Raw genomic sequence first — 72,089 nt, 5'->3', positions numbered from 1 at the left:
AGATGCCACTTGCCACCAGTTTGGCCATATTTCAGAGCTGCAACATCACTGGAGTGCCCAAAAGCACAAGGTGTGCAATACTCAGAGACATGGCCAAGATAAGAAAGGCTGAAAGACGACCACCACTGAACAAGACACACAAGCTGAAACGTCAAGACTGGGCCAAGAAATATCTCAAGACTGGTTTTTCTAAGGTTTTATGGACTGATGAAATGAGAGTGAGTCTTGATGGGCCAGATGGATGGGCCCGTGGCTGGATTGGTAAAGGGCAGAGAGCTCCAGTCCGACTCAGACGCCAGCAAGGTGGAGGTGGAGTACTGGTTTGGGCTGGTATCATCAAAGATGAGCTTGTGGGGCCTTTTCGGGTTGAGGATGGAGTCAAGCTCAACTCCCAGTCCTACTGCCAGTTTCTGGAAGACACCTTCTTCAAGCAGTGGTACAGGAAGAAGTCTGCATCCTTCAAGAAAAACATGATTTTCATGCAGGACAATGCTCCATCACACGCGTCCAAGTACTCCACAGCATGGCTGGCAAGAAAGGGTATAAAAGAAGAAAAACTAATGACATGGCCTCCTTGTTCACCTGATCTGAACCCCATTGAGAACCTGTGGTCCATCATCAAATGTGAGATTTACAAGGAGGGAAAACAGTACACCTCTCTGAACAGTGTCTGGGAGGCTGTGGTTGCTGCTGCACGCAATTTCGATGGTGAACAGATCAAAACACTGACAGAATCCATGGATGGCAGGCTTTTGAGTGTCCTTGCAAAGAAAGGTGGCTATATTGGTCCCTGATTTGTTTTTGTTTTGTTTTTGAATGTCAGAAATGTATATTTGTGAATGTGGAGATGTTATATTGGTTTCACTGGTAAAAATAAATAATTGAAATGGGTATATATTTGTTTTTTGTTAAGTTGCCTAATAATTATGCACAGTAATAGTCACCTGCACACACAGATATCCCCCTAAAATAGCTAAAACTAAAAACAAACTAAAAACTACTTCCAAAAACATTCAGCTTTGATATTAATGAGTTTTTTGGGTTCATTGAAAACATGGTTGTTGTTCAATAATAAAATTATTCCTCAAAAATACAACTTGCCTAATAATTCTGCACTCCCTGTATTGAGCCACCGCTGGACTGGCCATCGGAGTTCCATATTGAGGTGAAAAGGGCGCGATTTGTCACGTACTTCAGCTAGAATTAAAAAAAATAGATTTATAGAGTTATTCTGTCTTTGCTGCGCAGTTGCATCTACTTCCCTCATTCACTCCCCCTTCCTCTCCTGTTATTACTTCAAACATGAAACTGATCAATGATCAGCTGATCGGCTTTTCTGCCCAAGTCCCGTCTTTCTTGTTTGTTTATCGCCCACTTTGCGCTAGAAAGAGGAGATCAGCGGATAAACAGCGGCACGTTTAAGCGTGATAAGCTGTTGTTAGAATGTATTTAATATTACTTTCTAGTATCAGCTTCGGTTTGCTGGAGCCACAGCTGTAAAAGCTGCTGGTCATGATGTCAGTTTGGATATCATCAGAGCTGAACAGGTGATGGAGAAACAGGTTTAACTTTTAGGTGACATTAATGAGTTGAAGGGAAGTTATGAACGGTTTCTGAGAGACAAATAACACCAGGATCCTTTTCTACATAGCTGGCTGCTGGTAACTGTGCAGGGGTGGGTCTAGCAAAGTTTTGCCAGGGGGGCAGGTTGGGCATTAACAGGGAAATGAGGGGGGGAATAAATATTTTTCTATGTTATGTCATTTAAAAACTTTGAATAAATAATTATCTGACTCTTACAACAAAATTGGTCACCTGATTAAATGTATAGAACTCCATTATTGTATATAGTAACTAATAAGTCTAATATATATACCCTAGTAAGCTATAGTACTTTTTCCTTTGGGAAGGTACCATCTGTGCAGTCTGCAATTCTGTTGAAGAAAGATGTTTAATCTATTTAATTATAGTAGAAAAATAATTGATTCCTGTGCATTTGTTTTACACTTGCATTAAATTAAAGTTGATTACATCGATTAAGGGCAGGGGTGGTTCCCTAATATTTTTGCTGGGAGTTGGCAACCCTATTAGTTAGGTAGATAAGTACTCTTTAAAATACCAGAATAGGGAGGATGGTGTAGGTTTAAAATTATTAGATTGATCAGTGTTGCTGAACTATAAAATGTTTTGGGTGGAGTGTATTTTTTGCATACAGGTATAACAGAATAGCTTCAAACTTGAGTATGAACTTATACAAAATGCAGCAAGATATTTATAAAAAACAGTTTTATTGATTACAAAATACGCTATATCGGATTCATATCAGTATCGGCAGATATCCAAATGTATGATATCGGAATCGGTATCGGACATTAAAAAGTGGTATCGTGCCATCTCTATTATTATTATTTATTAATTATTATTGGCTAATGATCAATACACACATGTTTATTAATACCAACTGTCTCCCATATAAACAGTAGAGTATAAATATAAGTGTCCTGAGCTGTAAACATCAAACGACAGCATGCATCAGTAGTTTTGCTGAACTATGCTGAGGAGTACAGACCTTCTGTGTGTGTAAGGAAGTGGTTTGGACGATGACACCCGGGTGAATAATGTTATTACTACATGTAGTTTGCTGCATGATTAATATTATTATTATTATTAATTTTACGTAATATTAAAATGCTTACAAATAAAAGAAAAATGCCCAAAAGCTTAACAGATGTGCTCCATCTTTACAAGCTGCAAATGAAAAGTTGTACTTCTGTTTTTCTTTTATCAGAATTTTTTCTAATTGTTGTACTTTGTCTAATTCATGAATACTGTGCATACAATGATGTGTTTGTGTATAAATAATTTTTTAAGGAGTTTATTTGGAGAAAACCATTAAATATCTCTCCTTGTTACTGCGTCACTGCTGAGTTTTGGATCAACTGAGGGGGTTTCAGGGAGGACAATGAGAAATCACAACAGTCCAATCTCAAAGTAAGAAATGCATCTCCGCATTCAACCGGACTTGAAAGGTCAGCGTGATATTAAATGCTCATCAGAGAAGTTTGTGTGCAAACAGGTTCACTGTGATTAGTTGCATAATGGATGTGATTAGCAGTCTTTGTATGATGGAGATGGAAAATGAGTCTTATTTCTTGTTCCGTTGTCTTTTCTGTGATGAGCTGAAAGACATGCGTTGCAGCACAGCTGCCTCAGTTTCTACTATATTCCTTTGATAATAAAATATTTAGAAATGTAGAAAACACAGCAGCAAGTTGAGTTTCCTTGACGTGTAAATCTAAAGCTTGAGGTAGATTTCTGCAGGAAATTTAGGACCTAACTTATGTAGCAACTCCTTTTATGCCTACAGGGAAACTTCTACATCCTCCAAGTCACTGTGGTACAGGTGGAAGACACCAGCAGATGAAGGTTATTTTTACCACCAGGGTGTAGAAACAAGCTGCCAACTGCAAATCTAGGGAAACATTCCCATTCAGCCCCATCAGACCTCTTCATATGTCAGCATGTGTGACTCGTTAAACCGTTTGTATCTGTGAGGTGTAGTGCACACTGACGCCTCTGGGGGGCATCTGTGTGAAATCTTTAGTGTTGATTATCTGATTTTAATTTCCTGCTGAGCGTTTTCTCTTTTTTTCTTTGCATTTCCCCACCTCTTTCTCTGTTGTCATTCCCCTGTTTTGAGGAATAATTACCTCCTTTCTATATATTTTTAATGTCTCACAGTCTGAGCCTCAAATAAAAAATTTACTCTGTCGCCTCAGGACTTGGGCTCATTAAACCATATTTCAGTCCATGTCATTTAGGAGTCTCACGGCAATGAGACTGCACCTCATTTTAGGTTCCGGTCTGCAGAGTCTGAAAACCACCCACACGTTAATAGAATTCATGAAAAGAGCCTTTTTCCTGTTTCAGCCGGACCGCTCAGACAGGAGGGACATAGAAGAGTCAGGATTGAATTTATTTAGGCTCAAAGTCAAATTTAATTTTGTTCTATAAATGCCATCAGGGGTTCATATTTTCTACAAAGAAAGTGTTATATCATCCAGTGAATTAAGTATCCATGAAAGGACATTAAAAGGAGCGTGTAACCCTGCTCAAAGAATGACTTTGTTCACATTACCATGCCATGAATTACATCCAGGGTTCATAAACAGTCGGGAGTCGTAAAAGTTGTAGATTAGAGCTCACAGCATATCGCATATCGAGTGTTGGGAAGGTTATACTTTTAAAATGTATTCCACTACAAAATCCATGCCCCAAATGTATTTTGTAACGTATTCCATTAAGTTACTCAATGTGAGTAATGTATTCTGAGTACTTTGAATTACTTGACATATTGTCATGCTTTTTACAACTACATAAATGTACTATTTCTGTGTGATTTATTACTATTACTGAAGGCTACTCGCCACCGAGCTAACATTGTTAGTTCATAGACTGTTAGACTTAATGGATAACATTAACAACGTGCTAGCTGCAAATAATCATGTTCAGTTCTGAAAACAATACCAACTAGATTTTAAAATCTTAATATAAAATGAGTAACAGTAGGGTGGACATTAGGTAAGGCTGCACTTTTTGTAGTGATCTCGTTCTTTCTGTCTGCTTTCAGAACAGCAGCTAGCAGGTTGTAATGCAGCCTTCAGTAATAGTAATAAATAACACAGCAATCGAAGATACTCAAGTGGCAGATAACCCAGGTAAGCTACCACAAGTAAAACAAGGGAGCTGCAACAGGCTAACGTTAGTTTTTAAAAATGAACTTACTTCCAGATATTTCTTTAGGTTGGAGTCTTTTGAGAGAGCAGCTTGGTTGCTCAGATTTCATCCCTTTCTTCTTTAAATGTGAAGTGGTTTCTGATTTTCCAAGTAAGAAATGCATTCCTGCTAGCTCTGTTGTGCTGGTGTAACTGACACCAACAACATTAACAGGACGCTTACATTAGCACCTCTTATTGTGTGGTTTTTTTGGGGTTTACACCTGCATGGAATTACCAAAATTAGAGAGGGGATAGCATAACATATGAAACATATGAATCCATTTATTTCAACAAAGTAACTGTATTCTGAATACCAGCTTTTTAAACAGTAACTATAACAGAATACAGTTACTCATATTTTGTATTTTAAATACGTAACGCCTGTACATGTATTCCATTACTCCCCAGCACTGATTGCACTAAAGCTATCAGCAGGGTCCTCATACACAAATTTAAGCACAATGGAACTAAATGTGAGAAATGAAAGTATTACTTTATGGAAAAGGTATTGATTACATTTCAGTGACTAAACTAAAATCTAAAGCTTTATTTTCTTAAAAACGTTGACTTATTTACTCACTTTACATTTACTTTACATTTTTGAGAATATAACAGAAAAATTCAAGCTGCTAAATTGAGATTTTGAGATAATAACCCAAAGTTTTGACTTGTTGACCACATTTTTGTTGTTTTAATAACTGAACCAAGCTTCTATACTGTAGGTATGTGCATGTTATGAAGCTATAGCTTCTGCATAAATAGAGAAAGGAACAAAAACAAAAAGCATTTTAATACTGCTTTTATTTGAAATAATGTCAATTATTAAGCGTTATTAGGCAATGTATGTCTATGCAGTAAGCGTGGATAAATTTCTTCACATTTCTTCCAATAAGGACATTTCTATACCAACATGAGTTTACAGGCAGTGTGCTTTTAAACCCATGCTGCTTCTTCAGGACTCCATGAGTCATAATGTGTATTACCATTACTTTATTTACTGGATCACTTTAGGAATTCCTCTGGAATCACATGTTCTGTCGCAAGAATGCTACTACGGGAGGCGGAAAAGGTCATCCGTAATTGAAAAAATGACATTGAAGAGGTAAAACAGAAGGATAATTAACTGGCCCCCTGAAACTCAAAGATGAAGTTATTCTGCCCTCTAGTGTCAGCAGGAGGCAGGTACATTTTACACTTATTTTTCTTTTCTATTATATAGGCCGTGACTTGCTGACGTTTACTATCATGTCACCGCCTCGCTCATCGAGCCAGTCACTGTTTAGTCTAAATTTAAGAGAATGACCAGTTATCACTTATATAACTCAAACACTTCAGCGGTTTTGTTCCTGTTCAGATTTTGTGGAAGTAAATGTTTTTGAGCCAAATCAGAGAGTGTTTGTACCGGTTACCAGGTCGGCTCACGCTGATGTGATTAACCTGGATGCAGCAGTGTTGAGCGCCATACATTTGATTGGAAGAACTATGATATAAGAAAAAGATTCAGTGGGTTAGATCATCTATTATAATCTCTGGAAGTCACATGATGCTGTGACACAATCCACGGTTTTTAGTGTAACACACACACACACACACACACACACACACACACACACATATTTTCATATCTTAGTGAGGACATCTAATTGACATAATACTTTCCATAGCCCTAACCATAAAAAATGAATGCCTAACCCTCAGCCTAAACCTAACCATAACCTAAGTGTAATCCTGACACTAAAACCACATTTTGAACCTCAAAAAAATGCCTTAAACTTGTGGGGACGGGCATTTGGTCCCCATAAGTAGAGAGGCATGCCAATTTTCTGTCCTCACAAAGATGTCTAAACATGCACACACACACACCACATTTTCTATCTGTCTGACCATCTTCCTGGTGACCAGTCCACCTTTACCAGGTCCATATTATCCGTCCAGCTAATACAGAAGGAATTTAACGTTTTGTAATTTGGTCATTTGTAGTTTGATTCCTTCCAAAAATGTATTCAATTGGAAAATAGCATGTCACTTTAATTTGTTCTGTACATCTCCTTTTTTCTATGTTCTGATAGAGGGAGACACTTTTACTTTAGAAAACCTTTATTTTTCAAAAAAAGAATTCATACAATAGGTTTCGAGAATAATTGTGGTGAAGTCTAAAACCTGTTTTCTCTCACTGAGCTTCTGTATTCAGAGAAACATGTCTGCATAAATTCCTTTTGCCATTCCCAGCAGTACTGAGTTTCGAGTTTCTGTGAATAAAGCTTTTAAAACTGCTGTCAGCCTCTGGTAAATGTGACAAAGTTGTTTGTGAGTCATAGAATTTCTCAACTTTCACAGTGAAGAAATGTAAAAGTGAAGTGATCACTTTGTGTAGACACACTGAGAATTGCACTTTGTTCTCTTCATCACAATGAACGCGTGAAGTATTTTTTATTAAAAAACTATTTTTAAGACTGTGCGGTTAATATTTTTCTTCACCCTCCCCTGCACAGCATTACCCTCAGGCAATGGAAAGTTTTTGAGCCACTTGTCCAGATAATATACTGGAATAATTGCAGCTTCAACAAAACAGCCAAAAAAGTTTTCATCTTTCTGTGACAGCTGGCCTGGATGGCATTCATTCAAACCTGTGAAATATGGTTCAAATAATTCATTCTGTGTTTCTGCTGCCAATGAAAGTTTACCGGTCACTCATTTAAGATATATGAGACAATACCTCACACTGGCCAATAGCATGTACTCGTGGATACACAGGAACTCCAGAGGTTTTTGTTCAAAAATGTAATGTGCACCTCTGTTTCACAGTTTAGTATTACTGCTTTTCTAAGTTTCACACTGAATGAAAGCTCATTATATGATATGACAACATACATGACACAGCCGTGTATGAAAGCATGACAAAACAGATCAGACGTGGGGTACATTTATTCTTTATGGCAAGGAAACCCCTCTAAGTTTACAATACTAACCAACCTGTAGATTGAATTCAATTGAATTGGATGGATGGATGAAAAACAATGTTATTTATACAGCGCCAAATCACAACAACAGTTGCCTCAAGGTGCTTTATATTGTAAGGTAGCCCCCACAATAATACATACAGAGAAAAACAACAATCATATGACCCCCTATGAGCAAGCACTTTGTCGACAGTGGGAAGGAAAAACTGAAGGGCTCATTATTGTCATCCTCACAAACAACCGAGAACTGCACTTTGGTGTAACTTCGGCCAATAATGCATCTCTCCAGTTTATAACCCAACAGGTGTACACCTGCTACCTTCCTAACCAGCTTGTTTTACTGCTGCTTCAATGATCTATCAGTGCAGAAGTTCAGACTCAGATTCTACAAAGAGAGATGCTGCAACAGCTGGGAGATGTGACTTCCTGGAGGACAGTTCTCCTCTACCAGCGCTGATATGAATGTTTGTCTGAGCAGTGACACCCATCATTCATGAGCAGGTACCCACGGCCTCAGAGAGAAATGTTGATGTCTGCTGTTTACAAGGAACCATAATGGGGCCCTGAGGTTGAGCCCACCCACCTTTGAGGAAGCTCTTTTCTGACACTCCTATCTTCTATCTCATTCGTTCAGACACCACGCAGAGCTTGTGTCTATATGTAAGGGTGGGATAAAAGAATCAGCCACTTCGCTCTCTCTCAGCCCTCCTCTCCCCTCCTCTCCCCTCACTTGGGGCAGTGTCTTTCATTTTACTCACTTTTCTAAGTTAACAAACCAAAACTGTCATTGTATCAAAATCTGTCCTAATAATACAACTCTGGAGATAAATGTTTGGGCTTTTCAGACTGACTTTTACGTGAAATGATGTAATGCTTGCCTCAATCAGTAGTAAAAGAGTGACAGGAGAAACAAACACACTGTTTTGTTTTTGCTTTATTTATTTTTTGGATAAGTCAACGGGCCTCTTGGCTGCTTCCTTGTTCCTTATTATTTCCCAAGCAGGTAGATCTGTATATTTTATTTGGCCCTGATATCACAGTGGATGTAGTCCCTGACCCAGCCTGATTATCCACTTTAAGTTCCCTCCTGGAATCGTACCAAAAACATCTGAGATCCTGTCAAATTAAAAGCCTCAATAACTTCAACATATCAGAATCAATGGTTGCCTTGTTGTTTTGAGTTTCTTAACTTTAGGAATATTTTCTAAATGATGTTCCCTTTATTTTTACAGATGGACATTAATGGATCAGCACTGAGCTCATGTATGGTTTTTTGCATTTCAGTGAAAGCTGAAGGGGAGGAGGGAAATAGAGGAGCTGCTCTTTGCTGGTTGTTTTTTTTAAACCTTTGTCGGTCAAACTTGACTCACTTGTGTTTTCTGGTAATTTTCCATAAAGTACGAAAGCGCTGTGTCTCTGTTATCAGCGTCTTATCGCAGGGTGGAGCACATGTGGAGGTGCAGGAGGAAAGGGGGGAGTGTTCACCACAAAGACATAAGGTCATGTGATTTCAGGGGAAGTACATGTGTTTACAAATGATTTAACCCCTTCACATCCAGTTTACGTTCAGCTGGTTTCTGTTTTATCTTTTTTCTTTGAGGCTAAATTATATTTGTGTGTTCACTCCCAGCACAGCACAGAGTTTAAGCACATAAAGTTTAGATGTCTTCTCATTTGGATCCTTAAATTAAAGGACAGAGTATGAATGCTGTGCTCATTGTTACACTTGTATAATACACAAGAATGTTTCCTCAGTAATTTACATTTTTGTGACAGACTGAAGTTGATGTGTTTTTGTAGCACTTTGTTGTTGGTTTTTGTGTTCAAAGTTTTCATATGAATATTTAATATCTAACATCTCTTTTTTGTTGTCTGAGTTTATTTCCAGCTGTTGTTGAAAAATATTGCAGGATTTTGACAAAATAAGAAGGATCGATACAACGTTGATATCAGCCTCTGTTATAAAATAGAAACAAAGCTCCACTTTTGTCCCAGTAACTCACATCTGGTGCCTGAAATGTTGTTTTTCACCAAAGCAGTGAGCTGAAAAGTGGAGATGATTCCGAGCTGCCACCCTGTTTCCTTCTTAATAATTACAAGGAAGGTCAAAAGCAAAGGACAAAAGCCCGGGGAACTAATAATTAACTTCAGTTAACTTAAAAAGACCTTTTACAAGACAACGGACGAAAAGTTTCCTTTTCCATGCAGCTGAAGGGCAGAAAGATACAGGAGACAGAGGACACAACAATAATGCCGTGCAGTTTTGCCATATATCTCCAGTAGGAGTGATACAGAGAAGAGCAGCCAAAGGAGATCACCCAGCAGCCTGAACCTGCTTAACATAGAGGTGGTTTGAGTTCACATAATCCAGCCCTAACTATCAAAAAGGAAAGTTTGAAGCCTATTCTTAAAAGTAGAGATAGTTTATGTCTCCTGAATCCAAACTGGAAGCTGGTTCCACAGAAGAGGGGCCTGAAAACTGAAGGCTCTGCCTCCCGTTCTACTTTTAAATACTCTGGGAACAACAAGTAAGCCTGCAGTGCGAGAGTGAAGAGCTCTGTTAGGATAATTCAGGATTCTGAATTATAGGAGAAGGATTTTGAATTCAGTTCTGAATGTAGCAAGGAACCAATGAAAAGAAGCTAATATGAGAGATAACATGGGAGCGACCTTATAACAGTGAGTTACAATACACAGGAAGTTGTTTCTGCTCATCTGGATGTTGGATTTTCAGTGGAAGAAACATCTGAGTGACTTCATCAGTCTCAGCTGACTGCAGGTTTCCCCAACCTTATAAACAATGCTTCTGCATAACGGCTGACACCAGCACCATGACTAAAGGTCAAGTTTCATGGTCATTAATATGCAAATTGTTGTGACCATTGATTAGCAACCATGAATAACATTCCCAGAGAGCTGGCTATAATCACAGCATTGTAAGTTTGTGACAGATTTCCCTTCTCCTCAATTCAGAGATGGCCATTATCATGTAAACGCTGGAATACTGTAAAGTAGTAATAAATGCATGAACTAGTTTTTCAGCATCACTATGACACAGGATGTTTCTCATTTCAGAGATATCGCACAAATAGAAGAAAGCAGTCCTACATATTTGTTTAATATGTGCATTGAAGGACATATCCTGCTCAGAAAGGACTCTGAGGTTCCTCACAGTGTTGCTGGAGGTCAAGCTATCATCTGGATTAAGCATCTGGTTAGATACCATATTTCTAAGATTTTCAGGGCCGAATACATTTTCACTTTTATCTGAACTGAGATGTTTTGTGGCCTATGCGATATAAGTCCGTTTTTTTAATACGTTGTGCATTCAGCATTGCACCTTTTGAATAGCTCTGTGTTGTTCTCTAAAGAGCTTGGAAAGAAAAGCATCTGGACTTCTTTAAGTTGCTTGAAGACGTTTCACCTCTCATCAGAGAAGCTTCTTCAGTTCTAAGGTCAAATGGTGGAGAGTCCCAGATTTAAGTCGTAGTGTCCCCCAAGGGGGTCATGAACCCCCTGTTGATCCTTTACTTAATCACACAAGCCAAGGTGTGAAAACGGGTGTAGGTCACAATTAGTGTTGGGAAGGTTACTTTTAAAATTTATTCCACTACAGATTACAGAATACATGCCCCAAAATGTATTTTTGCAAGGCATTCCGTTGCGTTACTAAGTGAGAGTAACGTATTGTGAATACTTTGGATTACTTAATATATTATCATGCTTTTTACAACTACATGAATGTACTATTGCTGTGTGATTTATTACTATTACTGGCATACCAATGCCAACTAGAGTTTTAAATTTTAATATAAAATGAGCAACAGTAGGGTGGAGGCTGCACTTTTGCAGCGATCTCGTATAGAAAACTATTCCGCGCGTATATAAAACAGGTCCACTGCTCCAAACCGTAAAGGCGTAAAACCGTAAAGTGACCTCTAGCTAATACGTCGGGTTGTAGCTGAAAACTAGCTTTACTTTGTTGTCTGGGTCAAATTTGCTAGCGAGAGACAGAGAGAGGCGTTGAAAGGCTGCTGCAACGGAACTTATTGTTTCGGAGGAAAACACGAACAAACTGTACAGTCCATCGAGTCTTTATAGCTTACATACAACTGGGCGCGTCAGGCCCGGTGACAACTCGTACTTTTCCACTGTCCTTTTTCTCTCTCCTTGCACTCAAAGACACATAACGGGTACGGCAGTCCATTCTCCATGCAGCACGGACTACACTGCCTATGAGGCTACATTCTTTAGGGCTATGCCTGTAACACTCTGCCTATTACCTTCTTATTAAATTATTTTTGTGAATATTTTTTTTTATATTTCTTCATGTCATTTTGTGGGCTACAAATAGAGGTGACATGGGCCGCGAGATTGAGACCCAGGCATTAGACCCTCTTAATGCGCGTTTTGTTTAGGTTTCCACTGGCGTGGAATTACCTGTTTGTCCTATGTTAGGCACAGCCTAACATAGGACAAACAGGTAACTGTGTTCTGAATACCACCTTTTTAAATGGTAACTGTAACGGAATACAGTTATTCATATTTTGTATTTTAAATACGTAACAGCGGTACATGTATTCCGTTACTCCCCAGCACTGGTCACAATCAGCCAAGGATGAGCCTGCTGTGAAACCTAGCCCCACCGTATCATGTGACGTCTTGAGGTCATTGTATTGTTATATGATTTGAGGATCCTTACCTTATAGTATAAAGTTCATCGAGGTGACTGTTGTTGATGCCACAAAAATAAAACTGAAATCATATTTATAAGCAGTTTGTGTAACTGCAGTCTTCAATTTGTAACCCAGGGGTGGGGAAACTCCATGCCTCAAATGGCCGGTGTCCTGCAGGTTTTAGATGTGTCCTTGATCCAGCACCGCTCATTTAAATGGCCAAATTACCTCCTCAACATGTCTTAAAGTTCTCCAAAGGTCTTGTAATGAACTAATTATTTGATTCAGGTGTGTTGAACCAGGGTGATCTAAAACCTGCACGTCACCGGCCCTTGAGGGCTGGAATTCCCCACCCCTGTTGTAACCCTTCTTGTTTTTAAAGAAATCAGATCTTCATCAAACACCTTCTGTGATGTTCTCTTTATTATTGTTTTTTTTTTAACTTTTCCCTTCAGCAGACAATTTTTATCCAGCTCAGTCTGTTTGAGTGCAGCTCTGTTTCACAGCTGTGTCACTGATCACACTCCACCATTCATATATATGAAGTGTATAGAAGATCAATATAAGCACAAGCTGCTTTAATTACATCCATGATGATCATTTTACAGCACATACAGGAAGTTACTTTTTCTTGTCGGTCTTTAAGAGTTTTACTCTTATTGGGCAGGCTGAAGTGAAGTAGGAGAAAGGTCAAAATGTGCAGCAGTATCTGTTTTTCTGCTCAGCTTTCCTCATGGCTCATTTCCATCCCGGCCTCTCTATAGGCCGCATAGCTTTGGATAGCTCACTCCTGATTGGCCAGCAGAACGGCCTCACAGATTCAGGCTTTGCTCTGATTGGTTGCTAGTGACAACTCCCGGAGTTACCTTCTATAAGCCGTTTTTTTGCCTTCTTGTGAAAAAAGTTTGGGCCGATACGTGATCAGCGGGAGCAACCAGCAGCAGTAAGTGTTCTGTCCCGTGGAGAGCGCGCAGACTGTGAGATTACTTGCGTGGGGCGCGCAGAGCAGCTCCGAGTGGAAGATGCAGACCTCCAAAAGTTTCCGCGTGGATGATTTCATCGCAGGATGGATTGCAGGTGAGTTCCTCAGTCAGACACTCCGTCAATGCGTGTTTTCAGTGGATCTTTGTGGGGTGTGTGGGGGCGAACTGAAGATGGCATGGGTGGGAGGTGAAGGGAGGCTCAACAGCGCGTTTGTTTGGGTCCAGTGAGCTTCACACAGAGCTCCACAGATACGCACAATCCTCCGTTGTTGTACTGTAAAAACACGTTTATCAGGGGAAAACACGTCATGAGCTCCGCGTGCATCCTCATCCAGATAAACAGTGGAGGCTCTGCGCAGACTCCCACCCCCACCCGAACCCCTCATGTTCCCACAGTGTCACTGCAACGCAGGCTCACCGCCTCCGTTTACTCGGAAAGCTGCTCGCTGAATGCTCTCTCCCCTCGGTCAGTCTACAGGATTCAGTCTGCGCACGTTTTTATTCTAAGGACAAAAATTCGCCTTTTACAAGCTTAATGCGTGCTGTGTCAGGGCTAGCCGCTAGGGGCTTTATTTTAATTATTCTATGAAACTGAAATTATAAAAAGATGTAAAACAAAAAAGCACAAAGCCCTGCAAAAACACATTATGTTTAAGCTGTCATATAGTGATATTCTAAATCCCAGCTGTAATACAAAACACAGAAAAACACTGACATTGTTAATATTCAGCAAGTCTGGTTTGGATGGGAACTAGCTCCAGCTGAAAAGCTAAGACAGTCTCTGGGCTTATTAATTAATTTTGATAAGCTTTATTTTGCAATGTGAAGCCGTGAAGCCATGCTGCCAGTTGGACATTGCATTATTATGATGTCAGTCACAGCCGTGGAGCTTTTGCAGTCACAAAGAAAAGATTACACAACGAGCTGATGCCGGAAATCTATGTAGACCTACTTCTTTTCTCCAAATGTTCAGCCGAAGCAATAGCAGTGATCCTATCAATAAAAGCTTTTTGGAGGCCGATGATGAACTCAGAAAAACCCCACAAGTTTGGTTCAAGTGCAGGACTTCTAATCTGATTTTAAACTACAGTGTCCAGGGGCGCATTGCATTTTTCTGTCATCACCAAGATTTCACGTTTTTTGGCTGCTTTGCAAAATGCAGTTAACTTTAAATTTAAAAAAAAGAAAAGAAAAAAGAAGAAGAAGAATAGAAAGCTAGAAATAGACCTTAAAGAATATCTCACAGATTTCCCTGAATGTTATAAAATGTTAAGAAACATGTCCGGCCTTATTTGCAGCTTCACTTTGTGTTTCACTGCCTTCACAGCAAAGGTGAACTGACGTTTTTAAAAAATATATATATATAAATTTTGCTGGGTTACACTGCTAACAAAGCACTAATATGAAATCACTGTGATTTTTAATATTTGCAATATGTCGACCAACCTTCCAGTTCTATAGCAGTATAACCAGAATACCAGCAGCTGGCAGCCAGTTGAGTCTAGTCCCCTGAAGTTGTGCTCGATGATAAAGAATCTTTCAGATTGGTGGCAGCATGCTGTCAGTCTGTTTGCATTCATAAATTAGACAGAAGTTATTTAAAAACCTTTAAAAATCCAGTCAGACTGTGACTGTTTGCAGAAAGGTTTGCTTCTATCGGCCCACCTGTGCCGTCACCATGTGATCTAAGTCTTGCTCAGTGTGCAACACCTTCAAGCTGTGGGTAATTATTTAGTCTCCACACTCCAGTTGGTCACAGAAGGTGGAATAATTATGAGGTACCTTCATCAAGCTGTGTGTGGATGGTTTTGATGTAATGTTACGTTTGCTCTGCTTCCTGATGGCGGTGCGTGCAGCAAACCCTCTTGTTTTTTTTATTTGATATTTGGTGTCCTTGCATTGATACAATATTCATGTCCTGATGACCATGCACTCCTGGTTCTTATCTGGGCAACAACTGAGCGAGATCCTGTGGCATGTATGTTGTGTGTGTTTGATACCCACTCATGCACACACACAGTAGCTCGCGTTCCCCCCTGTGATGGCTGCTCATTTGAAGTAAACTTTAAGCCCTGACTGCAAACATGCAGGTCTGATGTCCTGCAGTAAAAACAGTTTAAGACGCTTTAGTTTTTGGCTGAGACACGTTGCCTTTCAGCATGTTGGTTATGAGTAAAACTCTTGAGATTTTTGTGGAAAGTTGTCTCTGTTTTTCTCTCTCTGGCATTTTGTGCTTCATTCCTCTTTTCTTTCTGTTTTGGCTGCAGGAGCTTCCAGTGTGGTTGTTGGCCATCCGCTGGATACAGTAAAGGTATGTCAGACCTCTGGAATCATTTTACTACAGCATTCCTCCACTTTTGTGTTATAGCTGTTATAAAAATGATCAAGCCTGCAGCTCATCAAGTCATATACACTCTGTTGCACATTCTTTTGGGCCACTTTTTTTTAATTTACGTCCTTATCCATCCTACAAATCAGGATCTGTGTTTGTATGACACACAGAGTCAGTTTCTTCCCTATAATTATAATTGAATTGATGTTTTGATGTCACATATGTCTTTTGCCAAAAATAATTTAGTATGTGTAGCAGCTAAGGAAGGAAGCATTTATCAGAAATGATCTGAATGTGCTCAAAACCAGTGTGAGTGTTATGAACTGTCTTTAGTCAGAGATGTGTGCAATGACTCCAAGGTGAAAAGCCTGAATATTTTTGTCCAACAAACTCCAAAATAAGAAATCTGAAAACCTATGTTTCACATTCGGGGGGAAAAAACCCCCCAAATCAACTTTATTTATTCTTCATATGGAAATTACTTGTTTGAATAAAGTCAGTGGCACTGTTTCAGACTCGGCTCCAGGCAGGGAATGGCTACAAAAACACTCTGCACTGCATCCTCACCATCTACAGGAAGGAAACGGTAAACATTCAAACTTCTTCTCTTTCCTCCATTTCTGCATCGCTCCAAACAGTATAAACGGTAATAAGTTATCTGACATGCTTTGAAAATATGCTTTTCATTCACCCTGCAGTATATTTAACCAAATGCTTTGTTGGCTCTGTTGTGTGTTTTAACTTGGCTGAAGCTATGGCAGTACAAATGCTGGGCAGCAATCAGAAACTTGGATATATTGTATCTGTCCCAGTGTTTTTCCACACAACTCCAGTCAGTACATCAGAGTCCCTCAGAGCCAGGGTTAGGACAGATTTATAGGATTTGGACACAAAATGTGGTCCTTCAGAGCCTAAGATCGAGTTAATCATTTCATTATAGATTGGACCTAAAACCACGTTCAGCTCAGAGCCAGCACTGCACAATATGCAAACATCCACAGTCATTCTGTCGCTTTAAGTTGTTTCCACAGCTCCCAGTCGCTTTATTTCTCCTGTGACCCAGTTTCCCAGCTGGATGCTTTAAGCTGGACCTTTTGTTTACCACCACCATGAAAAGCTTAAACCAGCTGAGTGATAATAGCAGCTTATTTTACAGAAAAATAATCCATTTAGGTGAGGCTAAATATGTGCAAAAGGTTGAATTTAAGCTGCATCTATCGGTTTTATCTCTTTGGGGTGTCATATGATAAGAAGTTTTCAGTGTGTCCGTTACAAATCACAGGCCTGCTGCTCTCAGAGGTCACATGATTTATTCAGCTATGTTTTATTCCCAGCATATGTCTCCCCAGACTGTAACCGCCTCCTCAGGTTGGCCCGAGGAAAGGTTTCCATACTATTTGGCAGCAGCTGCACCCTGTATTTAATTCTGTGCATGTCATCAGTGTAAACGCCTCACTTACAGTTCTTTACTGTTCCCTCCACACTTTTCCTGCTTTTACCCGTGCATATGTATGTTTTTTTCACATGTTGTGCTGACCTTCTTGCTTCCCTCTCGACTCTTTTTCAGGTCACAGGATTCTTTAAGGGCATGTCTTTCCCCCTGGCCAGCATCACGGTCTACAACTCGGCCGTGTTTGGCTTCTTCAGTAACACTCAAAGATTCATAAGCAATTATCGCTATGGTGACGGGCAGCATCCCTGCAGCATGTTGGACCTGACCATGGCCAGCATGCTGACCGGACTGATGTCCGTGAGCCTGGGAGCTCCAGTGGATTTGGTTAAGATCAGACTCCAAATGCAAACGCAGATGGTTCTAGCAGGTAACGTGGGGATCACTTTTTTCAGGTTTTGATACAAAAACCTTCTGTTTTTGTATCTTAGCCTTGAAAAAAAAGTTTTGCTCTTTTTAACTTCTCTAAGATTTTGGCACATAGACAGCACACGCCCAGATAAAAAGCAGCCTTGTCAGCATAGTAACAACTTTGTCCCAAATACACCTCTGTCAGAGGAAGCTCAAATAATGGCTTTGTTTTTAATCCTCGTTCTTTTCTAAAATTTCAAAAAGAACAAGTTGACTAAGGATCGCATCAAAGAGAGTTAAGCTGTGCCCTTTCTGCTCGTTAATTACAGGCCAGCCACAAACTGCCATGTGGCATTCATCAGATGACATTAATACATGAAATGCTGACACAGCTCCAGCTTCTGTTCTGCAATGTTTCCTTCTTATTACACCATGAGCTTTTGGGGATACAAAGTTCTCGCCGAGCTGCTGTCTTTGATAGTCACACTTCACCAGCTGGTTGCAGAATTGTTGCCAGTAGGAGTACTTTTTTTTTTTTTTTTTTTTTTTTAAATAGTTTACTTTTTTATTTATTATCTAAATCGAGCAAGACCTATCTAGACTGAGTGTCACGGTAACATAGCCTCAGAACTCAATATGAATATGTCCTGATGACACAGACATCAAAACATGCTTCAGAAAACATTTCTGCTCGTGTCATCTTTTCTATAACTACATGCTGATATTCACTGATACACAGAATAACATTACAGCATCTATAAGTGTATCAGGATGTTTGACAGCATATGGTAAATATTAATAAAGAACGTTTAATATGAAAGTGGCCATAAACAGCTGCCAGAGAGGTAACTGTTCATCTAAAAGAGATCTGAGGAGCTGAGCCATTAGAAGAACACAGTTTCCCTTCAGTTCTACTTATTAACCCTTTATCCCTCATATGCACCGATGCAGTGCTGGTAGAGGGTCCTGGTCTTTAAGTGTGCTGTCATATTGTGTACAAAGATTTTTCTTTTCTAACAAAATCGAATTTTTCTGTGTTTGTAGCATTTTTAGGACCTTTGAATGATGGATTTAAGGACTAAATGTCAATTTTCTCCACAGTTAGGAACCCATTCTTGCATGAATACAAAGTCTGTCGTTATATTGTTTCTTGGTCTTGTGATTTCTGGCCTGCGTCTTTCTGTTAAACAATAAAATAATAAAGCCGAGCACAGAGGGATTCCAGTCAGACATTTATAGCTTTCTACATGTTTACAGTGTTTGGCAGGCTCATACATCTTCCACCGGTCACTGGGATTAGTCACATTTCTTTCATTATCTTCCTCAGTGATACTTTGGACTTGACTTTGAATAGAGCCGACTCTTTTATGATGGAGCAAAGTGTCAGCGAGTTCAGCCAGGATCAGGAAACCATTTCACTGTAAACTCAGCATTCCATACTGCGATTAGCATGACTGACTTACTAAGCCCGATACTTGGTATGATCACCGTCACTAAAACAGAAAGTCATTTCACTCTAATGTAAAAGGACTGCTACATATTAATGGTATTGCGTTTGTCGGTTGGTTCTTTTCCACGTGATATGGAAAGACTCGAGCACCTTCCTGTGTTTCAGACACCAACATTTTTGGACTGTGAGAAAGAAACAAAAAAGTTTGAAAAACGTTCTGCTGAGACTGAAAATCCCCTGAAGTTGAAACACCTTTGCTTAAAGTTCCCAGAGACGAGGACACGGAGAGGAGAACAAACTGGATGAAGCAGATCCCTAACTAACCTGCTCACTGACTTCACTCTCATATATTTTTGTTTTTTAAACAGAGAACCTCCACCTTGCGGGCAACATGTCGAATGGCACCAACATCCGTCTGCGCTCCGTCAGCATTCCCAGCCAGCAGCAGCTGTACCGAGGGCCCATCCACTGCATCAGCAGCATCCTGCAGACCGAGGGCCTCCAGGGCCTGTACAGAGGAGCCGGAGCCATGATCCTGAGGGACGTACCTGGATACACGCTCTACTTCATCCCTTACACCATCTTCTGCGACCTGCTGAGGCCGGACAACACTTCGAGCCCACATCCATGTTCCATCTGGCTGGCAGGAGGACTGGCAGGTAAATGTCACCAAAACAAAGTTTCCTATGATATTTTCAGTGTCATTAGCGTTGTTTGAGTTATTGGTGACTTTAGACGTCAGTTAAATTTATGCCTGTTGCCACAGACCTGTGAGTCAGATGTACAGGAAAACATTTGTGGAAGTTCTTTCCTCGTCCACTCACCGCTGAGCTGGGTGATGGGTCACTGTGCACCAAATTAACAACAAAGGAGAAAAGGAGTGAACAGACAGCTGGCCGTACTCAAAGTGCTGATTCTGGGTCTTTGGGAGGAAGCTGATGACTTTGTTAGGACACACAGTAGCTAACATTAACCTGTGATGTCAATGCAGCAGTTCTGACCCTTTAACGAGGGGCGTGGCAACGCTGTCCTGAAGAGCAGCGTGTTGAGTCAGTGCTAACATGGAGGTTAATGAAGTGCGTGTTTCTGATTGAAGTGGCAGTTTCAATGTGAGCCTGACTGGACTGGATGTGATGTGGCAGCGCTGCAGCGGTAGAAGAATTAGACGAGCCTTAGGTGCACAGTCAGAGCACAGTTAAACCTGCTATTAAAACCTTTGTTATTTATTTAAGGTTTTATTTCAGAGTCCAACACGTTTGAAAATGTTTTGAGACCTTCACACACTCTGAAGTGTCTGCCTTAACCTTAACATAACCTTGTTCTTCAGAGCTGTCCTTCTGTTAGTAATGAACCAGAGGGGGTTGATGTCAGCTGAACATTTGAGAATAAAAGCGAATAGATCTTAAGGTTTTCTTCTTTCGTATTTTTGCTAAAACCTCTTTATATTTCCCCACTTGTATCAGTTACACTGGCAGAACCTCACAGAGATAATAAAAGTTAATTATTAATAAGATATAAGTAAACTCCTCCGCTGATGCCAGTCGGCATTAAACCAAACTGTTGCACAACCAGAGCCAGCAGTAACCCCCAATTACAAGGAATTTGGCAAGAAATCAAGAACTTCTGAACAATGGTCAGAAATCACTCTTGGTTTGTCAAATGGGACTAGAGCACGGACAAACCAGTAATTCCATTAAGTGATAAATCTTTGAGTATGTTACTTTTGTTTTTTTTTCCCTTCTATCCTATCAGCGTTGTAGAAGCCGATTCTTGACAGTTGTTGTTTTTTTTTTTTTTTTTTTTTCTTCAGCTTTATGAACTGATAGACTCGGATGAAACTGTACTGTAGAACAACAGCTGACACCATTTTCTTTTCTTATATAAAATGACAGAAAACACATAAAGTCTGAGATATTTTTAGTTTGGGGTCAGATCAGTGCTATTATTGATACTTATTGATCAATACTTTTACATAATTAAGTCACTGTAGCATCTATTCAATGACCAAAAAAACTAAAGTTGCACATTATCTTTGCCCTCGCTCCTCTGATTCAGTTATTGATGAAACATCGCAGCTCTTCAGTTGCGTCTTATTTTAACAATTCATGACACTGAGGCTAAAATGTGATGAAGTCCTTTTTAAACTTGGTTCAAGCTGTAATGTTCACACACTGTTAACAAGGTATGAACTGGAACGGCCTCAAATGTGGAGAATCATTGCCTCCGACAGTTTGGCTGTAAATAGGTCACTGTTATTATTCGGTTCAGAGGGTTTGGGGATAAAATCCAGACCTAAAGGTAACTTTGTTTTTTCAGTACCTTTATTTTTCCTTTACTTTCCTCTGCTGACACACATCATTGTCCTGCTGTGTCCCAGACCTTCTGCTCTGTACATAAACACCAGTATTGATCCGAGCAGGTCAGACTGAGCTGTGGGTGGTTTCTGTTTGTCTGACCGGCCTCTGAATGACGTCCGTGGGCTGTTATTAACCTGGCGAAGACTGTACATGTGACCTTATCTTTGTTCATTCGTAGGTTCCACAGAACTGCAATAGCAAGAAATCAATATGAGCAAACACATCTGAGGCCAATCAAGTTCTGGCTGGTGCAAACGGATGCATGGAGTCGGAGGCTGGAGTTTCAGGGTTGTTTGGTCTCAGAGGTTAAAGCAGGCTCCACATGCAGACCAGCCAGCTATGAACATCTGACTGAGTGAAAAATGTAGTGTGAGAGCTTCGGTCAGCTGGACGGCATAAATCTGAAATGCTGCCATGTTTAGCCTCCCATTAGGCCTGAATCCGTCGTAGTTGAACTAAAACTCGGACAATATCCTGATGATTTTTCCTCCAAACCTTCAACAATGAGTTACAGTAAATGTTTTAATTATGTTCTGTACGTCTTAAAGTCTAAATGACCCTTAAACTCGTGCATCAGCTGATGTCAAGTCATTTCTTCTTTACTGCTGGCTGTGTGAGTGAATCTATTACAGATGTTATAAGGAGCGCCTGAACGCAGCATGTGAAGTTTGTGCTGAGCCCTGTAACCCTCATTTAACCTCCTAGGACTTGGCGTCCACATATGTGGACATCACATTTTGGGTTATTTTGACCAAAATACTCAATTTTGCTCTACATGGGCCTGATATCCACTTACGGGGACATTATACTGCTACTGTTCTATCAAATTTTTAAACAAATATCCTCATATGTGGCTCTTATTTTTCTTAAAAACAAAAATAAGGTAAAAAAATCTGCTAATTTTTTGTTTTTGCATTCATCGGGCCCCAATATGCCCAATATCAAAGGGCAATTAAAAATGCATGCTGGGGAAGAGTTCGGGTCTTAGGAAGTTAAAGATCCTCATTTTTGGCAAAAGTAAAAGGTTCCAGGAGCTGAACTGTGATCTTTGGACCTACACAATAAAATGACAAAATCTCAGTATCAGAGGAGACTTTCACAGTCTGAGATTTTGTTATGTGTTTGCTCTAGTCCTTGTCTGGTTCCATATGTGACTTCCACCTGGTTTAGAGTCCTTGCACCATGACATCAGCAGGAAGTTCAGAGCTCTCTCCTCTTTCTCAGGGTCCATTTCCTGGGTCACAGCCACACCAACCGACGTGGTAAAGAGTCGAATGCAGGCTGATGCTCAGCTGCAGAGGAAGTACAAGGGAGTTTTACACTGCATCATCCACAGCTACAAGACAGAGGGAGTACAGGTGAGTAATGACTTCAACCAGCCAAAACTATACGAACACTGTTTTTAAGCACCTCGATCTGGCTCCACACAAACAGCAAAAACACAATGCAAACTCAGCTACCCGCTGTGTTTGGACACTTAGCTGTGTCCATGTGAGCTTTGTATCTGAGGATCCAGCAGAGCACACAAGTTACCGCAGCTTGAACACTGAAGCTTCTGCCTGAAGAAATCAACCAAGATGCACAAAGTTTGTCCATCAGAGACACTGTAGTACCGATCTCAGGGCTTCCTGAACGAATGTTGTGTGTGCTTGGGTCAACACGTTGTCCCTGAAATCGTATCAATATCTATTTTAAAGAAAAAAGAAATTTTACAAACATCTTACCAAACTGAGCCTCAATGACACGCCTCCACATGGGTAAGTCATGACACTCCCTGGGCATCAATGGGCCATATAGACATCTGTCCAATAAGCAGACTGAATGCTCTCACATGTGTGAAGTTTGAAGTTCACTTTTTGGTTCCTCAAATGTTTCTGCTGAAAATATTTAAATTACAAGGAAAGAATTCTCTTCAGATACTTGGCATGAAACCTCTTCCCCAGCGAGGCTTAAAAGGCCTGTTACACCTGCCTTTGTCACCGCCAACACCAAAAGTGATGTCAGAGATGCTGCTGAAAGTTGGCCTTTGGTGTTTCCACTCATTCTGCACCTCCAGAGATTTCTAGACCCTAACATGGACAACAACAAGAATTATATTTTAGGATTAAAAATATTTCCATGAAAGAGGCCGTTCATACTGCTGATAATTGCAGTAATTATCAGTATTGTTAGTTTTGGGCAGCTGTGGCAACAAACCTTACTTTGGGTGGTGGTCTAATAATTTTGCTAAGACCTGTACAGGATGAAAAAGTGAAACTCCTCGTTGTAAAAAAATATCCTCTTATAAAATAAAACGGGCCACATGCTGCAGAAAACCTTATGTGGGGTTATGTCAGGTCAGCATTTGTCACACGGCTGGTGTCCTGGCCTGAGACGAGCAAATGTTGCATCTGTGTGTCTGATTCGTGCTGTTCATAATGTCAAAGGTTGTAAACTGTAGACAAGCTATCGCAGTGTCCAGAAATCAGGAGGGGTCAGGTTCTGAGAAAGTAAACTGGACTGTTGATGTGAACAGAGGTCAGTGAGTTGGGTTACTACAGGCCAGCGTCCCCAAAGAAAAATCAACGTAACACTGCGGTCTGTGGGCTGTGTTCACCTTCACTCATGTTTCCTGTCAGCGCGGCACCAAAGATCTGGAATGATAACAGATGTGTGTAGACAGTTTAACATATTTAATTCCAACTTTCTCTTTTTTTTTTTTTAATGTTCAGGTGTTCTTCAGGGGAGCATCAGTGAACGCCATCCGAGGCTTCCCAATGAGCTCCACCATGTTCCTGACCTATGAACTCTCTCTGCGGTTCTTCAGGGGTCTTTAGGACACATTTTACTAATTAAAGGAGTCACACTGAGTTACTTGGAAAAATGAGCACAAAGCAAATAGAGCCCAGCGTCTCTGAAACGAGAGACTGGTGACAGTGTAAGTCATCTGATCAAACCTTTAGCTCAGTCACACAGACAGTTTTATCACACCGGTGGCCAGCGATGTTACGCAATGCTGCTTGAGTTATTCAGAGATTAAAGATTTTAGTGTTGGTGCTGCAGAGTGATTGTGTGGAGCTATTTTTATAGTTTTATAAATTGGATCAGTTTCAGGTGGATTGCAATTATTGGTCAAATCAAAAAGTATCTTCTTGTTATGTGTAGTATAATAGTTGAATGACATGTTGATGTCAGAATTTTACTGAAGTTGAATTTTTCTTTGCTGCATATTTACCAAAGAACTCTGTGTGTTCCTCCGAGGTTTGTTTTTGGGGCAAGTCTGAACTTCCTGTGAAAAAGACGGTCAGTATGGAGGTGATGTGCACAGTAATATTGTGTTAATACACAGTAGTGCACTGTTAGCATGTGATTGGTGATCTGTAGGGAAAAGAAAGGAAGTCCGGTGATGAGGAGTAAAACTGACATAGATGTCATGTGTAGTCATCAGCGCATAATGTTTCATACTGAATACGATCAGCTAAAAGATTTTTAAACAGATCTCATGTATAACTTAGCTATTTCACTTTGTAACCTCCACATGTAGAAGTGTTTATCTGGCCTTTATGTGCTGCACTTTATCTCAGAGAGATAAGCTCAATTGACCAAGTCAATGTGAAAAGATGAGTTTGACATTTTCAACACAAGCAGAGGGTCAACATATTCTGTTACCTCTTAGTTGTAGGTTTAATTTATGAACTGGATGTACCTTACATATATTCAAAATGATTAAACGCATCATTTTAATGAGTTTTAGATGTTCTTTCTTCTGCTCTCTCGTTCTGTACTTTAAAATCCTGTTTATGTTGAAAATGGCACATCCACAGAGTCATAACATGAAATGTTGCCTTCCATGCGGACTGTATGTGTGTTGCACACTAACGTCCTCTTGTACATTTGTTTGTGTGTTTCTTATATTAAGAAAAGTGAGTTTTACAAGTTTATAATTAAACGTCCTGCTAACAAACTTTCCACAGACTGCAGTTAAAAGCTTTGGCGTTTCGCTCTGAAGTCAGATTAAAATTATAACAGGATTTATTGTTTTTAAAACCCTGACATGTAAATATGTGTAAATATGTTCGCTGCCATTCCACATGACAGGGAGCCAGAAATTTCTTATTGTACATAAATAAAAGCTTTTAATCACACTGCTCTCCTTTTCTGAATCGGCTCTTCTCAGAATAATGTGACATTCATGTGACAGCTCGTCTACTTACAGATAGGGGCCTGCTGTCAGATAAATACTCCGTGATGTCGACACGTGCTACGAGAGCTGATTTTCATGTCATATCTGAGGCCTAAAGCGAAGACTCTGGCTTCAGTAGAATTGCAGACAGACGTTGACTTTCTGCCTGCAGTCGGCTGATAAGAACCTGGAGCTCTAAAGTCACTCTCATAACTACAGTGAAAGCTGTTTGTTATTTTCACCTCAACTTCCCTCTAAGGGCTCACAACACCCACTAGAGGGCAGCATCTAGCAACACAACTCAATGAAGCGGCTATTCGCACAAATCTTCCCACGATGCACTGAGTGTTTCTTCTTAATCTGTGGCTCTCTTCCATAGCGTGCCTTTGCCCCATCCCTGATACTGGGACTGGTTTCTTTCTGCTAAAAACAGTTTTTCCTTTCTGCTCTCATCAAAGGTTGATTGGTCGAGTTTTCTTTGTATTACTAACTTGCAGTATAAAGTCCCTTGAGGCAACTGTTGTTGTGATTTGGCTCTGTATAAATAATATAAAATGAATAAATTAAATTGAAACTCTGTAGTCAATTTGTAACAGTAAGAAGGCTTATTTTTAGTCATTTACACATTTTTCATATAACAGTTTTTTTATAATTATTATTATGGAAAATTTTCTGGTTAGCAGATAAACAATACTGTGCACAGTTTATGGTTTTTGACTTGACCAGTAATATTCATGCAGTGTTGCTTTGATTGTGGCACAGATGCTCATGCATGTAGTTAAAAAAATATATTATTAGTTTATATTATTAGTTATTATATTTGTCTCACTTCAAGCAATAATGGGTTCATAAATTCTTGCTTTGACCTGGCTGACAGGCAGTGGGGGGAGCAAGAGAATTTTAATAGGGGCTGGCAGCCTGAGATTATTACTGATACAGCACAGAGACACATAAAACAAATCTGTAATATTATTTAAAACATAAAAACAGATTTTCCTTTAATGTGGACTCAGGTCAAGTGGATACAAGCGGACGAGATCGCGGATACAAGCGGCAGAAATGAGCTTCCCCCGAAGGGTGGCTGGCCTCTCCCTTAGAGATAGGGTGAGAAGTTCGGCCATCCGGGAGGAGCTCAGAGTAGAGCAGCTGCTGCTCCACATCGAAAGGAGCCAGCTGAGGTGGTTCGGGCATCTGACAAGGATGCCCCCTGGGCGCCTCCTGGGTGAGGTCTTCCAGGCATGCCCCACCGGGAGGAGGCCCCGGGGCAGACCCAGGACACGCTGGAGAGATTATATCTCTCGGCTGGCCTGGGAACGCCTTGGAGTTCCCCCAGATAAGCTGGAGGAGGTGGCTGGGGAGAGGGAGGTCTGGGCCTCTTTGCTTAGGCTGCTGCCCCCGCGACCCGGCCTCAGATAAAGCGGATGAAGATGGATGGATGGATGGTGGACTCAGGTCTGGTAGGATACAGCACTTAGTTGTTTTGGGTGTTGGTGTTAGTGTGGCAGACGCAAAGTTCAAGGAGAAGAGACGATTTGTCTGCTTGGCTGACAAATAAAACCGGTGAAACTATGAGACACACTTTGACTTATTGTGGCTGCAAAATTTTAAATTTTGTGGGGTTTTTTTTTTTTTTTTTTATCCTTCCCTCTCTGTAACTTCTGCCTTCATTTTTAATGCACGTCTCAGGAGTTTGCTGTGGACACTGAGAAGAATAGTAGCACGTGGAACAAAAGGAAAACATTTCTACACTGTGAAGTGTTTGGTCAAACTGAGGCACTCGGTATAAACTGTAGGCAAAAAGTTTCATTTTTAAAGTTATGAACAAACTTTGATGGAGTGACATGAAGCACAGTAAAGTAGCTCTTTTTTATGTTTTTGTGGATGAATTTCTTGGCCCATTTAAAAATCCTGCCTATCCTGCCCACTCCAGCCTAGCAGGGGGCAGTATTGCTCCTACATGTTTAAAAGAATAAAAGAAGAGTCGTAGCAAGCCTGCAGTGACGTCATCGCTTCCTGGTTATTATTTACTTTCATTTTATGTCTTTGTGAAGCTGCAGATGATTGTCTCCGTGTAGAGGTGAGTAAGGCCTACGGTTCACTGCTGGGCTCTGACTCTGATTTGCTTCACTCAGAGCGGTGAGTTTGTGACACTCAGAATGAGGAGAAATCTTTTTTTTTTCTGCAGGTTTCTGTGCTTCAGCTGACTCTGTGATGTCGCTGTGTGAGAACAAAGTGGAGCTTCCTCCTCCCTCTAAAGCCACTCTGTGTGGAGACGAGATCACCAAAGCTCAGAGGTCAGATGACTTTCTTTACTGCCAGGGACTCTTCTGCATGCTACAGCTCTGCATTTAAATCACTGCACCATCATTTTTATTCACATGTAAAACTGTGTGTGTGAAGCCCAGAGAAGCAGCACAGACCCCACACAGCCCACCGTGAACCTGAACCCAACTGTATGTCCGTGATGAGCGACCAATCAAATGAGCGCTATATTGATTTCCAACAAGGAGCACAGGAAACAAAGTGAGTTTTTGTCAGCATTAAAACTTAACAGTTACGCTGAATATGTGACCTTTGAAACATTTATCAATATTTTATCAGGATACGTCAGAGAAAACAATCTCCTAAACCTGAACTCATGTGTGTGTCCACGATGAGCAGCAGCTCAAATGAGCGATATATTGATTTCAAACAAGCACCAGTGGAGACAAGGTGAGTTGTTGTCAGACATGTAACATCCATCCATCCATCCATCCATCCATCGTCATCCGCTTTATCCGAGGCCGGGTCGCGGGGGCAGCAGCCTAAGCAAAGAGGCCCAGACCTCCCTCTCCCCAGCCACCTCCTCCAGCTTATCCGGGGGAATACCAAGGCGTTCCCAGGCCAGCCGAGAGATATAATCTCTCCAGCGTGTCCTGGGTCTGCCCCTGCATTACTGCAGCTGCAGCCCCAATCCGTCTGTCGATCTCCGGCTCCCTTCTCCCATCACTCGCGAACAAGACCCCGAGATACTTGAACTCCTCCACTTGGGGCAGGAACTCATCCTGGAGACGGGCTGGACTCTGTCTCAGTCTGGAGACATGTAACATATATGTTAAAAAAATTTTTTTTTGCATATTTGCCACACAAATCTTAATATTAGACAAAAACAAACTGAGAAGATACAAAATGCAGTTTTTCATTTAAATTTATTTAGGCCAAAAATCTATCAAATCTACCTGCCCTTTGTGGAAAAAGTACTTTCTCCTAAACCTAATAACTGGTTGTGCCACCCTTGGCAGCGTAGACTGCAGTCAAGTGTGTGCCAGAAACATGTAAATTTTACAAAGAAAAGGAGGCAAATACTTTTCAAACCACTGTATTTATTTATTATATTATTTTAATCTGTGACAGTTAAACTGAATTTGTGACCTTTGATACATTTCCTATTGTTCCCCAGACCCAGCTGTGTGTCAATGATGAGCGACCAGTCCAATGAGCGACATATTGACTTCAAACAAGGATCACAAGACACAAAGTGAGTTGTTGTCAGCATTAAAACTTAACAATTTATTCTCTATTAAAATGTTTTACAGTTAAGCTGAATGTGTGACCTTTGATACATTTACCGATATTTTATCAGGAAACATCGGAGAAAAAAATCTCCTAAACCTGAACCCGTCTGTGTGTCCACGATGAGCAGCAGCTCAAATGAGCGATATATTGATTTTAGCCGAGATACAGAGAACAGTCAGAACCTGCCTGCTAATGAAGGGTAAGGATGGAAAGCTACCAGAAATATTTAACTGGACTTTAGCAAATAAAACATTTTAACCAGGAGTTAATTAACTTCATGCTGTTCATTGTAATTATGTGTTTTCTTGCCCATATGCAGCTGGTTATCCTTCATAAAGAACTGGATCATGGATGCGATCGTGAATTTATTACAAAGATTATTTGTGAAACAGTAAGTCGTTGCATTACATCTTACTAATTATTCATTGTTTTTGTCTCTACAGAGCTGCAAGGAGACGAAGCATGTGGTTGAGAATGTTGTGACTAAAAGAAACCTGAACATAGAGATGTAGTGGTAGCACATCTGTCCACCAAGCCAGACATCAGCTGTTTACAATAACATCTGTCACTCACTGCAGCCAAGGGGCATCTTTTCTTCTTCATTTAACCTTATCTGCTGTTATTCAGGTTACAACAGATACCAGCATCTTCTGAACCGGATTCATCAGCACCCACAACGTGCGATGAATCTGTTCTTCATAACTCCAGCGATGAACTCGACTCTGTTAACGAGGCGTAAGTACTTCAGGATGATAGTGAAAACTGAATACTAGCGCTCATCTTAGTGAAACGTTGAAGTTTCCAGTATAACCAGTCGGAGAACCTAAAGAGGAGCAGTAGGAGGTTGTAGATGACTTGCTTCAGAGAACTTCAGAAGTTTACAGTGAAGGAGGGGGAGTTAGTGCAAGCTGTTAGGACTAGACCCAGCTGAGGATGCTGAAAGCTACAGAAACCTGTTAATTCTTAAAAGCTTCAGCATCACTCACTGCTCACAGTCACTCACATTCACTGTTTGAGACCAAATGTTACTAGATGGACCTTTGCCTTGTGGTTGTTTTTGTGTGAACAGATATGATGGGAGCTAATTTTTCACAATTCTTCCAGATTTGACGAGGAAAGTACAGAGGCTCCAAGTGATCAGCCTGCCCAGCAGCATCAATCACATCCGGACTCAGTCTTTATCTTTATGGTGTGTACAACAACTTCTTTTACATGTGTTTTATTCTCAGTCATCTCCATGCTGCACTTGTGTCTGATGGTCATTGTGATGATTTAAATCTGGTTTCATTAATTGTTATATCCTGTTCAAGCTGCTGGAGGACAACATTATCACTTTTGTGAAAAATGAGCTGAAGAAGATCCAGAAGGTGTTGTTTCCAGATAACTCAGAGAGTCAGATGGAGGAAGAGATGCTGCTGGGGGGCGAGGGTGAAGAACACAAGAACAGAGAGGCATTGGTGAAGCTCGCCCTGCATTTCCTGAGGAAAATGGAACAGAACGGCATGGCTGACTATCTGCAGAACAGTAAGTAAAATGAGCCTGATCAGTAAATGTGACAGATCATTGCAGTCATTTATCAGTGTTTTCATGGATGAGCAGTTGACAGAAATTGCACATTGTACTATATTTGATCTGTTTGGGTGCAATTATTTAAAAATTCAGTTCCTGAACCATATACCGATTCTGTCTTTTATTTAGAAAATTCCTCACTTAGCACATTAGCACTCATCACATTAGCAGTTTTGGTCCTAACCCCCCCCCCCCCAAAAAAAAAAAACCTAATAACTGATTTTTGTGAGTGTAGAAATTCTTAAATAGGGCTGTGCAATATCATATTGTCTATGGTAAATATAAGTTAGTATGTGATATAAGGGTCGCATCATGATATAATTTCTACAGCAATGCAATTTAAGTTCCCTAGTGCATGAGACAAACCCAGGCATGTCTGCAAACTGTCAGCATCTAATAGCAATATAGTACCAAAGAAACAACGCTGCCCAAAAAATAACAAAGGAACAGGTTAATTCAACTTCTGGGGATTGTTTCAACTGCTTTGATGTTCAAGAAATAACAACAGGTGTACTAGAAGGGGAACAATGAGGCAACACCCAAAAGGTGGAGAAACTGACATTTTTCTCTCCTCATCCTTTCTGATGTTTTTTTTTTCACTGGTTTTGGATTTGGCTGGGGTCAGCGTCACTGGTGGTCCATATCCAGACCATTCAGAGACCTCCTATGCACTGAGTGGTCTTAGTTTTTTCTCTAACTATGGCTGCCCCTCTCTGAACCTGGTCTCAGTTTTTAGTTTACTTCCTGTTAAAAGTGAGTTTTTCCTTCCTACAGTCACCAAGTTGTTGCTCAAGGGGGCCGTTTGATTGTTGGAGTTTTCTCTGTATTATTGTAGGGTCTTTACCTTACAGTATAAAACAGGGGTGGGCAACTCCAGGCCTCGAGGGCCGGTGTCCTGCAGGTTTTAGATGTGTCCTTGATCCAACACAGCTGAATCAAATGGCTAAATTACCTCTTCAACATGTCTTGTAGTTCTCCAGAGGCCTAGTAATGAACTAATCCTTTAATTCAGGTGGGTTGAACCAGGGTGATATCTAAAACCTGCAGGACACTAGCCCTCGAGGCCTGGATTTGCCCACCCCTGGTATAAAATATAAAGCGCCTTGAGGTGACTACTGTTGTGTTTGGCACTGTATAAATAAAATTAAACTGCTTGGCGGGACATGGGCCCCCTGGCACTGTTGGGCCCCTGCTGCGGGGTGGATGGCACTTGGGTCTCGGGTCTGTGTGCCTGGAGCTCAGACTGCTCTGGTGGAGCCTGCGGGGCTCTCCTCTGCTCTTCTCTGAGTAGGGGTTGCGGTTGTCCCTGCAATGGCCGTCCTCGGGCTCAGGCTCTCTCTCCCTCTCCTTCTGTTAACTTTTTGACAGTTTCTCTTTCTTGTTATGTAAAATATGTTTCATAATGTGATATTATTGTGCAGTTCCTAAAGAATTACCAGTTTTAGTTACTTTAGGTGTTGTTAAAATAAAGTATTTAGCAGTTGTTTTATACTGAAATTTCCAGTGAAAACACTACCTGAGCTACATTTATGCTTACGTGTCACTACTATTGCGCTGCTGCTGCTGGTACCTTGTTTCAGTAGATTTAGACTTCAAATTAGGTGGTCTATAATTGGTTACAGTAACACATTAAAAAAGAAGGATATGAAATGTCCTTTATTTACTTGCACTTATAAATTGCGCTGCCTGCAAGGATCAATAAAATGTTCAGTATCTTTTTTTAAGGAGTTTTGTCACATGACACCATGCAGAGGTTGCTCAAGTGTCATCCACCACATTGGACTTGAATCACAGTTGCTATGGAAAAATGTGAAAATAACCTAGGTTACACTCTCATTCCCAAAATAGGAACTGAACATTTTAGATTAAATGAGAATCTCTTCTAAGTGTATCCAATAACACTAAACGAACAAGAAATTATACTACACTGTTTTTTTTGGGGTTTTTTTTCAAATTCGTTTTTTTTTTACTTTAATTCTTAAATTACTGGTTCATTTACTCTTTTATTGATAACAAGAGAAGAACCATAACAGCATATTCTGTTGTACTTCATTATATTTCTGCTACCTTCTGAATTCTTCTGCCATTATTATCCCAAGATGGGAAAATAACAGCACCTACTGTTCACAAGGCATATACAGTACTGTTACAACTGTAAACTTTGTTTGTGCTTTTATTTGGTAGATTTTTGCTCACTGATGCAATTTCTGTCCATTTAGAACTTTTTGCTCCACAATGTCAACGTAAACTTAAAAGTAATCTGAAGAAGAAGTCCCAGTGTGTGTTTGAGGGGATCGCTAAAGCAGGAAACCCAACCCTTCTGAATCAGATCTACACTGAGCTCTACATCACAGAGGGAGGGACTGCAGAAGTCAATAATGAACATGAGGTCAGACAGCTCGCAACAGCATCCAGGAAGCCAGACAGATCAGAAACAACAATCAGACGAGAAGACATCTTTAAAAAGTCACCTGGAAGAGATGAACCAATCAGAACAGTGCTGACAAAAGGAGTGGCTGGCATTGGGAAAACAGTCTTAATTCAAAAGTTTACGCTAGACTGGGCTGAAGAACAAGCTAACCAGGACATCCAGTTTACATTTCCATTTACATTCAGAGAGCTGAATGTGTTGAAAGAGAAAAAGTTCAGCTTGGTGGGACTTGTTCATCACTTCTTTACTGAAACCAAAAAAGCAGGAATTTACTGGTTTGAACACTTCCAAGTTGTGTTCATCTTGGATGGTCTGGATGAGTGTCGACTTCCTCTGGACTTCCACCGCAGTGAAACTCTAACTGATATTACACAGTCCGCCTCAGTGGGTGTGCTTCTTACAAACCTCATCAGGGGGAAACTGCTTCCCTCCGCTCATGTCTGGATAACCACACGGCCTGCAGCAGCCAGTCAGATTCCTCCTGAGTTTGTTCAGATGGTGACAGAAGTCAGAGGGTTCACCGATGAACAGAAGGAGGAGTACTTCAGGAAGAGATTCAGAGATGAGGAACAGGCCAGCAGGATCATCTCCCACATCAAATCATCACGAAGCCTCCACATCATGTGCCATATCCCAGTCTTCTGCTGGATCACTGCTACTGTTCTGGAGAATATGTTGAAAACCAGAGAGGGAGGAATATTACCTAAGACTCTGACTGAGATGTACATCTATTTCCTGGTGGTTCAGTCCAAAGTAAGGAAGATCAAGTATGATGGTGGTGCTGAGACAGATTGTCACTGGGGTCCAGAAAGCAAGAAGATGATTGAATCTCTGGGAAAACTGGCTTTTGACCAGCTAGAGAAAGGAAACCTGATCTTTTATGAATCAGACCTGACGGAGTGTGGCATTGATATTAGAGCAGCCTCAGTGTGCTCAGGAGTGTTCACACAGATCTTTAAAGAGGAAAAGGGGCTATATCAGAACCCAGTGTTCTGCTTCATCCATCTGAGCGTTCAGGAGTTTCTGGCTGCTCTTCATGTCCATCTGGCCTTCATCAACTCTGGAGTCAGCGTGCTACCAGAGGAACAAACAGCATCTCAGACATCTGAAACGCCTAAAAATAAGATTGTAAAAACAGACTTCTACCAACGTGCTGTGGACAATGCTTTGCAGAGTCCAAATGGACACCTGGACTTGTTCCTCCGCTTCCTCCTGGGTCTTTCATTGCAGTCAAATCAGGATCTTCTAAAAGGCCTGCAGACACAGACAGAAAGCAGTTCAGAAACCAATCAAAAAACAGTCCAGTACATTAAGATGAAGATAAGTGAGAATCTGTCTGCAGAAAAAAGCATCAATCTGTTCCACTGTCTCAATGAACTGAATGACCGTTCTCTAGTGGAGGAGATCCAACAGTCCCTGAGTTCAAGAACCCTCTCTGTGGATAAACTGTCTACTGCCCAGTGGTCAGCTCTGGTCTTCATCTTACTGTCATCAGAAAATGATCTGGATGAGTTTGTCCTGAAGAAATACTCTGCTTCGGAGGAGGCTCTTCTGAGGCTGCTGCCAGTGATCAAAGCCTCCAAAAAAGCCATGTAAGTACACAGACAGGTACACATTTATTGAAAACAGGAAAGCAGCATTTCTTTTGTTTCAGTATTTAAAAATCTGTTTGTTTGTTTTTTCACATTCTGTTTTTAGACTGACTGACTGTAACCTCTCAAAGACAAGCTGTGAAGCTCTGACTTCAGTTCTCAGTAACCCAGTCTCTAGTCTGCTTGAGCTAGACCTGAGTAACAACACACTGCAGAATTCTGGGGTGAAAGCACTTTCTGTTGAACTGGGGAGCCCACACTGGAAACTGGAGACTCTAAGGTATGGATAAATAATATAAATAACTGATATGGTCAGATCAGACATGTAACAATCTTTAACCTGTGAAAAAACTGGTTATGGAATCACAATGAGTGTCATGTGTCCTCCCTCTTTCATCCCTAACTAAGCACCATCCTTTACAAATTTTTCAGCTCGGGATACTGAAAATAGAAAATGAAAATAAATTGGACTTGTGTTGTTTTCTTGTTCGGCAGACTGTCAGGCTGTCAGATTACAGAGGATGGCTGTAGGTATCTTGTCTCAGCTCTCAACTCTAACCTTACCCACTTGAAAGAACTGGACTTGAGCTACAATAATCCAGGGGACTCAGGAGTACAACTGTTGTCAGATGGACTAGAGCATTCGTTACGAAAGTTAGAAACTCTGAGGTCAGTTCTTATGATTATTTTTAATTTTTCTCTTTTTGGTATCTTTGTTTCCTTTTTGAGGATTTTCAGTGTGTGCAAAAAACTCTGCTCTTTACATATTCAATTCAATTTTATTTATATAGCGCCAAATCACAACAGCAGTCGCCTCAAGGCACTTTATATTGTACAGTAGATACAGAGGAAAAACCCAACAATCATATGACCCCCTATGAGCAAGCACTCTGGCGACAGTGGAAAGGAAAAACTCCCTTTTAACAGGAAGAAACCTCCAGCAGAACCAGGCTTAGGGAGGGGCGGGGTCATCTGCTGCCACCGGTTGGGGTGAGAGAAGGAAGACATAATGAAATACATGCTGTGGAAGAGAGACAGAGGTTAATAACAGATATGATTCAATGCCGAGAGGTCTATTAACACATAGTGAGTGAGAAAGGTGACTGGAAAGGAAAACTCAGTGCATCATGGGAATCCCCCAGCAGCCTACGTCTATTGCAGCATAACTATGGGAGGATTCAGGGTCACCTGATCCAGCCCTAACTATATGCTTTAGCAAAAAGGAAAGTTTGAAGCCTAATCTTAAAAGTAGAGATCGTGTCTGTCTCCCGAATCCAAATTGGAAGCTGGTTCCACAGAAGAGGGGCCTGAAAACTGAAGGCTCTCCCTCCCGTTCTACTTTTAAATACTTTAGGAACAACAAGTAAGCCTGCAGTGTGAGAGCAAAGTGCTCTAATAGGGTAATATGGTACTACAAGGTCATTACGATAAGATGGGACCTGATTATTTAAGACCTTGTATGTGAGGAGCAGGATTTTGAATTCAATTCTGGATTTAACAGGAAGCCAATGAAGGGAAGCCAAAACAGGAGAAATCTGCTCTCTCTTTCTAGTCCCTGTCAGTACTCTTGCTGCAGCATTTTGGATTAACTGAAGGCTTTTCAGGGAGTTTTTTGGACATCCTGATAATAATGAATTGCAGTAGTCCAGCCTAGAAGTAATAAATGCATGAACTATTTTTTCAGCATCACCCTGAGACAGGATATTTCTAACTCTCGAGATGTTGTGCAAATGGAAGAAAGCAGTCTTACATATTTGTTTAATATGTGTATTGAAGGACATGTCTTGGTCAAAAACGACCCCAAGGTTCCTCACAGTGTTACTGGAGGCCAAGGTAATGCCATCTAGAGTAAGAATCTGGTTAGATATCACATTTTTAAGATTTTCAGGGCCAAGTAAAATGACCTCAGTTTTATCTGAATTAAGAAGCAGAAAGTTAGCGGCCATCCAGGTCTTTATGTCTTTAAGACATTCCCGCAGTTTAACTAATTGGTGTGTGTTATCTGACTTCATGGACAGATAGAGCTGGGTGTCATCAGCATAGCAGTGAAAATGTATGCTATGACTTCTGATGATGCTGCCTAAGGGAAGCATGTATAATGTAAACAGAATTGGTCCTAGCACTGAACCCTGTGGAACTCCATAACTGACCTTAGTGTGTGAAGAGGACTCTCCATTTACATGCACAAATTGGAGTCTATTAGATAGATATGATACAAACCACTGCAGCGCAGTACCTGAAATACCTACAGTGTGCTCTAATCGTGCTAATAGAATATTATGCTCAACAGTATCGAACGCTGCGCTGAGGTCTAGCAGGACAAGCGGAGAGATGAGTCCAGTGTCAGAGGCCATAAGAAGATCATTTGTAACCTTCACTAAAGCTGTTTCTGTGCTGTGATGAGCTCTGAAACCTGATTGAAACTCTTCAAATAAGCCATTCCTCTGCAGATGATGTTAGCTGTTTGACAACTACTCTTTCGAGGATTTTTGATATGAAAGGAAGGTTGGAGATTGGCCTATAATTAGCTAAGACTGCTGGGTCTAGAGATGGCTTTTTAAGTAAGGGTTTAACTACTGCCAGCTTGAAGGCCTGTGGTACATAGCCGATTATTAGAGATGAGTTGATCATATTTAGGATTGAAGAATTAATTAATGGCAGGACTTCTTTGAGCAATTTTGTAGGAATGGGGGTCTAAAAGACATGTTGATGGTTTGGAGGAAGTAATTATTGAAGTTAACTCAGAAAGATCAATTGGAGAAAAATAGTCTAACTTAACATCAATGGTACTAAGAGTAGCTGTAGATAATATTACATCTGCGGGATGATTATTGGTAATTTTTTCTCTAATGATAAAAATTTTATTTGTGAAGAAGTTCATGAAGTCATTACTAGTTAATGTTAAAGGGATGGTTGGCTCAACTTTTTGTTTTTGGAGCTCTGACTTTTTGTCAGCCTGGCTACAGTGCTGAAGAGAAACCTAGGGTTGTTCTTATTTTCTTCAATCAGTGATGAATAGTAAAATGTTCTGGCTTTGCGGAGGGCTTTCATATAAAGCAACAAACTATTTCTCCAGGCTAAATGATGATCCTTTACATTTGTGACACGCCATTTCCTCTCTAGCTTACGAGTTATCTGCTTTAGGCTACGTGTTTGGGAACTATACCACAGAGTCAGGTACTTCTGATTTGAGATCTTAGTTTTCACAGGAGCTACAGTATCCAGAGTCGTACGTAGTGAGGAGGTAAAATTATTAACAAGATAATCGACCTCTGTTGGAGTAGCGTTCAGGTAGCTGCTCTGCTCTGTATTGGTACAGGGCATTGAAGATGATAACTGTAGGTGGATTATATTCTTAAACTTAGTTACAGCACTTTCAGAAAGACATCTACTGTGATAAAGTCTACTCTCCACTGCTGTGTAATCAATTATTGTAAATGTAAATGTTATCAGGAAATGATCAGACAGGAGAGGGTTTTCAGGAAACACTGTTAAATGCTCAGTTTCTATGCCATATGTTAAAACAAGATCTAGAGTGTGATTAAAGTGGTGGGTGGGTTCTTTTACATTTTGAGAGAAGCCAATTGAGTCTAATAACAGATTAAATGCCATGTTGAGGCTGTCACTTTTAGCATCTACATGATTGTTAAAATCACCCACAATAATTATGCTATCTGAGCTGAGCACTAAATCAGATAAAAAGTCTGAGAAATCAGACAGAAACTCTGTGTAAGGTCCAGGTGGATGATAGATGATAACAAGTAAGACTGGTTTCTGAGGTTTACAGCTGGGGTGGACAAGGCTAAGCATCAGGCTTTCAAATGAATTAAAAGTCTGTCTCAGTCTTTCGTTGATTGATAGGCTGGTGTGAAAAATTGCTGCCATACCGCCCCCTCTGCCTGTGCTTCGAGATTTCTGGTAGTTAGAATGACTCGGGGGTGTTGATTCATTTAAACTAACATAATCATCCTGCTGCAACCAGGTTTCTGTAAGGCAGAGTAAATCGATTTGCTGATCAATTATTAAGTCATGTACTAACAGAGACTTGGAGGAGAGAGACCTAATATTTAATAATCCACATTTCACTGTTTTACTCTTTGTTTCAGATGTGGATACTGTTTTTTTATGTTTAAGTTGTTTATTGCTGGTTTTTAGTTTTTCGTCTGTTTGGGAGCTGACACAGTCTCAATGGAAATGGGGTTTTAGGGGGGTAACAGGAGGAGAGAAGCTGCAGAGAGGCGTGTAAGACTGCAACTCTGCTTCCTGGTCCCAACTCTGGATAGTCATATTTTGGGGGGTTTAATAAATTTGTCCATATTTCTAGAAATGAGAACTGCTCCATCCAAAGTGGGATTAATGCCGTCTCTCCTAACAAGACCAGGTTTCCTCCAGAAGGTCTGCCAATTATCTATGAAGCCCACATCGTTTCTGGGACACCACTCAGACAGCCAGCAATTTAAGGAGAACATACGGCTAAACATGTCACTCCTGGTCTGATTGGGGAGGGGGAGTCTGACATTGCCACAGATTTTCATATAGCCACAGATTTATTGAAGGGGGGATGCCTTACAATATAAAGTGACTTGAGAACACTGTTGTTGTGATATGATGCTGTATAAATAAAACTGAATTAAATTGAATGTTGTGACTTTGAGGACTAGCTGTGGGAGTAAAACGGCACAGCAGAAAACTTTATCGATCCTTTAAAAGCAGATACAAGTACCAACATTTTTATATTTGGCCATCTGGAGCCATTTGAGTTACTTCATGATTGCTAATGGCATATAGAGCACTTAACCACAGTATACATGCTTGCATAAATCAAATATATTTATTCAATTTATGGGTACATGGTTTTCTTAATTCAGTTATTTATACAAGACATTATCTAAAAATTCTCTCAGTGCCTTTTAAATCACAAGGTATGAATTCTGAACTAGTGCTGTCCCCTGAAAAGTTCAGCTTACTGTGCTTTACCCTTACCTAATTTGATCCTGTGTAAATTGTCTGGGATGTGATTTCAACAAAACATCTACCTGTATTTGTACATCACTATGACCCTCATAGAAAATTATGGGAAAAAATGTATTGTACAGTAGAGTTTGTAAATAATCTGAGCCTATTATTTACAAATAATCTGAGACTTTTAAAGTATCTGTATAAAAATGTATGATTTGACAGTAAGATAACTTAAAAGCCAATTTTGTTTTCTAATATGTTGCGCCAGACCCTAAACACTGCTCAAAATCTACTAAGGGATTCATGCAGAGGAACAAGTACAATGTTCTGGAATGGCCATCTCAGTCCCCAGACCTGAATATTATTGAAAATCTATGGTGTGACTGTCCATGCTCGGAAACCATCAAACCTGACTGAACTGGATATGTTTTGTAAAGATGAAAGGTCCAAAATACCTTCAACCAGAATCCAGACTCTCATTGGAAGCTATAAGAAGTGTTTGGAGGCATTATTTCTGCAAAAGGAGGATCTACTAAATATTGATGTAATTTTTCTGTTGGGGTGCCCAAATTTATGCACCTGCCTAATTTAGTTTAAGTAACTATTGCACACTATTGCTGATCCAAACAACCAATGATTTATGAAGGAAAAACATGAAAATTATCAGGAGTGCCCAAACTTTTGCATACCACTGTAGTTGATAAGATTTTATGCTCATTTTTAGATTATTTGTTTATTCAAACCAATCATTGTGTCCTATTCATTATTGTCTTTTCAGACTGAGTGTCTGCAACCTGTCAGAAAAAAGCTGTGAAGCTCTTTCTCCAGCTCTCTCCTGCCAGTCATCGAGTCTGAGAGAGCTGGACCTGAATAACAACAACCTGAAGGATACAGGAGTGAAGGCACTGTCCACTGGACTGGAAAGTCAACACTGCAAACTGGAAACTCTCAGGTTAAGATTAGCCTCTGCAATCAGTATTTACACTGTGAATTAAGATGACTGTTTCTCTGCTTACATTGTTATATTATAATATTTATTTTTATTACGTTTTCTATTGGGACACCTGATTATTGGTTGAAGTTAATGGTCTGGATTATAATTAAAGAAACAAAATGTGATGATAATAATCAGCTTAATTAAATGATAGATCACAGTACGTCAGCGTTTTGTTGCTTTAGTAGCTTATCCAGCCTCATTTTGTGTGCCTCCAGGCTTTCGGGCTGCTTGATCACAAAGGATGGCTGTGCTTCTCTGGCCTCAGCTCTGAACTCCAACACCTCTCATCTGAAAGTGCTGGACTTGAGTTACAATCATCCAGAGGATGCAGGAGTAGAGCTTCAGACTGGAGTAAAGGATCAATGCTGGTAACTGGAAAACCTAAGGTTGATGAGATGACATTATTGTTAATGACTGAGCACAATGGGTGTTGATACACTGGATGTAATTTCTGTTTTTGCATGTTGAAAGATATGGTGCTGATATTTGTCATTTCAGGGTGGAACCTGCTGGAGCAGAGTGGTTGAAACCAGGATTGAAGAAGTGTAAGTGTTTTGTTTTTTTAATTCATAAAGATAAAACAGTAAATATTAAGCTGTCTTTATATTTTGGTGTCATTCTCTTAAGATTATCACTGATATTGTGAAGTGTTAAAGGAACAGCTGGTAGATTAACTCCAGCTGCATTGTCTCTTTTCTTGACAGATCTCTCTAAACTTACAGTCAACACAAATACAATAAACAAAAATCTCAAACTGTCTATGAATAACATGAAGGTGACACATACGAGAAACAACTTCATATATCCCGATCATGCTGACAGATTTGTTGACTGGTGTCAGCTGCTGTGTAAAGATGTTTTACATGGTCGGTGTTACTGGGAGGTGGAGTGGACAGGTGAGGTTGACATATCAGTAAGTTACAGAGGAATTGCAAGGAAAGGAGAACGAAAAAACTGCAGATTTGGAGAGAATCCTCAGTCCTGGAGTCTGGACTGCTCTAATGCCCGCGGCTACACTGTGTATCACAATCAGAGAATATCAGTCATTCACCCCTCATCCTCCTTGTCCCCTTCCTGTGGCCCTAAGCGAGTAGCAGTGTATGTGGACTGTCCTGCTGGCACTCTGTCCTTCTACAATGTCTCCAGTGACTCTCTGATCCACCTCCACACCTTCAACACCACATTCACTGAACCTCTTTATCCTGGCTTTGGAGTCTGGCACCATTCATGTGGTTCCTCAGTGCGTCTGTGTTCTGTGCAGGTAGAAGTATCTCCTTCTGTTAGATAAGCTGTGTAACTGCAGATGCACAGACAAATCTGCAGGCTCTCATGGACTCAGAATCACGTTTAACGTCTACATGAGGGATTTCTTAAGAATTTAAAGATTGTGTCTCATTATTGCAGTGATTCTGTAACTGCTGAGTGTCTTTAGTGTCTTATGTGAACAATTCTGACCTGCCTGGTTGTTTAAAGATAGATGTCTTTCATGTTCACTCTCACTTTTTGTTTGAATATTTGGAGCATCTGTGTATGTTTTATAGTTTCACTTTTTTTTTTCTCTGAAATGAGACAAAATCGAAAACGTAAACTTTGAAGACCAAATGAAACTTTAAACGTTTATTTTACAACACTAGTTTATGTACATAGTATACATGCAGTATTATATAATTGATATAGAAGGGTGTGTTGTAGATATGTATAAATCATTTTATTTAGTATTAGAGGGGAAAAAACAACTCTTGAAATACACCTTCTGTCTTTGTGCTGTCTTGTTAGCACAACTGGTATTAGAAACAGACGACTCTGGAACGTATGTCGTTTTGTATTCAACACAAAGTGGGTTTCCTTGCCACCAGCAAGTTTCAAACAGTTGTTCACTGGTGTTACGGCCTTAGCTGGGCCTCCTCCTGAAGGTGCCTGTGTGGGCGTGTCACACTACCTCTTCTACCTGAGGTGCCACCTTTCCCTTTTACACAGCTGACTCACGTCAGTAATTAAGGAGATTTAAGCCCAGGGAAAGGTGAGCTCTGGGCCAGAGTGCCGTTGCAGCTAGTGAGCTGTGCGTGTTTGTGGTGTTTGTAGCTAGTGAGCTGTGTGTGTGTTTGTGAGTGGTTACAGCTAGTGAGCTGTGTTATTGTGGTTTGCAGCTAGTGAGCTGCTCTCCTTCTTTTTGGCTTACGTTTTACTTTATTGACCAATGCCTGAGTTTTGTTTTTCTTAAATGGTGATAGCGGCTTGTCCGTCTCTTTTAGTTGAGTTTGAAAGGGAACTTTAATAAAACTCTTTGATTTAACCCTTTTGCCTCCTTGACTCCTTTTTCTGACCCGGTCACTTTTTGTTACTTTCCCCTCACCGCCTAGACCCCTCAGGGGAACGTAACACTGGCACAAACTGCTCAATCCAGAAAAACTAAAACTTTGTGAAATTCACCTCAAATATAAATGTGTTTGTATGGATTTGAATATTGCAAACAGAAATAATGTCCCAGGTTGAAGCTGAGTTGTTGTTAGCAATAAAAGACTACTTGCATAAATACACTGACATCTCAATGCAATAAAGGTTTCTTTAAAAAAGAAAAAAGTGAGTTAAATCACTTTTTTTTTTTTTTGTAAATTCAATTGCTTTATTGCAATTATAGGACAAAACTCCAAAAACAAACTTGCAAAAAAACAAGCTGAAACTAAAACTAAACTCTAAGAAACCTGGAGACAAGAGACTAGGAGCACAGAGGGAAACACACACAGCATGAGGGGGCGACGCAACACTGACAGAGAGAAAGACAGGGCTAAAATACACTGAGGGATAACAAGGGAATGGGAGGAGAGCACAGCTGGGACTTATCACACTTGATGAGACTTTTTTTTTTTTGCCTGTCCCGTTTGGCTCTTTTGCCATCAGAATTATTGTCTAAAGGCAAAGAAAGATGCCCAACGGATTTACTTTGCCAAATGGACCATCCCAGCCTTGCTGTAATGGTCTATTTGATTCACCTTTTGTTTATTTTATTTTCACTTGCTAAATACGGGACAGACTTGACTGGGGAAAAGAAAGGGGAGAAAGAAAGAGGGAAAGAAAAACAGCGGGGAAGAGGGACGGGGATAAAGGGCAAAAAACAAAAACCAACAAAATAAGCAGACAAAAAAATACATATAACAATCACCTGGATCACCTGTTGAGAAAGAAAAAAGAGAAAAGCAGAAGAAAAAAAAGAGCAACATAATAAACAACATCACGATGATCTATGTGATTATAACAGTAAATATTAAACATCATTGTGCAGCACGTAAGATCGACAGCGCACAGTGTGCTTTGAGGTAGGAGCCACAAAGGGTGTAGTTTGTGTGTGTGAGCACCCATGTGTACACCTGTGAGCATGAGCACGCTTGTATTTAAAAGGTTCCTTCATGTAATGATCTGCTAGAGGGTGTGGGGAGCCACAGCTCCGTCCTCCAGGGCATGAAGCAGGTATGGAGGAAATCAAAACTCCAGACATCCAGAGGCCCTCAGAACATAAGAGACCAAGGAAGATCAACAGAGGGGCAACCGCGCCACTATCCCAGAAAGAGCTGAGGAGAGCCCCAGATGAGGGGTCACTCAGCAGCCACGGAGCAGAAGCCAGGGGGGATTGCAGTGACGTGCCCGTGAGCTCCGCCGGCAGCCAGCTGTGCCAGAGTGACCGAGCCCCAGGCTGAGGGCACCCCACCCCCGAAGTGGCACGGGCAAGCCCCAGGCTCCAGGCCCCGACAAGCAGCCACCAAGGAGTGAGCCGGTGTGTACCTGGACGCCCACCCCCGGACACAAAGAACCACCAATGCACCAATGTCTGAGGGTGACTGCCACTGGCAGGGGAAGTGGTGGGGGAGATAGACCTCCATACCTTGGAGGAACCCGTGATCAGGTACCCTGCTGGGGTAATAGGCTGGCCAAAGGAGGAGATAGAAGCCACTGACATAAAGACAAGAAAGCTCCTTACCATGCATGGAGGGTTTCACCCCAAGTCCAGCACCCTGAGGCTGTACGCTAAGCGGAAGGAAGGGGGCCGGGGACTGGTGAGTGTCAGCACCACAGTCCAGGATGAGACAAGGAACATCCAAGAATACATTGGGAAGATGGCCCCAACTGACAGCGTGCTCAGTGAATACCTCAGGCAGCAGAAACCCAAGAAAGTGGAGGAATGCGAGGAACCATCATGGAAGGACAGGCCCCTGCACGGTATGTACCACCGGCAGATAGAGGGGGTGGCTGATATCCAGAAATCCTACCAGTGGCTGGACAAAGCTGGACTGAAAGACAGCACAGAGGCACTAATCATGGCAGCACAAGAACAAGCTCTGAGCACAAGATCCATAGAGGCTGGGGTCTATCACACCAGGCAAGACCCCAGGTGCAGGCTGTGTAAAGATGCCCCAGAGACAATCCAGCACATAACAGCAGGGTGCAAGATGCTAGCAGGCAAGGCATACATGGAACGCCATAACCAAGTGGCCGGCATAGTGTACAGGAACATCTGTGCCGAGTATAACCTGGAAGTCCCGAGGTCAAAATGGGAGATGCCCCCAAGGGTGGTGGAGAATGACCGAGCTAAGATCCTGTGGGACTTCCAGATACAGACGGACAAAATGGTGGTGGCTAACCAACCGGACATAGTGGTGGTAGATAAACAGAAGAAGACGGCCGTAGTGATCGATGTAGCGGTTCCGAATGACAGCAATATCAGGAAGAAGGAACACGAGAAGCTGGAGAAATACCAAGGGCTCAGAGAAGAGCTCGAGAGGATGTGGAGGGTGAAGGTAACGGTGGTCCCCGTGGTAATCGGAGCACTAGGTGCGGTGACTCCCAAGCTAGGCGAGTGGCTCCAGCAGATCCCGGGAATAACATCGGAGATCTCTGTCCAGAAGAGCGCAGTCCTGGGAACAGCTAAGATACTGCGCAGGACCCTCAAGCTCCCAGGCCTCTGGTAGAGGACCCGAGCTCGAAGGATAAACCGCCCGCAGGGGCGTGCTGGGTGTTTTTATATATATATATATATATATATATATATATATATATATATATATATATTATATATATACATTATATATATATATATATATATATATATATATATATATATATATATATATATATATATATATATATATATATATATATTTATTTATTATATATATATATATATATATACATTATATATATATATATATATATACATTATATATATATATATATATTATATATATATATATATATATTATATATATACATATATATATATATATATTATATATATACATTATATATATATATATATATTATATATATACATTATATATATATATATATATATATATATATATATATATATATACATTATATATATATATATATATATATATATATATATATATATACATTATATATATATATATATATATATATATATATATATATATATATATCAGAATCAGAATGGGGTTTATTGCCAAATGTTGAGCAGGTTTACAACATTAGGAAATTGCTGCGGTGCTTCAGTGCAAACATAGTGTCATAAATAGCACTTAAATAGACATGGAAAAAAATAAAAGTAGGGATAAGAATTAAAAGTGCTACGTGGAAAGATATGTGCATGAGATATACATGAGATATATACATGAGAATAAGAATTAAGAGTGCTACGTTGAAAGGACCCTTTAGGGGTGCAACGATACAACGATACACAAAATTCACGGTTCGGTTCGGTTCGATACTTTGGTGTCACAGTTCGATATTTTTTCGATACAAAAAAATGTTTATGCCTTTTTAATTTGTCATTTATTAAGATTATAAATATATATTTTAACTCAAAAGTACAGTTTTTAAATTTAACCCTAACCCTTGTGCATGTTTTTTATTTTGACAGCGAATGCGCACCTGCGGACCACTTATGTGCAGCCCTGGTTATTTAGCTCGTCATATTGTAGCCACAGAAATTCTTTTGTCCATGAAACCATAAAGCTGCACTCTCTTTTTGCCTTATAGTCTGATTTGTCATAACTTCTCCGTTTTGTGGTAAGCTTTTCTTTGGCTGTAACTTCTTCACCCTGACCTGTCTTATTTGGCTCAGCAGAACTAAAATATATATCCTGCTGCTTTTACACACGCACTCACATAAGCTCAGCGATTCTCTGCGCGATCAACCTCTCACATGTTTAAGCTTGCTGCGGGAGATTTCACTTGTCATGTTTGCATAGTAAGCTAACGATTAATAAGACGATGTCAGAGGAATTGGTGCACAAATTATCATCACTCACAGATCAGTGCTGTCGCTCTCTATACACAGTTCGCACGATTGCAAAGTGAAAGCAAAAAACAAGCGCAAATTCAAACGCGATTTCAATATGTCACATATTGACAGTGGCTCACCGATGCCAATGACATAATTACCCAGCTACATTTCTGAAAGAATGCAAAAGCATTGACATATATTTTTCCTTCCTACAATAGCCGGACGGGCAGGGCAGAGATAGATTTTGGTAGCCTGACTGTAGAGCTGGGCGATATGAGATTTTTTCATATCACGATATGTTTTTTTCATTTCAGGCGATAACGATATCTATCACGATATAAGCCAAATAACTATATTTGTAAGATTTAAATGTGCCGTTGCTCACAAGTAAAATGTGAAATAATCAGCAGCTTGTTTTTAAATATTTATTTCCCATAATAAGTTCAACAGGGTAGATGTACTTAAGGAACATGAGACTTTTTCAGCTAAATAAAGGCAAATATTGCAAACTACACAAAAGGCAGCCGCTAAAGCGTTTAAGTTTCAAAATAGAACAAATGAAACAGACTAAATTGTCAATTCCACTTAGAAATAAAGTATTAATTCTAAAAATAAATCTTAGTTTGTTTTACAGAAGAACAGACAAAACTGACTAACTTTTGTCAATATCAAATAAACTGAGAACTAAAAGGAAATTCTCAATCTCTCCTTGTTGTATAGCTGAGCTTTTCAAACAGTTGTAACAGTTACTTTAGTCTGACAAAAGCCGAATGATGAATTAGCGCTTCCAGTCAGAGACTGAGGCTACGTCCACACGTACACGGGTGTTTTTGAAAACGGAGATTTTCCGTTTTCGTTTTGAAAAATAATCCCGTCCACACATAAAGGCAGAAATGAAGGAAAACGCTGCTATGAACATGCCAAAGCAGCAGGTGGCGCTAGATTCCTAACCGTGCAGAAATGTTGGCCAATCAGAAGTCTAGAAGCCTCGGTGGGAAAAAGTAAACAAAGCTGGGGCATAGAAGCAGAACCGAGTCGTATGTGTGGAGGGACAGTAACTGTGTGTATATGTAAGCATTTAAACACTGCAGAGAGTAGAATTAACAGTAACAGTATTGTAGAAATTCATTTCACCGAAACAATAACGTGGCGCACAGTGTGACGCATGCACCAGTTTATTGTATTTCCAGACTTGCTTTCGGCACAATTTACAGTGCGCGCTACTCTGTTTTTTGTCAGACTTGAAATAGCCGAAATACCTTCACACTACGGAACTTCTATGGCTCTTCCGTTCGACAATCTCTCCGGCATTGGAACCATCATCTGTTTTCTCTTCGGTCACGCTCGGTTGATTTTTCTAGTCGGCACACTCATTTCCTCCATTATGCGCTGGCTCCATTACCCGCTGGCTGCTTCCCAAACAAACACACGTGCGGCTTGGCACTTGTGCTGTACGTAACAAGTCACGCGACGTGACGCTGCGGCTGTGATTGGTTCGGCTCTGCGCTACTGAATTTGGATCGGCTGACCTTTTTTTTTTTTTTTTTTTTTTTTAAGAGGACAAGAGCGGCGAGGTCTATCGCGATAGCTTAATTTCTCTATCGAGTAAAAGTTATATCGCGATACATATCGTTATCGTTCTATTGCCCAGCTCTACCTGACTGAAAATAATTGCTAGCGATATTGCGAGCCCTGTATCTGATTGAGGAATCACTCATCTTTGGAAAAGAGAGTTTATTACAGAGAAATGTCTCTTTCCAAAATAAAAGCTATACTATCCGCTTCTTCTGGGCTATATTCTCAGCAGCATATTAAACATATAAGGAGAATCATGTGCTAACAGCTGTCTAAATGACTCGGCTAAAGTTAGTAGCATGCTTGCTTGTTTTTGTCTGCTTCCACTTGTCTTTGCACTAGGATGATGTAAATGTGCAGTCATATTCATTGTGTTCCCACTAGTACTTTCAGGTTAATCTCGTTGAAATGACCTTAACGCCACAACACGGCAAATCTCCGTTAACGAGCTACCGCCGATCGCCCCGTGCATGGGGCTAGACGGCCAACACGTTAACAAGCTAACTGCGCTAACACACTAGTTCCCACCCATGTAATTGAGCATTGCATAGCACATCCAACATACTGTTTTACTTTAGTCCATGACTCGCTTACCTTCAGGGTCATACGTCACGTGAAAACCAAAATAATTCCAAACGCCAGATCTGAATGAGGGTGAGAGAGGTCCATGTTGCAAGGAGAGCTTAACTTCTGTCTTGCTAGCTTGCCCTGCGCTCTTCCTTCTGACGATGCTGTCTGTGTTGAGCGCTCAGTGGATCTGCGCTCGACAGTGCAGCCTAGGCGGAGTAGTCGAACGCAGATTCACTGAGCGCTCAACACAGACAGCATCATCAGAAGGAAAGTTGATAAAATAAATTACAAATTTTGTATTGTTCGATACATATGCGTACCGAACCGAAAGCACTGTATCGAACGGTTCAATATCGATACGAATATCGTTGCACCCCTAATATATATGTATGTATATATATATATAGATATATATATAGATATAGATATATAGATATAGATATATATAGATATATGTATATGTGTATATATATATATATATATATATATATATATATATATATATATATATATATATATATATATGAAACTCTCAGGTTGGGATTAGCCTGTAGAATCAGTCTTTACATTTTGAGTTACAGTGATATATTAACTAAAGAATTACTATTTTTTTTGTACTTTTTGTTTTGATATTGTGCTACTTTGTAATATTGTGTTCTAATTGAACAGCAGTATTATCTGATTACTGGTTTAAGATAAACCAGTAATCTGGTATGAATTAAAAGTAAAGAAAAAAATAACGATAGTAATTTGCTTAATCCCACAGAATTTAACAATATCTTAGTCTTGTGATGCAGTAACCTCTCTATTCCTGTAGTAGCCTCAAATTGCTTGACTTGCACCATTTTGTGTGCCTGCAGGCTGTCGGGCTGCTTGATCACAAAAGATGGCTGTGCTTCTCTGGCCTCAGCTCTGAACTCCAACCCCTCTCATCTGAAAGTGCTGGACTTGAGTTACAATCATCCAGAGGATGCAGGAGTGGAGCTTCAGGCTGGAGTAAAGGACCAGCACTGGAAACTGGAAACCCTAAGGTTGGTGAGATGACATTATTGTTAATGACTGAGCAGAATTACGGTGGATGTTGATACACTAGATGTAACGTCTGTTTACATGTTGAACGATATGGTGCTTACACTTGTCATTTCAGGGTGGAACCTGCTGGAGCAAAGTGGTTGAAGAAGTGTAAGTGTTTTTTTTTTTTTTATTTATTCATGAAAACCCATTTTAAAAATTCATCTGTCTTTTGATTTTGACATTATCAAGTGTCAAGTGAACAGATGGTAGATTTCTGTTTCAGTTTACACACCACAACGGCCACCATATTTCTAAGTTTTTCAGGGCCGAGTACAATAACCTCAGTTTTATCTGAATTTAGAAGCAGAAAATTAGAGGTCATTCAGATCTTTATGGCTTTAAGACATTCCTGCAGTTTAACTCATTTGTGTGTGTTATCTGGCTTCATGAATAGATAAAGTTGAGTCTCGTCTGCATAGCAGTGAAAATGTATGACTGCCACTGCAGTGTAATACCTACAGCCTGCTCTAATTGCTGTAATAAAACAATCAGAATCACAATATTTTATTAAACCCCAAGGAAATTACACAGTTGCAGTTGCTGCAAGACAACAAGGACAGTAACAGTCTGAACTAAATTAAGTAATACAATTGATTACAAAGTTACTAAATATAAGCAATAGCTCTAATATATATAAATAGCTCTATAATAAATATTACATAGTTTAAATATATGTGATTGACATTTTTGTTCTAAAGTGTAAAACTTTGTTATTTGTCAATTTCAATGTAGAAAATATGCAAAACGGTCTAACTATTGTACTGTGTACTGTGCATCAGATGGAGGAGTTGTACAGTGAGATATGAGACAGGCAGGAATGATTTCCTGTGTAGTTCAGTGGTGCATTATGGGTAATCTCAGTCCTTCACTGAATGTGCTCCTATGACAGGCCAGCATGTCATGGAGTGGGTGGGAGATATTATCCAGCATTGTCTTTATCTTGGATAACATCCACCTCTCTGGTGCCACCTTAAGGGAGCTCCGTCCCCTCAAAATTACTGGCCTTGCACATCAGTTTATGCCCCAGCATGCAACAGCATAGAGAGAGAGGGGCATTGGCCACAACAGATTCAGAGAAAATCCGGAGCGTTGTCCAACAGATGTTAAAAGACAGCCGCCTCAAAAAATGGAGACGACTCTTGCCCTTCCCTTTAACTTGCAGTGGTGTTTTTTAACTCAGTCCAGTTTATTGTTAGTGTGTACTCTGAAATATTGTGGTCAACAGTACTAAATGGTGCACGGAAGTGTAGCAGGACAAGTACAAAAATGAGTCCACCATCAGAGGCCATAAGAAGAGCATTTGTAACCTTCAATAGTGGTGTTTGTGTTTTGTGATAAATTCTGAATCATGACTAACTGATTAATAAATGCAGCTGCATTATGTCTCTTTTTCTTGACAGATTTCTGTGAACTCATAGTTGACACAAACACTATAAACAAAAACCTCAAACTGTCTACAAACAACAGGAAGGTGAGAAACGATCTGATTTATCCTCATCATGATGACAGATTTCTTGACTGGTGTCAGCTGCTGTGTAAAGATGTTTTATGTGGTTACTGGGAGGTGGAGTGGACAGGTGAGGTTGATATATCAGTAAGATACAGAGGAATAGGAAGGAAAGGAGAACGAAGGAACTGCAGATTTGGAGAGAATCCTCAGTCCTGGAGTCTGGACTGCTCTAATGCCCGTGGTTATGCCGTGTATCACAATCAGAGAAAATCACCCATTCACCCTGTGGCGAGAATAAGGCACGGCGGGACCACGGCGTATCATTTAGAGCCATCTTTATTCACATCTCACCACAACACAACCCCAACCCCTGAGTCCCCGTGCTTTAACACGGCAGGTGTGATTGCGGATGCCGTGCAGGTGCGTCCGCACAGCACCGCAGACCACGCCCCACCACACACCCCTCCTCCTCCTCCTCGTCTCCTCCCTGTGGTTCTAAGCGAGTAGCAGTGTATGTGGACTGTCCTGCTGGCACTCTGTCCTTCTACAATGTCTCCAGTGACTCTCTGATCCACCTCCACACCTTCAACACATCACATTCACTGAACCTCTTTATCCTGGCTGTGGAATCTGGCACCATTCATGTGGTTCCTCAATGCATCTGTGTTCTGTGCAGGTGGAAGAATCTCCTTCTGTTAGAGAAACTGTGTAACTGCAGATACACGGACTCATTGATGAAAGATGCATTTTTGTAACTTTCACTTACAGAACTGTTTTGTACTAATATTTGGATAAAAACTGAAAAGTAAGCTTTAAACACTAAGTGAAATTCACACTATAATTACACTAATGTAAGATAAGTATATTGTTTAATATGGTACTTTACAAAGGATATACTATGCATGTGGTAGATATAAGTATCTCAGTTGATTATGTATTAAAGAAAAGAAAACAACTCTTGATCAGGTATTGAAACACCATCTATTGTCAGCACAACTGTTCTTAAAAACAGATTTACATACGTCATTAAGCGTTCACTGCAGTCAAGTTCTGAAGGAGAATTAAAACGAATGATTCAGCTGAATACAGTTTAAAATCACATTTCTCTGTGTAGATTTTGAATAAAATGATGAGCATTACTTGTCTTTATTAGCACTGCGCTGTTCTTTTCATTATCTGATTATCAGAATTATATCTTTCTGACATAAACATTAACAAGATAGAGTAGTTACTCATTGTGTCCATTGGAGGGCAGTGATCCTCATAGATTATGTCCCTTTACCAGTTTTCCATTTACAAGTAAATACAACTTCAAGTTAAAATAAATGAGGATTAATTTAAAGACAAAAAGAATGTCATAGAAGGAGAAAAAAATACATTACACGAGAGAAAGAGGCAAAGATTTCAAGACAAACACTGTAAGTTTGTATTTTGGTCGCAGAGTAGAAATTAATAACTAAGTGTTGAGTTGACTGTGAAGAGCCCGTCAGACTGACCTCACTTGTGTGCTTCAGCTGTACTGACATTTACATACTTTAGCAACAATATTAATCAATAAAGAAACTATGATTTCAGTCATACTGAAGAGGGATGGATAGATGGTCTTATCAGATTGGCTGATTGGTATTTACTGCACTCAGCACGTCACACAATGCTCACAGCCTGGCAGTCAAAATGAATGTACACCGTAAAAATAATTACCACAAACATAAAGCAGATAAACTCTAAAGGCAAACAGATACAGGGCAAAATGATTTAGCGGACATGATAAAATATAGAAATGCCAAACAGAAAAACAATAAACCACTTTCATGTCCATGTGGGAAGCAACTTAATTTTTATATAGAAACTTGAACAATTTCTCTGTTAAGGCTGCAGCTCAAAGAATACTAATATATCCTGTAACGTTACACATATCACTGCTTTTCATAGTGATATTTATATTAGAAATACTGAGTATAGACATGCATTGAATAATACTGTCAGACTTCAAGAAATAAGTTGCTGCATTTCTGAGAAAGTGAAAACAGTTTCTGTGAACCTGTAAATTTGTCTTTTATCTTTTAAAGAGCTACTGGCCTTTTCTGACGTTCCTCAAACGCCTCACTGTTATGTGTGTTTCAGTTTCATTGTGAGAATGACAGCCGAGCACATGATGTTCTCCGTGAGAAACCTCAATTTGAAGGTAATGGGTGCAGATTTGAATGCTTTGCTCGTTGACAACAGCAGTGGTTCGGTTACTTACACTAGTAACTTATGTTCAAGTTACTTATAATCAAATAACTTATGCTCAAGTAACGGAGTCAGAACTTCTGTTTATTCGACACATCAGCTACGGGCTGGAATTCGTCCAAAAATGACTTCACGTGTCCTCTCCCGATGGCTTTTTCTTTCATCAAAGAAATTTGTGTAGAATAATTGATGAGGACTTGGGAAAAGAGAACCGCTGTTAATAATACGATGACGTGTCTATCTGCCATGTTTAAACTTCCTGAAGAAGTTTAAACATGGCAAGAAGCTCATCTTAGATTCTTCACCCATGCACGGCGGGCGGACTGACCCTCGAGTAACAGATCGAGGAAATAAGCTGAGGGCACCATCAGAAGCACGCATCAAAAACAGGCACACACTCAGCCTGTTTGTATCATTATTGGTCATGTTTACTTTCACTGTTTGACGTTTCCTGATGCTTTTGCTTGATGATGTTGTCGAGTATAGGCTATGGATTATAAGTATTGTAACGTTCACAAGAACCAGACGGTTAGATCTCAGTCTGTCCGTTTATTCGGCAACACAGGAAAACGGGCCGTTAACTCCGGGGAGAGTGCCCTCGTACAACACTTCACTTCAGCCCCGCAGTCACACAACAACAACAAGAACGCCCCTCCCCTCCCTGCACACATTAACTCCCTATTTCCTGCAGCACAACCAAACATTTATCTTAAAGAAATAACAACAGCGTGCAGAGATAACCAACATGTCACTGTAAAATAACATTTAACCATTGTTACAGTATGTTCGTACTTCTTTCTACTTCATTTCGGACATGATGTGTTTATTAATTTATTTAGAGCACATATGTATATGCAGCTATCGGTGTATATGTGTTTATTTTATATCTCCGTCCGGTTATCACCATCGTCATCATCACCATGAACTATATTCTTATGGACTCGCATTAAATGATCACGTCGTTTTGTGTGTCAGTGTCCCGCTCTGTGCTTTGTTGTAACCTTTGGCTGGTGTATAGTGAGTTTGTGAGAGTGACCGAGGCTTCAGCATGCTGTTAAACTCGGGTTTAAACTGCGCTTCAGAGGATGAAACTTTCTGTTGTTTGTACATTTTGCCCCCCCGCAGCAAGCATGGTTGAAATAGTGACTTTAGCTCTTTTAGCTCTGTGGTAAAAACTGGCATGGCAGAAAAAACTGTGCCATGGATAGACAGGTATTGTTTCCATGGAGATTAGTAGTCCAGTCATACTTCCCTGACCAATAATAATAATATTAATAATAATAATAATAATAATAATGATAACAATCTGTTTCATTTAAATTTAACTGTAGTTACTGAATACTTTAAAACTGTACACTCAAAAAATTAAAAAGGTGGAGAAAATGTTAAGATAATTTTCATTTTCAATATCAAAATTCCAGTTACTAGTATTTTATGGCATCTTCATTAAACTGGGTTCACCTTCATCTGAACTGAACTGGTTTCAGCCGTGAGCTGTGTAACTGTGTTGTATTAACTAAAATAGATAAGATCCGATCAGGGAAATGCAGCGGGACTTTCTCCAGGCTGTAGTTTAAGGGACATTCATGTTGAAATGACCTGTGGTGTGATTTCTTGCAGACTGATTCTGATCCAGGGATGCTCCACCTTCCTGCATAGTTTCTTTTTCATTAACCTTTTTGGGGATTTCACAGCAGTTAAGTTGGAGCCTGTAATTATTGTCTTGTCTTAGCAGAAATCATTAAAACAGCCATGCTGTCTAGCCCCATCACTTGCTTATAATGTGTTCAGGTGACAGTTACCTATGAATCCATTAAATTTCTGTCATCACCAACATTTCACACTGCTTCATCTTAATCCTCAGTCTTGTCTCAAAGCTTATATGAATATGATTCATTTCCAGTGTTATTGTAGTTGAACGTGTGATTGTTAGTCCTCCTGACACATCATGAAAGTCGGGATGCCATTGCCTCACCTGCATATGTTTCCAAAGACCATCACCGATCCACCACCGAGGTGGTTGTGCTTGTTTGTACAGAGACATTCACACCTGAGGCCTGCGGCAGGTAATTTTGTAGTGCTGGCAGTGCTCCTTGCATAAAGGAGTAGATAAAGCTGATGGGTTAAGAACCTTCTACAGCTCTGCTATAGTAACTGCGCGTGTTCTGGAACACTGCACTGATAGCAACATTTATCCCCCGCAGTCCCACTACTGCACAAGTATTTCACAATTTTTTTCATGTATAAAGGGCAAATACAAGAGCAAATATTCAAAAGCCAAGTAGAGATATAATATTTACTAATAAGTGTTTCTGAGAAACACAAGTCATTTCTCATTATAATATCTGATTCTTTGAACACAGCTCAGACAGTCTAACCTGTCAAACTGGTCACAGTGATGTAACGAAGGTGTGGAGAAACATGCAAGCATGTAGAGAGGAAGAAGTGTTGCTTCGCTTCATCCTATAAAGGTTTAACATACAGCGCAAGACAGCTGTTGTATACAGAAGTGCTCGGGACACCAGAGAGCTGCACACTGATAGATTTTGTGTCTGAAAGTCCAGTGAGTAGATCACTGATCGGTTGCAATGGTATTAGCCTACTGTTAAACATTAGCAGTTTGATTATGTTCTCAGGAAAACAACTGAGGGTGAATGTGTTATTGTTGCGGGTGTAACATAATATTTGAATCACTCAAGAAAGCGTTTAATAATAAAAGATCTGAATCACATTATCAGCTCCATTGACAGACGTTTCATTATGTTATGTAACAGATCTGTTCAAGACACATGAAGTTATTTGAGAGTTTATTTGAGTGAAAACTTTCACCTGCATGTTCTCAGTGCTGAGGTCAATAAGCTGCTGCAGTGCTTGATAGCTTTAATCGAGTAAGAGGTATAATGTGACTCTCCCCCCAGCTTGATGTTTGTGTGAAGGTCTAGGCTTGGGTATGACTTGGATCTCTAACTATCCACGACCCTTCGATTGATTGATTGAATCTTTATTTTGAACATGTTGAAAAAGTAAAACAAAATAGAATTAAAAGAGACAAATGAACAAAGCAAAACAAAAGGAAAACGAGCAACCACAACTCCAAATAACGTTCATGTTCAAAAAGGAGCAGGAAGAAGCATAAGCTTATTTAATCCCACCCCTTTTCCACTATCTAGTATCAATAGACTACAGAAATACCTCCTTGCAAATACATTATATGTTATGTGTAATTTTTTTTTATATATATATATACATATATGCTTCTATCTATCCATACATACTTATATACACATACGCACATATGCACATTTTCAATAACCCCATTAACACCTCAAGGATACACAACCTACAAATATATATATATATATATATATATATATATATATATATATATATATACCCATACCAACATACCCGTGCACCCGCACACACATGAAAATATTAGACAAGAACACCCTATCAAATCTCTACCTTTTCCCTGTACCCTGTAAAAACCATATCCTTAAACCACTTTTTAAACTGTGCCATGCTTGGACATTGCTTCATATCTTTACTTTGTCTGTTCCACAGCTTCACTCCACACACAGAGATGCAAAAACTTTTTAATGTTGTACGGATACGAGGATGTTTTAAATTTAATTCCCCCCTCAAATTGTATCCCCGTTCCCTTTTAGAAAACATTTTTAGAATATTGTCAGGAAGCAGGTTATTTATTGCTTTATATATAATTTGTGCAGTGAGAAAATGAACCAGATCTGTGAATTTTAGAATTTTTGATTTTAAGAATAGTGGATTTGTATGATCTCTGTAACCAGTTTTATGGATTATCCTTATGGCCCTTTTTTGTAATATAAAGATTGATGATAGCGAACATTTGTAAGTATTGCCCCAAACCTCTGCACAGTAGTGCAAATACAGTGCAGTCAGGGAACAATAGAGAATGTGGAGTGATTTGTGGTCCAGAATGTGTTTTACTTTACTCAAGATTGAGACACTTCTTGAAATTTTGTTATGTATATGATTTATATGAGACTTCCAGTTTAATTTATCATCTATAATCACACCAAGAAACTTATGTTCAAGTACTCTTTCAATTTCCACACCATCTAAATGAATCTGCACTTGTGCATTTCTAAGGGAATTCCCAAATAAGATAATTTTAGTTTTACTTAGATTTAGCGATAGTTTGTTCCTGTTAAACCATTTTTTAATTTTGCACATTTCTGAAGTAATTGTATCCAGCAGCTCCTTTAGATTCCCCCCAGAACAAAAAATATTTGTGTCATCTGCAAATAATACTAATTTTAATATATCAGATGCCTTACAAATATCATTTATATAAATAATAAATAATTTTGGACCCAGTACAGAGCCTTGTGGAACACCACAAGCAATGTCCAAGCATGATGAGGAATGGACACCCAGCTTCACAAATTGTTTCCTGTCACTTAAATAATTTTTCACCCATTGCAGTACAACCCCCCTGATCCCGTACCGTTCCAGTTTATTAATTAATATGTCATGATTGATAGTGTCGAATGCTTTCTTGAGATCCAGAAATACTCCAGCTGCATACTGTTTCTGATCTATAGCATTTGTAATCTCCTCAATTGATTCGATTAATGCCAGAGATGTTGATCTTTTTGATCTGAATCCATATTGACTGTCAGAGAGTAATTTATATTTATCTAAGAATTTGTCTAATCGTTTATTAAACAGGTTTTCTAGGATTTTGGAGAATTGAGGTAGTAAAGAAACAGGCCTGTAATTTGTGAAGTGGCGTCTATCCCCGGTTTTATACAGCGGCACAACTTTAGCTATTTTCATTTCGTTTGGCACTTTTCCCGTCTGAAATGATAAGTTGCAAATATATGTTAGAGGTCCTACAATTCCTTCAATGACCTTCTTGAGGATTTTTATGTCAATATCATTACAATCAGTAGATGTTTTATATTTACACATACAGTGGGGCAAAAAAGTATTTAGTCAGCCACCGATTGTGCAAGTTCCCCCACCTAAAATGATGACAGAGGTCAGTAATTTGCACCAGAGGTACACTTCAACTGTGAGAGACAGAATGTGAAAAAAAAATCCATGAATTCACATGGTAGGATCTGTAAAGAATTTATTCGTAAATCAGGGTGGAAAATAAGTATTTGGTCAATAACAAAAATACAACTCAATACTTTGTAACATAACCTTTGTTGGCAATAACAGAGGTCAAACGTTTACTATAGGTCTTTACCAGGTTTGCACACACAGTAGCTGGTATTTTGGCCCATTCCTCCATGCAGATCTTCTCGAGAGCAGTGATGTTTTGGGGCTGTCGCCGAGCAACACGGACTTTCAACTCCCGCCACAGATTTTCTATGGGGTTGAGGTCTGGAGACTGGCTAGGCCACTCCAGGACTTTCAAATGCTTCTTACGGAGCCACTCCTTTGTTGCCCGGGCGGTGTGTTTTGGATCATTGTCATGTTGGAAGACCCAGCCTCGTTTCATCTTCAAAGTTCTCACTGATGGAAGGAGGTTTTGGCTCAAAATCTCACGATACATGGCCCCATTCATTCTGTCCTTAACACGGATCAGTCGTCCTGTCCCCTTGGCAGAAAAACAGCCCCATAGCATGATGTTTCCACCCCCATGCTTCACAGTAGGTATGGTGTTCTTGGGATGCAACTCAGTATTCTTCTTCCTCCAAACACGGCGAGTTGAGTTTATACCAAAAAGTTCTACTTTGGTTTCATCTGACCACATGACATTCTCCCAATCCTCTGCTGTATCATCCATGTGCTCTCTGGCAAACTTCAGACGGGCCTGGACATGCACTGGCTTCAGCAGCGGAACACGTCTGGCACTGCGGGATTTGATTCCCTGCCGTTGTAGTTTGTTACTGATGGTGACCTTTGTTACTTTGGTCCCAGCTCTCTGCAGGTCAATCTCCCAGGTCCCCCCGTGTGGTTCTGGGATCTTTGCTCACCGTTCTCATGATCATTTTGACCCCACTGGATGAGATCTTGCGTGGAGCCCCAGATCGAGGGAGATTATCAGTGGTCTTGTATGTCTTCCATTTTCTGATGATTGCTCCCACAGTTGATTTTTTCACACCAAGCTGCTTGCCTATTGTAGATTCACTCTTCCCAGTCTGGTGCAGGTCTACAATACTTTTCCTGGTGTCCTTTGAAAGCTCTTTGGTCTTGGCCATGGCGGAGTTTGGAGTCTGACTGTTTGAGGCTGTGGACAGGTGTCTTTTAAACAGATGATGAGTTCAAACAGGTGCCATTCATACAGGTAACGAGTGGGGGACAGAAAAGCGTCTTACAGAAGACGTTACAGGTCTGTGAGAGCCAGAGATTTTCCTTGTTTGAGGTGACCAAATACTTATTTTCCACCCTGATTTACGAATAAATTCTTTACAAATCCTACCATGTGAATTCATGGATTTTTTTTTTCACATTCTGTCTCTCACAGTTGAAGTGTACCTCTGGTGCAAATTACTGACCTCTGTCATCATTTTAAGTGGGGGAACTTGCACAATCGGTGGCTGACTAAATACTTTTTTGCCCCACTGTATGTACAATGTCAATTATTTCTTTTTCCTCCACTGATGTGAGGAACATTGAGTTAGGGTTCCTATCAATCAGGTTTTCACTACAGTCTACTGATGGACTCAGGAAGTTGTTCTGCCAGTTTTGGTCCAATATTTACAAAATAATGATTAAAGCTGTTGACCTTATCAGCAGTGTTTTCCATAATATTGCCATTGTCGATAAAGTATTGAGGATAACTTTGTTGTCCAGAATTATTTTTAATGATACCGTTTAAAACATCCCATATTCCCTTCATATTATGTTTATTGTTGTTCAATATTTTACTATAATACTCCTTTCTACATACACGTATAATATTGGTCAACTTATTTTTGTATTTTTTATATTTATTTATATTTATTTATCTTCTCTGTATCAGAGCTCAGCACCTGATTATCATTCACAATCCCTGCTCTGTGTGTCCTTTGTATTGAAGCCTGAGCAGCAGCAGCAGCAGCAGCAGCACATGCCACACTCTAATGGACCTGCTGGACCTGAAACTGGAAATAAACTAAATTCTGTGTCCATGAAAACTGACCAGCCAATGGAGTCTTATTTTAAAAAAATTGCTGATGGAAGGTAAATTTGGAGAGGAATTTTAGACACAATACTTTTTTTTATTTAAAAAAAATTAATATTTACAGAAAGTCATTTATTAACATTTATCATTGCTTTTTCATTTCAGGATTGATCACAGACTACAATCTTCTGGATCTTCACCCAGCTGTGTCTCCTTCAACAGCAACAAGTCAAAAAGCATGATTTATAAGTTTAAAAAGCAAGATCCTGATGAGCTGAAGTAAGCTGTCAGTAAAATGTCTCTGATGTGTCTTTGAATTGTTGTGTAATGGTTCTTACATCTGGTGACAGGGCAGGAGAGCTTTGCTAATGTACACAACTAACACACACATAGACACACACACTGATATTAGGAATCCATATTTCCTGCTGTCAGAAAGCTTCAAGCACAGTGTACGTTTTAGTTAAAGATACAAACTTTTTTTAAATCTAATTTGTCTCTCATGAGCCTCCTTGATCTATACTTCTTCCCTCACAGTTTAAAACTCAAACTTTTTGGAGTCATAATGTCTCAGGGAGATGATGATATAAGGATATTGTCATAATCTTTCCACCAATTGAACTGGTTTGGTCATCATTTGCTATTTCTCCCTGCTTACAATACAAGGATAGACAAACTGTGTAGAACCAGGAGCAGTTATTGCACCCATAGAGGAGGATAACAAATTAACATGTGTTAAAATCATTAGGCATTTCTAGTGGTTCAAGGATTAGGTGGGACAGCATAATGTCAAGCTTGGTCCGGATTCATTAATTTGATGCTATGGAGATCTTTGCAGGTAGACATCTACATGTTGTAGGAGCAGCGTAAATTTTAAAAAAATATATATCAGTTGTAATGCTTGTCCTTTTGTTTCCCTGCTGCACAGAAAACATGATTAACTGTAGCAATTATGTTTTGTAGTGAAGTTCTTAAACAGTTCAGTGTGCTTCTTTGAAAGCTGCTATAGCACCTTGTTTTCACCCTGAAAGGGGCATGGACGTTCTGATTTTAGGGCGACTCTAATAAGTTATAGTGCTAAATAATGTTGGCAGGCACATCTTTGTAGAATCTGGACTCTATAGATGTGGGACCTGGAAAAGTAAACCCTTATCAGAACAAGGAAAAAGGTTTACTTTTTTTAAGCATTTATTCCTATTTATGCTATTTAATGAGAGATAATATAAGCTAATTATTTTATGGTTCATCCACAGGATTGAGGACTGGGAGAACTCAGAGGATCAAAGTCATCAGTATGACGTGGACTCCAAATTTATGGTTTGTCCATGTTAAAACTAATATTTTAAATATGGTCAGTTCACAGACATACCCATGCTATATTTTGCAAACCTGTGGTTTGCCAGTCTGGCCACCATAGATCTGATGTGTGGCTTCATTAGTCTAATTGTATTCTTCATTTACGTTCTATTACAGCAACTGGAGGACAATATTATCCCTTTTGGGAAAAATGAACTGAAAAACCTGCAGAAGAGTGTGAGTCCAGATAACTCAGAAGGCAATGAGTGTGAGGATGACAGATTTTTGGGGTGTGACGACAAACAGCAGAAAGACTCATTTCTAAGGAGCACGCTGCACTTCCTAAGAAAAATGAACCAGGGGAAGCTGGCTGACTGTCTACAGAGCAGTAAGACAATCTTCCAAAGATTTACCCCACTGAATGAAGACTAAATGGCTGATCGACTGATAGATTCAAATACTCATGCTTTAGGAGAATGCATAATTGGTGGTAGGTTTGATGTACCTTTGTACTTCTAAAAATCCTGCTTTGTGTGTGTTCTTTCAGAATGCCATGCTGCAGTTTGTCAGCATAAATTTAAATACAGTCTGAAGATGAAATTTCAGTGTGTGCTTGAGGGCATTGCTAAAGCAAGAAACCCTACCCATCTGAATCAGATCTACGCTGAACTCTACATTACAGATGGGGATACTACAGAGGTCAATAATGAACATGAAATCAGACAGCTTGAAACATCATCCAGGAAAGTAGACAGGCAAGAAACAACAATCAAACGAGAAGACATTTTTAAAGGTTTACCTGGAAAAAAGGAAGAGATCAGAACAGTGCTCACAAAGGGAGTGGCCGGCATTGGGAAAACAGTCTTAACTCAGAAGTTCACTCTGGACTGGACTGAAAACATAAGCAACCAGGACATCCAGTTCACATTTCCATTTACTTTCAGAGAGCTGAATGTACTGAAAGAGAAAAAGTTCAGCTTGGTGGAACTTGTTCATCACTTCTTTACTGACATAAAAAAAGCAGGAATCTGCAGCTTTGATGAGTTTCGGGTCATGTTCATCTTTGATTGTCTGGACGAGTGTCGATTTTCTCTGGACTTTCACAACACTGAGATCCTGACTGATGCTACACAATTTGCCTCAGTGGATGTGTTGCTAATAAACCTCATCAGGGGTAATCTGCTTCCCTATGCTCACCTCTGGATAACCACACGGCCTGCAGCAGCCAATCAGATTCCTCCTGAGTTTGTTGACATGGTGACAGAAGTCAGAGGGTTCACCGATGAACAAAAAGAGGAGTACTTCAGGAAGAGATTCAAAAATGAAGACCAGGCCACAAGCATTGTTTCCCACATCAAGTCATCACGGAGCCTCCACATCATGTGCCATATCCCAGTTTTCTGTTGGATCACTGCTACAGTTCTGGACGATGTACGGAAGACTAGAGAGGGAGCAGAGCTACCAAAGACTCTGACTGAGATGTACATCTATTTCCTGGTGGTTCAGTCTAAAGTAAGGAAGATCAAGTATCATGGTGATGCTGAAACAGATCCACACTGGAATTCAGAGAGCAAGAAGATGATTGAATCTCTGGGAAAACTGGCTTTTGACCAGTTACAAAAAGGAAACCTGATCTTTTATGAATCAGACCTGACGGAGTGTGGCATCGATATCAGAGCAGCCTCGGTGTACTCAGGAGTGTTCACACAGATCTTTAAAGAGGAGAGCGGACTGTACCAGGACAAGGTGTTTTGCTTCGTCCATCTGAGTGTTCAGGAGTTTCTGGCTGCTCTTCATGTCCATCTGACCTTCATCAACTCTGGTATTAATGTGCTGGAAGATCAGCTAAAAATGCCTTTATGGTCTAAACTGTTTAAAGAAAGAAATTATTTAAAATATCTCCACCAGAGTGCTATTGACAAGGCCTTGGAAAGTCCGAATGGACACCTGGACTTGTTTCTCCGATTCCTCCTGGGTCTTTCAACTCAGACCAATCAGGGTCTCCTTCAAGGCTTACTGACAGACACAAAAAGACATTTTGAGAGCAATCGGGAAACAATCCAGCACATTAAGAAGAAAATTGGTGAGAATCTGTCTGCCGAGAAAAGCATCAATCTCTTCCACTGTCTCAATGAACTGAACAATCGTTCTCTTATGGAGGAGATCCAACAGTCTCTGAGATCAGGAAGTCTCTCTATAGATAAACTGTCTCCAGCTCAGTGGTCAGCTCTGGTCTTCATCTTACTGTCATCAGAAAATGATCTGGATGTGTTTAACCTGAAGAAATACTCTGCTTCAGAGGAGGCTCTTCTAAGGCTGTTGCCTGTGGTCAAAGCCTAAAGAAAAGCCGTGTAAGTACACAGGTACACATGTATTGAAAACAAAGTGTATAGATATTTGAAATTAGTGAATAGTCTTCTCTGTGAAACAGAAAATAAGGCTAAATAAATGTCTTTCCTATGTTGTTTTACCTAGATTGACTTTCTGCACCCTTGCAAAGAGAAGTTTTGAGGCCTTGTCTTCAGTTTTTACTTCTGAGTCTTCTAGACTGAGAGAACTGGACCTGAGTAACAACAACCCCCAGGATTCAGGATTGAAGATATTATCTGCTGGACTTGGGAGTCCACAGTGTATGCTAGACAATCTCAGGTCAGATGGATATAGTTCTGCCTTACCTAAAAGAAAGAAAATCCCATTTTGCAGTTGATTGTGGAATTTTTAGTAGTGAGGAAATTTTGCATCTGGATTGGACAAATGTTTGTCGTACCAGTCTACATGCTTAGATGCTTAATTTTATACACCTGTGGCTATGGAAATGATTGAAACACTTGAATTGAATGATTTAGATGTTTGACTGAAAAGTTCTACCGCCCAACACCCATTTCACCTGACCTCTTTGGCACTTCCTGTGGGTGGTGGGCTTACAGGACAGGAAGCCCATATTGCTTTTTTGGGCTGCACCCGGCCAGGCCCCATGGGCTAAGGCCCGACCACCAAACACTCTCCCTCCAGCTCCTTCCTTTTTAGTCTGTGGGACTTTGGAGGCTCCTGATAGGTACTGGTAGTCCAAGCAGAATGTGGAATAGGCGGTAGCTGAAGCAAAAACTTGGAGCTTGGTCTGATCTTTTGGCAGTAAGTCGAACTTATTCTCAGTGGGTGTCTGACTCAGCCCTTTGTCACTGAATACATTCATAATTTTTATGGACAGAATTTCTAGTTGTAGCCAAGTGACAGAAGGCTTCCACTTTGGTGGCCTCAGAATCTCATCTCTGCTTTTAGAAGAGGATGTTGCCTTGTTGTTGTTGGCCTCAGGTGGTGGTCTCGAGCTCTCACTGGTGTGATTTGCAGCAGAGTGTGATTTGCAATCCGGTCCTCAGCCAAAAAAGGGTGGAGTGCTCACTCCAGGTCAGAGATGAGTTTCTGCCCCAAAGCAGAGGAGTTTAAGTATTTCAGGGTCTTAAACTCCTCTGCTTGCGATCCTTGAGGAGAGAGGGGACTGAAGGGAGAGGGGAGTGAGAGATTGACCGAGGTATCAAGCAGTCAGAGAGTGATGGGGATGCTGTACCAGTTTGTCATGTAAAGAGAGAGCTGATCACAACAGCAGAGCTGTCAATTTAACGGTTTATCCCTATACGCACCTTTCACCACAAGCTCTGTTTATTGACAGAAAGAATGATATCACAGATACAAGCAGCAGAAATTAGCTTCATGTAAAGGTGGCTGGTGTCTTCCTTAGTGATAGGGTGAGGAGTTCAGTCAAGAGGGTTTCAGAGTAGAGCCACTACTCCTCCACGTTGAAAAGAGACAGTTGCGGTGCTTTGGCCATCTAATTAAGATTCTCCTGGGCACCTTCTGCATGAGGTGTTCCAGGCATGTCACACGAGAAGGAGGCCCCTGGGGAGACCAAGGACACGCTGGGGGAATACCTACCTTTTTTTCATATATTATCTCACACGCAGTTATGGTCTCTCATTGATAATTTTATGCTTTCATGATTTTCGTGTTTTCTGTTCTTCAAACAATAGTAATGTGGGATATTTAAGAGTTAGTGCCACTTTTAGATAGATTAGACGGGTAGATAGGATTACATCTTATTCAAAAACGACTGACATGTCACTTTAACACAAATATTACTATTCATCATTTTCTTCAGGCTGAATGGCTGTTTCATAACAGAACGAAATGTTGGTTCCCTGGCCTCAGTTCTCAGCTCCCAAACTTGCAGCCTGAGAGTGGTGGACCTGAGTAACAACGACCTGCAGGATTCAGGAGTGGAACTACTGTCTTGTGGCTTGCAGGGTCCTTCCTGCACGCTAGAAACTCTCAGGTCAGATTGCAGTACAGTGCTGCTCTAGGGAAAACAGTTAGGGGAAAAGAAGTTGTTTCAATACTATCTCCAGTATCACCAATAAAGTCAATTTAGTTAACCGTTTGGAGCCGGTCGGAGCGGGCACGCTCTGTTTTGCGTAACTATTTTTAAATCCCGGTAGCTCTGCAACCACGTAAGCTAGCGCAATAATTTTTTTTGCATATGAAACCGGAGGAGTTGTACTTACATCTTATGCCATCAACTTGTCCTAGGTCACAGTTTCCTTCCACATACAGCTTTGCAAAAACTGCATAAAAAGCACTTGCAGCAACAAAAACATAATATTCCAGAAACACGCTTTGCCGATCCAATCAGCTGTTCATAACACTTCCTACGTTGGAATAGACGTCAGCGCGAACTTTTGCATGTCCGCCATTACCTGCCCAAAATCGGAAGTGACGTCATTTTCGCGGAAATGTAGTTTTTTTTTACCATCAGGGCCTCAGGGCCTATACTGGTGCTTTTAAAAGTTATCTTTGACTTTATGACTTTCTGTGTCTTTTCTGGGATGCTTAGGACTCAAATTGCACTGCTGGAAATAGCTTATTTTGATGCATATGCTGCTTTTTTGCAAATTTGCAGTATAATATTTATTTTCGTTTTTCCTGCAGTATATAAAAATTGGTGTATTTCAAAAATAAAACTATGAAGACACTCAAAATAAATTTCCTGTGGTAGGAAACTATTTTGTGCAACTTTTTTGTATTTACAGTTTTGAGGGATAAGCCTCTTAAATTTCTCTAACTAGAAATATATGTTAAAAAAGCAAAAACGAATTTCAATTTTTTTGTAGTTTATTGCACTTTTTTGCAATTTATGTAATTACTATGCACTTAATGAATACATATTATTAAAATCTGGGCTATAATTGTTGTATTGATGTATAGCAACTTGAAATGCTCCCAAAAATGGGGCATGGGGCAATCCGCCCTAACTCGCTAACTGAGATTTGCCGCGTTAATGCGGTTATGGCGTTAAGTTCATTTTAATGAGATTAACGCTGACAGCACTAATATAGACAGTACAGTCTGACATTATACAGTCATCTGGTGTTTAGCATGACTGTGATAAAATAGTTCTATTAACCCTTTAAGACCTACCATGGAACCAAGTCCGCCAGAGCTTATATTATATTTTTACATAGTGTGGTGCCATTTTCAGCAATTATACAGCAATTATACAATTATACAGGTATACAACAATTATAGCCCAGATTTTAATAATATTTATTAAAATCTGGGCTATAATTGTTGTATTGATGTATAGCAACTTGAAATGCTCCCAAAAATGGCACCACACTATGTAAAAATATAATATAAGCTCTGGCGGACTTGGTTCTATGGTAGGTCTTAAAGGGTTAATAGAACTATTTTATCACAGTCATGCTAAACACCAGATGACTGTATAATGTCAGACTGTACTGTCTATATTAGTGCTGTCAGCGTTAATCTCATTAAAATGAACTTAACGCCATAACCGCATTAACGCGGCAAATCTCAGTTAGCGAGTTAGGGCGGATTGCCCCATGCGTCAACATGTTTGCGTGGTTAGCTCGTTAATGCATTAGCACTGTGCAGCCCCATTAACAGGACAATGCGTGCTAACTCGCTAACGAAGATTTGCCGTGTTTTGCAGTTATGGCATTATGGCACTAGTCTATATATTTCTTTACTGTCTAGTATTGACTATACCGAAGGTATTTAATTGGGCTATTTATTTTTACAAGTAAACACCCCAAAAATGTGATAAGATCTTGATAACTTGTTTCACTTAAAATGTTATTTCTCTTATTGTCTCTTTAGACTGAGTGTCTGTAACCTCTCTGAAGCAAGCTGTGCAGCCCTGTCCTCAGTTCTTAGCTTGCAATCCTCTAGTCTCAGAGAGCTGTATCTGAATAATAACAACCTGCAAGATTCAGGAGTAAAATTGCTGTTGATAGGACTGAAGAATCCACACTGTAGACTGGAAACTCTCAGGTCAGGTTTCTCTAACCTAATCAAATGGTCATCTTTAAATTTAGTATAATCTTTTTGTGTGTCATACCAGTTGCACATCTATTCTGTTTCTTCCCATGGTACCATTTTTCAGGTACCTTTGTTGATTTCAACATCTCAACAGTCTAGTCCAGTCTAAAACACACCTTGGCACATTTCTATACAGTGGCTTTTATTATTGTTTAGATATGAATCTATTTCTCTGAGAGCAACAGCTCTTTATCATTAAAATAAATTAAAATATTGTATTTATGTCAAAACGGAAAATTTATAGTGTTGGTCAGCTTGTTTTAATACTAGCCCACATCTCCTGCTGGTCAGGTTATTCTCTTCTATACATCAAGTTGGCAAAACTCATTTATGACATATAATATAGGCAGCTTTAACCTTCCCGCAGTTGCTGCACTCTTCATGCCACTTGGCAGAACAGATCCATACTGCCAAATATGAATACTTGCAGATGAAAATAGCAATGGTAATTTAACAGTAATGGTCACTGCATTACAGAAAAAAAGGGATAAAATATTTAATTTCTTTGTGTGTTCTCAGGATATCAGGCTGTTTGATTACAGAGGAAGGCTGTGCTTCTCTAGCCTCAGCCCTGACTTCTAACCCCTCTCATCTGAGGGAGCTGGACCTGAGCTACAATCACCCAGGAGACTCAGGAAAAAGGCTGCTATCTTCTGGACTTGAAGATCCCTGTTGGAGACTACAGAGTCTCAAGTATGGAAAATGTATTGCACTCAAAGATAATGACAAAGAGGACAAAAAAGCTAAATAGGTATAGCCATAAGTAGATTAACTGGATAGTTACTGTATGAATGCTTCATTACTTTATTAGAAGAAACAAGGCAACAGATTTAGTGTGTACAAATTGTGGATCTGACCTTTATTTGTAGAGCGACATTTCATGTACTTCATGAAATAGTAAAGTGATGATAACAGTAAAAATAAATGAATGGTAACTCAAAGAAGAACAGATCAAATAGACTTTAATCCTGTGTATTCAGCTTGTTTACAAGTGTTCCATACTGATGTAAAATGCATTCGTGAAGAACACAGTTATTACTCCAACACTGGCAGTAAATAAGTGAAGTGTGTGGATGAAAGTGCATTGTGAAAAGACTGTGTTGGTCCTGACAGTCCTCCTCCTTTCAGGTTGGAGCCTGCTGGTGTCCAGTGGCTCAGACAAGGTCTGAGGAAGTGTAAGTATGTTTTAAAATGAGTCAAAATTAAAATGACCAAAACTTACTGTGGATGAAGATGATCTCCAACGTTAGTTTTCATGAAAAGGTAATAATGAGCAGATTATGTCCTTTTGTCTTCATTAGATTTCTGTGAGCTCACAGTCAACACAGATACAGTAAACAGAAACCTTAAACTGTCTGACAACAACAGGAATGTGACATATGTGAAAGAAAATCAGTCATATCCTGATCATCCAGACAGATTTGACCAGAATCATCAGCTGCTGTGCAGAGATGGTCTGACTGGCCGCTGTTACTGGGAGGTTGAGTGGAGTGGAGGTGTGCATATATCAGTGAGTTACAAGAGAATCAGCAGGAGAGGAGAAAGAAATGACAGTTGGTTTGGAGGGAATCCTCAGTCCTGGAGTCTGTTCACCGATGGTGGTTACTCTATCTGGCATGATACAAAAGGAACATCCATCCCTTCCTGTTCCTCTTCTTCCTCTGTCTCTGGCAGAGTAGCAGTGTATGTGGACTGTCCTGCTGGCATTCTGTCTTTTTACAGAGTCTCCTCTGACAAGCTGATCCACCTCCACACCTTCAACACCACGTTTGATGAACCTCTGTATCCTGGGTTTGGACTCTGGTCTTGGTCTTACTTATCACTGGCTTCCTCGGTACGTTTGTGTTCTTTGCAGAAATAATTCACTTTTGTTAAATAAACTCAGACTGTTGACTGTGTCACACTGGTCAGGATCACACACAGCTACAGACCCAGTACTACAGAGCAAATCCAGATGTACATCAAGTATATCTTTTCATTACACAGATTCACGTTTGAGCTGTCTTTCAACTCACATGTGACTGAATGTTGTTCTTGTGTCCTTAAAAGCAAAGGATAAAGACAGTAAGAGTTATAACTGCTGCCACCTGGTGATTAGTCACTCAACAACAAAATGCATTTGTTTATTGTTTTCCATTTTGACGAGACAGATAGGCTTACTGAGTTTGGTTGTGAGCGTGTCCTGGAAAGAAACAGATTCCTGCTAATTATTACTTAGTAATATCAGAGTCTAAAGATTTCTTGTGTAACACTTTTAATGAACGCACTGGTACTTGTAGTATTTTTCTACACTAACTGAGCATTCAAAGTGAGTTTCACTATTAGCCACATTCACTCACAAATATTCATGCAGCGCTTTAATCTATGTTTATAAGCACTTTTTATCTGTCATGCACAAACTGACTGCTGGCTGCACTGGATACCCCCTTATACATTTATTAAAGGAGGGAATTAGCAAAACAGTTGTTGTAACCAGGCTGTAAACGTGTTTGTTATGTTGTTACCATGTTGTAAAAATGTTAATATTTTCATATTTTTTTAACAGTATACTTGTAGAGGTGTTTTCAAAAAGTACTTGTATAAAATGTAAATGAACATAGAAAGCAATCTGCAAACTATTTAAACATAATATTTATTAAAGATAAGATGAAAACACATAAAATTCTGAGGAAGTGTAACTTTTTTTTTTATTGTGTGGAAGCATCCACACTATTGAGTTCCTTCTTGATGTTTCCGTACACTTTTCGCCGTGGATCTACTTCCACAATTTTTGTGCTATTTTCACCGTTCAAATTTTAAACTATTCTGCTATTTCTGCTAATGACGGCTATGTCTTCTGGTATTTTTCACTATTATACTTTTTAAAATATTAAGCTTTTTTTCCTTTAATTTGAAATGAATGGGAAACTTCTGCAATTCTGCTAAAATTTGCTTGTTTTTGAAACTTAACTACTTCCTCATATTTTCACATAGAGCAACCATTCAAACTTTAAAATGTTCTCAAATTATTGGGCTATTCAGGTATAAATCAGCTTTTTCAAATCTTTTACCGTTTTACTTTTATGCCTCTTAAAGTTTTCAGTTGCAAAATTGTGATTTTTCACAAAATACATGCGTCGTTGTGGTTGCTATGCTCTTGGCTTCCAGTGTGCCACTGAAGGTTTTGCAGTCTTCTCTTCATGTCCGAACAACTTCTTGCTACTTGCTCAATTTTCACTCAACTTCCACAAATTATACATCAAAACGTAGGTATTTTTGCTGGCTTTCAGGAAATGTCCCCATCATTGTTGTGGGACTTATAGAATTTTTGCAAATCTCCTCAGACCAACACAAAGTCGGAAAACTCTCCATAGAAAGTCAATGGAGAGTTTGTTCAAAATCACCGCTTGATTTCTGTAATGAGAGGCATATTCGAATCGTCATATCTCCTTAACGAAACAAAGTTAAGACATGAGGCTTGTCCCAGTATATCTTCAGACACTCCTGACGCTCACAATTCAAGAATTTCTTTCTCACCTATTACCGTTCTGAAA

The 72,089-nt window shown here is 40.0% G+C and overlaps 2 protein-coding genes and 1 pseudogene across 6 annotated transcripts; all 3 read left to right on the top strand.

The window, feature by feature from the left end:
• Window positions 1-13,288: 13,288 nt before the first annotated feature.
• Window positions 13,289-25,461, top strand: slc25a48 (solute carrier family 25 member 48). The gene is made up of 7 exons (XM_086304891.1): window positions 13,289-13,491; window positions 15,665-15,708; window positions 16,244-16,315; window positions 17,297-17,549; window positions 19,349-19,639; window positions 22,562-22,695; window positions 24,049-25,461. Exons 1-7 carry the CDS (start codon window positions 13,437-13,439, stop codon window positions 24,151-24,153), a joined length of 954 nt encoding a protein of 317 aa, XP_086161017.1. The 5' UTR covers window positions 13,289-13,436; the 3' UTR covers window positions 24,154-25,461.
• Window positions 25,462-27,502: 2,041 nt separating this feature from the next.
• LOC147337408 (NACHT, LRR and PYD domains-containing protein 3-like) lies at window positions 27,503-50,019 on the top strand. 4 transcript variants are annotated; one of them, XR_015130840.1, is made up of 17 exons: window positions 27,503-27,576; window positions 27,685-27,793; window positions 27,900-28,022; window positions 28,101-28,211; window positions 28,939-29,016; window positions 29,122-29,253; window positions 29,374-29,445; window positions 29,682-29,789; window positions 30,159-30,243; window positions 30,365-30,578; window positions 32,843-34,646; window positions 34,753-34,926; window positions 35,142-35,315; window positions 40,384-40,557; window positions 40,818-40,988; window positions 41,101-41,147; window positions 49,870-49,889. XR_015130840.1 is itself a non-coding variant. In XM_086304815.1 (17 exons), exons 2-17 carry the CDS (start codon window positions 27,711-27,713, stop codon window positions 49,884-49,886), a joined length of 3,549 nt encoding a protein of 1,182 aa, XP_086160941.1. In that variant the 5' UTR covers window positions 27,503-27,576; window positions 27,685-27,710; the 3' UTR covers window positions 49,887-50,019. The 4 variants fall into 4 exon arrangements, 2 of the variants coding, with proteins under 2 accessions (XP_086160941.1, XP_086160934.1); XR_015130839.1 differs by lacking the exon at window positions 49,870-49,889 and adding an exon at window positions 41,307-41,397; XM_086304815.1 differs by having other exon boundaries at window positions 40,818-40,970; window positions 49,870-50,019.
• Window positions 50,020-50,154: 135 nt separating this feature from the next.
• Window positions 50,155-71,377, top strand: LOC147337407 (NACHT, LRR and PYD domains-containing protein 3-like; annotated as a pseudogene). The gene is made up of 14 exons (XR_015130841.1): window positions 50,155-50,191; window positions 51,484-51,554; window positions 53,658-53,718; window positions 60,784-60,926; window positions 61,033-61,146; window positions 62,121-62,184; window positions 62,341-62,551; window positions 62,711-64,514; window positions 64,639-64,812; window positions 66,317-66,490; window positions 68,335-68,508; window positions 69,076-69,249; window positions 69,685-69,731; window positions 69,858-71,377. The product of XR_015130841.1 is annotated as an NACHT, LRR and PYD domains-containing protein 3-like (transcript).
• Window positions 71,378-72,089: the final 712 nt, after the last annotated feature.

The sequence above is a fragment of the Aulonocara sp. 'chitande type north' Nkhata Bay genome, linkage group LG2, assembly GCF_057382095.1.
Source record: "Aulonocara sp. 'chitande type north' Nkhata Bay isolate Kocher_YH1m ecotype deep benthic linkage group LG2, A_spYH_male_GT1.1, whole genome shotgun sequence".
In the NCBI taxonomy this organism is placed as follows: domain Eukaryota; kingdom Metazoa; phylum Chordata; class Actinopteri; order Cichliformes; family Cichlidae; genus Aulonocara; species Aulonocara sp. 'chitande type north' Nkhata Bay.
This window is presented reverse-complemented; position numbering and strand designations above follow the sequence as displayed.

Bases quoted from the DNA above. Each gene is read 5' to 3' on its own strand.
- slc25a48 (XM_086304891.1), top strand. From the start codon at position 13,437: ATGCAGACCTCCAAAAGTTTCCGCGTGGATGATTTCATCGCAGGATGG. The intron at 13,492-15,664 runs GTGAGTTCCTCA...TTTTGGCTGCAG, and splicing joins CATCGCAGGATGGATTGCAG to GAGCTTCCAGTGTGGTTGTT. The intron at 17,550-19,348 runs GTAACGTGGGGA...TTTTTTAAACAG, and splicing joins AACGCAGATGGTTCTAGCAG to AGAACCTCCACCTTGCGGGC.
- LOC147337408 (XM_086304808.1), top strand. From the start codon at position 27,711: ATGTCGCTGTGTGAGAACAAAGTGGAGCTTCCTCCTCCCTCTAAAGCC. The intron at 29,254-29,373 runs GTAAGGATGGAA...GCCCATATGCAG, and splicing joins AACCTGCCTGCTAATGAAGG to CTGGTTATCCTTCATAAAGA. The intron at 35,316-40,383 runs GTCAGTTCTTAT...TTGTCTTTTCAG, and splicing joins CGAAAGTTAGAAACTCTGAG to ACTGAGTGTCTGCAACCTGT.